General features: G+C 44.8%; 2 protein-coding genes across 3 annotated transcripts; both read left to right on the top strand.

The window, feature by feature from the left end:
- Nucleotides 1-28,562: 28,562 nt before the first annotated feature.
- ZFP64 (ZFP64 zinc finger protein) lies at nucleotides 28,563-45,146 on the top strand. Of its 2 annotated transcripts, none has more exons than XM_033153565.1 (6): nucleotides 28,563-28,667; nucleotides 32,342-32,581; nucleotides 33,452-33,613; nucleotides 37,877-37,939; nucleotides 39,146-39,397; nucleotides 43,673-45,145. In XM_033153565.1, the coding sequence occupies exons 1-6, from the start codon at nucleotides 28,619-28,621 to the stop codon at nucleotides 44,956-44,958; spliced, it is 2,052 nt and encodes a 683-aa protein (XP_033009456.1). In that variant the 5' UTR covers nucleotides 28,563-28,618; the 3' UTR covers nucleotides 44,959-45,145. The 2 variants fall into 2 exon arrangements, with proteins under 2 accessions (XP_033009456.1, XP_033009457.1); XM_033153566.1 differs by lacking the exon at nucleotides 28,563-28,667 and adding an exon at nucleotides 28,683-28,826 and having other exon boundaries at nucleotides 43,673-45,146.
- Nucleotides 45,147-45,870: 724 nt separating this feature from the next.
- Nucleotides 45,871-46,407, top strand: LOC117047804 (small acidic protein-like). The gene is given in 3 exon segments (XM_033151032.1): nucleotides 45,871-46,095; nucleotides 46,097-46,387; nucleotides 46,389-46,407. Coding segments are annotated over 3 exon segments (510 nt in total). The 5' UTR covers nucleotides 45,871-45,895.
- Nucleotides 46,408-72,089: the final 25,682 nt, after the last annotated feature.

Genomic DNA, 72,089 nt, shown 5'->3' with positions numbered 1-72,089 from the left:
ATATTATATCAACTGGAATATATACACTGCTTTTCTTCTGGGGGTACTTAAGGGTACACAGTACTGGCACCTTTCATTCTGGAAGAAAAGAACTGCATATATGTGTTTAAATGTATTTGAATCCATCTTTCACATTATCAGGAAGAGGAACTTTTGAAACAGTTGCAGTGTTTCTCTGTAAACTAACTGGGAGGAAGAGATATCTTGGTGACATCCTACAGCTTTTTCACAGGAAGCCTGCAGATCCAAATTCAAGGTGTCACTGTCAGCATCTAAAGCCCTAAATAGTTTGGGTCCAGGTTACTTTAAGAATTGTCTATATCCACATGGACCCGCCTGAACTTTATGATAAACTGCAGAGGCCCTGTTCATATCTATCATGCTTTATGTACTCGAACTATGGAATTCTCTATCGCAAGTCATGCTGGTGGTCACCAATTTAGTCTTTAAAGGGGAATTAGACAAAATTCATGGAGGCTTAGACTGGAAGTAAGGTAGCAGCAAATTCAGACTTTCATGGTCCCTTTACAATAGTCACAGCTGTGCCACGTCACAGCCGCACTCCTTCTAAGGTTATACAACCTTCTAAAATTGTACAATAATCTTACAATTATACAACAGTAATAATTCAGGATAGATTGCAACCATCAGTGCAGATCTCCATATGCCACCTTTAAGCTAGATCTTCTATTTTCTGCACACATACATGGGCATATGACTTGGAGTGCTGCAATATCTTCATTCAGAGTGACTGAAGTTACGTTTTCCAAAGGATCAGCAAAGACTTTTTATGTATGGAACAACAGCAGCCAGGATGTTATTAGCCCAGAGATGGAAAGAATACAGTACAAGGTCCCTACCAGAGAAGAATGGCAAACCAAGCTGATGGACTATGTCAAAATAGCAAAGCTGACTGGAAAACTCAGGAAACAAGAGGACAAAAACTTTACAAAAGAATGGGAAAAAATTATAAGTTATTTAAAAGGCCACTGTAAGCAGCTGGAAACACTGGCAGGGTTTTGATTTCACTAGTCGTGTAACAATTACATGAAAAATATGGATTCGAAGAAGATGCAGTTTTAAAGATGCAGCCACTCTGGGGTATGTATTTGAATTCTTATAATTTTGTATTGTGAAAATCAAATAAAAATGATTTTTTTTTAAAAAAAGTTACATTTTTCATGACGTTCCATTGCATGTAACAGAACTTGCAAACCGTTCTCTTGAAATGGAAGCACCTTGCTTTTTCAGTCATTTTAAATGCTTTGGAGTGGCCAAAAAGTTCCCCTTCCATACAAGTTGGGCGGCTCTGTCATCAACCCCCATGACCCCAGACCACTACTGCACTGGCTAGTAGTCATTCTGGCCAGGACTAGAAGTAGCAAGTCTATTGATACTGAATGTGGGGAAAACATAAGCAGGAAAAGGGTATTGACTTTATTATGTCCTGTTTGGGCTTCCCAGAGGCACCTGTAGGAAACAGGATCCTGGATAAATAAGCCTTTGAGTTTGCAGAATCAGCAGGGTTCTTCTTATGTTAATCTGGGTGTTCACTGTATCACTGCATCACCCATAATTGCAAACTATTAGTACAATAATCCCACAACCATTCAAACAGGGCTCAGAACTTTGTCAGAGCTAAGGCCAGGCTTCTCCCTTTGTCTACCTGGAGCTAGCAATGGCAACAACAAAAGGAAAGTGAAGCTAAACGAATGTAGCTGCTACCCACTACCCACCCTCCAAGAGGCAATGTCAAAATTACTAAACTGTGCAGTTAGGTAACATCCTTAAATGCCACCCTGGGCTCCTTTGGGAGGAAAGATGGGATAGAAATGCATAATCAATAAATTAAATGCTAACCAGAAACGTATACCTCAGTGTAACAATTATCTATTTCTTCTAGTTATTTCTAACCCACCTTTCAAAGAATTCCCAGGGTGGATTACGCAGTCAGAATACAAAAAACAAAAACAAAAAACAAAAAACAAAAAGAGCATCACTCTGAACTCATTTACTGAGAAATAAGCCAAACGGAGTTGATTGTGACCTACTTCCAAGTAAGTAGGCTTATGGCTGTAGCCTTGATTACGTTTCTCCCTTGGATACCGGAGGTCCATATTGTTTTAGGACCAATGCTCTTTTTCTGATTGTAAATTGTTTTAACTGATTTTAATATTGTATTTTTATACTGTTGTAAGTAACCCATCCTGGGAACTGTGGCGATCACCCAAACTTTGGAATGGCACAGAAGGAGTTAACTGGAATAACCAGTAAGAACCTTTAGGGGGCGGAGTTATGTGGGCTATATAAACCCCTCCCGGGGAAGGAAGAGTGTTCTTTAGTCTGTTCTTTAGTCTTTGGTCTTTAGACTTTTGGGGCTTGTCTTTAGGCTTGTCGTTTGTCTTTATCTAGGGGGCTTGTTGTGGGTATTGAGAGGTTGGAAGGAGGGTGGCAAGGGAAGGAGTAGGAACAGGGTTGGGAGAAATCATTGGGCACTGTTGTTAACAAGAACACAACCAAGAAAGTACTGTTTATTCAGAAACCACATGCTTATGTACCAAACTTCAAATAAAACAGTTTTGTTCCAATACTCTCCTTGACTGAACTGAGTGAAGTAAATACCAGACAGACTGGTTGGTGGCAGCGGTTAATTAATAAAGTGGTGAGTGCAGGTATCAACGGACTGTTAAACGTCTGGGGGACCTGTGCAGGTTGAACGAACCGCCACAGGAACTTATTGTGAAAAGCAGGTAAGAAATCAATATTATATTATTATTATTATTATTATTATTATTATTATTATTATTATTATTATTTATCACTCCCAGTGAATTGCATGAGCAGATTCTTGTTCGAATCTAATTTTTAATTCCTAATCCATTTGATTATGTCATACAAAGATGGATATATCTGCCCCCCTCCCCCCAAAAAATCTTATCCTTCCGCACCACCACCATCACTTTGATGTCAGGGGATGTCTAGGATCTCATCCATGAATTCATGTCACACCGCCATGAATTACTAGAGCTTCTCAACAGTTATCCTGTAATGGATGATGCCTCTGGAAAATGGACATGAGCTCTGCAGATACTGTGCTACCAGGCAAATATGGCATCTGAAAATCTAGTTCAACATTTGTTTAAACTTGAAGTTTGTTTGTTTGTTTTACGATTAACAGGACTGTGTTGCCGTCGTCCAGTTTAGCTGGTTTTTGGGAGGTTTATTAAAAGTGATCATTTTGGCAAACTGCTACAGACGGCAACATGTCCTGTAGAGTATTTTTTTGAAATGTATGTCTAACTGAACAGTGTTTCTTCTATACAAGGTGAAACAACTTTTGAAAATTCATCCTTCACGCATCCTCCCAAATTTTGGGGTGGAGGCAATGGCTTGGTAGTAGAGTACTTGCCTCCATCTTCAAACATGCAAGTGCAGTCTCCAAGCATTCTTGCTAACAGAATCTCAGTCCGGCTCCATGTTTCAGGAGGGCCTCGTAAGAGCGCCCCCAAGTGGGTCCACTACTGTGCTGGCAGTCCTAGCAGCAGGAGAGTGGTGGCAACAAAAGGAGAACAGTGTAGACTGGTGGGCACTACCAATCCACTGGCTCTGAGCCTTCTTCCCCTGGGGGTTCCCTCGGGGCTTCCCCAGCTAATGCCTCCCAACACTCCTCAGTATTCAGCCAGTCCATGACACCCCAGCCCAGAGGTATGATCAGCTGACACCCGGTCCGGCAAAAGGATTAGGAATATATTCCCCTGTGCATTTGCCAGTTGAATGAAAGCTGTTTCCTGTCTTTGAAGATTTCCATCAACATACCCTAACTGTACCATAATAAAACGATGGTGTAATATTTTCAGAGCAGTCACAGCAGGTTCGTCCCCAGTAGGGTAAGTCTCTCTCCGTAGCTTCCATGACAGATGTACACTCAACCCACCGCTGGCGAGCGGCTTCAAACATGGCGGAGATCAGAGGCGCCACCTTCTCTGGATGACTGAGGGGGCACAACACGGCGTCCTGATGTTACACGTGTGACGTTTCACGATGTTCTGGCATCATGGGGCCCTCTGAATATTGAGAGGACCAGGCCTCCTAAAAATATATATTGGGGGAGTTCAAAGCGCATTGGCCCCCCAGGAGCCAGCACCCTGGGTGGAGGTGTACCTCTGCTGGACTGCAAGCTGGAGGCACTAGCTGAATTTTCCCTGGTTCAAGCTGACCACGCTGTACACTTGCTCTGGGAATGAAAGAGGTATTCTTCTTTGGATAGAGGGACGCGGGCTGCGCTGTGGTCTAAACCACTCAGCCTCTTGTGCTTGCCGATCAGAAGATCGGCGGCTTGAATTCGTATGACGGGGTGAGCTCCTGTTGCTCAGTCCCAGCTCGTGTCGTGTCGTGCCAGCCTAGCAATTTGAAAGAGTAGATAAATAGGTACCACTGTGGCGGGAAGGTAAACGGCATTTCCGTGTGCTCTGGCACTTGTCACGGTCCTCCGTGCACCAGTAGCCAGTGCCGGATTTACATGTAAGGTAAACAAGCTATAGCTTGGGCCCCACTCTCTTGGAGGCACCCCAAAAAAATTAAAGGAAGAAAAACTGGATGTACATTTCCAAAATATAAGATAAAAAAACAAATAAAATAAAACCTACATACAGCAAGCCTTTTGTGTTGTGTAGGCTCCTATGATGTAAGTAATGGGCCCCGCCTGCTAGCCTGCTCCCTAAAATATCACTGGTTTGTTGTTGACAAAGGACAGCTGGACATATAAAGGTCCCCATTACCTTCAGTAGCTTAGGGCCTCATCAAACATAAATACGACCCTGCCAGTAGAGATTTAGTCCTGCTAGCCACATTACCTGGAAAGCTGTCTGTGGACAAATGCCGGCTCCCTTGGCCTGAAAGCGAGATGAGTGTCGCAACCCCATAGCCACCTTTGACTGGACTTAACTGTCCAGGGGTCCTTTACCTTTTCTTTGGATCACAATGAGAGCATTTTGAAAGCATCTTCTTGAGATGTCTGCCTTCATCCCTGCAGTAGCTCCTATACTTGTACACTGAAAACATCTGTTTTGGTGTAACTAGTCATCAGACTGAGCTCTGTTTTAATTTGGGGAAGTCGGAGTGATGGGTTGCCATTTAATTGTAACAGCAATCCCCATAGGAGTGTCGGGATAGATAGGCCAGCAGTTCCGCTAAGCATGTTCCAGCCGCTCTCCATTATGCTGGAAATTATTTGGCCCGTAAAGAGATCTATAGCTGTGCCCTAAAGCTACAGCCATCCCACCATCTCACTAGTTCATACTATATCTGCACTAAAAAAAGAACAGCTAAATAAGCTTAGACTGTGGACCAGACACTTAGTGTTATTGTAGCACAGAGGGGTTTCCTCCTTCACTTAAAATGTACCGATATTTAATTTGCATTAGCTCAAGTGACATACGATAGATCATGCCATAATCATGATTTATATCAGATGAACTGGCATAAATTCAACATTATAAATTAAGCCTATAAATGAAACTATTATTTTACAGGAATTACTGTAGTGGAAAGGCTTAAGGACCCTCAAGTCAACCTTAGTCAAACCCACTATTTCGAGTTTCATATTTTATGCCTGCCGTAAACGCTTTGGTGAAAGCCCATAACCCACCAAAAAAAAAAGTCATTCGAAGTCTATTAATTATAATAATACTGCCCCAAAAAAGCTGCGAGGGCTTATTTTTGTGACATTACTCTTTGATTTGTTACTGCCTTAAATTATCTCTTTGTTGGCCTGGCAAGATTAACAATCATACTTTTGTCATTAAATATAAGGCATTTTAAAGCCTGATCCACCTTCACTCTAATTGATATTGCTTTCATTTGGCAGATACTGACCTGATTTATAATTTAAATATGCATCATTATATGCATCTCTTCTGTATAATGAAAATGTGGAGCTGCTCTCATCTTTCTCTGAAATGTTAACATCAAGGAAAAGTATCTTCCTCTTCCCCCTTTTTATACTTGGTGCCTAATTGAAAACTGTTCATTGAATTTCAACATGATAGAAAAGTCTTTTTATCTCTCAATTTGTCCATTAGCTATTATAATTGAAGTATCTGCTGCACAGCGGAATTGATATTGTTCTTGTTTAAATTCTGAATTTCTTTAAATCTTCCATGAGGCATCACCCCTTTCTTTCTTTCTTTCTCTCTCTTTCTACACACACAAGAAAAAGAAAAAGAAAAAACAAACCACATGCACACACAGATATCCAGGCACATATAAGAGACATTAGCTAACAATACTGCCTAAATGGGACATTAGGCTAGCTCTCCACATGTGTAAAGCTACTGAAAGTAGGAAGTCATCTAATTTTGCTAAAGAACGTGTTGCATAATAATCTTAACAGCATGACCATAAGGTTTGCTAATTGCCACATCTGTTTAACAGCTGTCAGATGGTTGCCATATGCTACCATCAATATTACAACAGAGTACATTACAGGGAGTTTTATTGTGTTCCACTGTTATTTATTTCCTGTAGACATTACTACAGTCAGTGACATATATTTATGTTAGAGCACTAATTATTTTCTAAAAGCTGCACGGCGGTCCAGATTCTCCCCCCTGCCACCCCCTGCTTTTCCCTGTCCCGTTCCTTCCCAATTCCGAAACCTTCACTTTAAAGTCTTTGTTTCAGCAACACTTATGAGATCGGTATGCACTCGCTAACGAGAAATCCATAGTCAGATATTCTTCTTCCCGCAGCTTGCTTATTTGGAAACGCGATTTTTAAATAAGAAGAATAAGAATAAGGTTAATGTTTTGTGAATGGGGAAGTCTGTAGGGATGGAAAACAGAGGTTCTCACACTTTGATCTGAGGTATTTACAGCTGGTGCGGGGAGCAGTGCTGCAGAACTGCCCCCCCCCAAAAAAACCTGGTGTTACTGCAGCTTTTTTGAACAGTGCTGGGGTGGAGAAATCTTTATACAGATGCTCTGCAGGATGCTCTGCATTTTGGTTCCTATATTGTCCCAAGTATGAATCAGGTAGGATTGCATCCATACCTGTTGCTGCAGGTGGCCGGCTTCGTAGGAGGAAGCCCACTAGAGGGCGCTGTGCCATTGGGCCACTCGGACCTGGAGCCATCTCTGTTAGAATTGTAGAACTGTAGAGTTGGCAGGGACAGCAAGGGTCATCTAGTTCAACACCCTGCAATGCAGGAATCAGAAGTAAGGGATCCCTGACGGATGGCCATCCAACCTCTGTTTATAAACCTCCAGTGGAGGAGAGTCCACCACCTATGGAGAGAGTTCATTCACTGCCAAACAGCTCTTACCATCAGACAGTTCTTTTGTTTCTCTCAGTACATGCTTATGTGCATATAGATACAAATAAAAATTAAGAGACAACAGAGGAGAAATCCATTTTTTAAAAAAAAAATGGAATGAGGGATAATGGTACAGACACTGCCTGCAAGGTCAGCTATTAAATCCATGCACCTGAACCCAGCAAATTTTGCTGCAGACATTGGGACCCCGTCAACACACTAGCCCCAGGCTTTGCACACTTAGAACAGCTCACTCTGTCAAAGTGAATGGGACAGAAAGGAGTTCCCTGGGTGCGGCAGAGAGTGCCAAGAGCTTTGGATCAGAGTGGTTCTTTATCCTGCACCCACCTCCCAAATGTACAAGGCAAAACGAAGACCAAGCTCGTGTTACATGGTAAATCTGTAAGTAGATCTGTTGACTTCAAAAAATCTTTCAAACTGCAGCAGCATCGGTAGACCTGCTCTCAAAAACAGATCTATATTACACTTGGCTCCCCCCCCTTTCTATATGGTCTTCCCTGGTTGTTAGTACCAGTTGTGGATACCTCAGGATTGTGGTGTTTTACCGGTACTTTTGGTTCTATTGACTTTTTAAAAGGTTTCTCATAATGTGAGCCACCTTTTTATTGTCACAAATGAAAAGCGGTATGGACATTTTAAAAAGAAATAAGAGTTTGAGGAAAGGATGTCTACCTGGTTTAGCTCCATTAGTAGAGCATGAGACCCTTAATCTCAATGTCGTGGGTTCGAGACCCACATTGGTGCAGCATCTCTAGTGCAGCATCCTAGCAAACTGTGCTCATTCATTCATTCATAGAATCATAGAATTGTAGAGTTGGAAGGGACCTTGAAGGTCATCCAGTACAATCCCCTGCAATTCAGGAATCTCAACTAGTTCATACATGATGGACGGCCCACCAACTTCTGCTTCAAAACCTCCAAAGAAGGAGAGTCCACCACCCCTCATGGGAGTTGGTTCCACTGTCTGGAACAGTGGAACAAAAAGTTCTTCATATTTTAGTCAGAATCTCTTTTCTTGTAACTTCAATCCATTGGTTTGAGACTAACCCTCCAGACCAGGAGAAAACAAGCTTGCTCCATGTTCCATGTGACAGCCCTTTAGATATTTGAAGATGACTATCATATCTCCTCTCAATCTTCTCTTTTTCAGGCTAAACATACACAACTCCCTCATCCTTCCCTTGGTTTCCAGATCTTTGATTGTCATGGTTGCCCTCCTCTGCACACGTTCCAGCTTGTCAATATCCTTCTTAAATTGTGGCCCTCAGAACTGGGCACAGAATTCCAGCTGTGGTCTGACCAAGGAAGAAAAGAGGGGTACTGTTATTTCCTTTGATTAGGACACTATACAGGTACTTCTGTTGATGCAGCCTTTTGCTGCTGCTTCACACTGTAAATTCATGTTAAGCTTGTGGTCTACTAAGACCCCTAGATCCTTTACATTTGTACTACTGGCAATGGCAAGCCAGGTGTCCCCCATCTTATATCTGTGCAGCTGGTTCTTCCTGCCTAAGTGTTCAACGTAGCTGCTTCAGTGATTAACAAGAACACAAAGATTGACAAACTGCAGATGTGGCAAAATATGCAGAATCTGATTTAATCAGAGTTGATAGGTGTCAGTGATCTGCATTATAAATAGTGTGCTTGAATCTCATATGATGTATTATTTATCTGTTATAGATGCCTTTTTGTTTCATTAATAAAGCTAAAATCAGAAAGAGAGAGAAATCATTCAGATGATGAGGGGGGATTTTTGACGTTAGGAAACATGATGGTGTTTGCAAGGCTCAATTGTTTCTTCAGAAACTTCATTTCTTCCAAAACCTGCTTACATGTAATTTAAGACATCATAGACAGGGTTCAGAAAGCTAGTTAAGGAATTATCAAGGACTGGGGCACAATTGGTGTAATTCTATTCCATCCCTTCCCACCCACCCTGTAGAACAGCCAATCTCCTTGGCATATCACAAACTGGTTTTTGAGTTTCAAAAGAGGTTCACCATACAGCATGAACATTTGCTGTCTTCAGAAACAAAGCAGATTTATTGGACCTGGAGAAACATTGTGTGGTTCTCTGGATTCACCTCCATACATAATTAACAGTGGGAAACCAGCAGATAAAGTTAGCCGAACATATATCCCATTGATTTCCATAAGAACTAAGTCACATCATGCCTGTATTAATTGAACCAGCATTTAACCATGCTATCATAACAGAACTGCAAACATCCTGCAGTCTGTGACTGATCAGAGAAGCTAAGCTTTAAAATGTGCAGATACTAATAATAATTAGTAATATGTTATTATTTATACCCCACCCATCTGGCTGGGTTTCCCCAGCCACTCTGGGCGGCTCCCAACAGAATATTAAAAACACAATAAAACATCGAACATTAAAAACATCCGTAAACAGGACTGCCTTCAGATGTCTTCTAAATGTTAGATATTTGGTTATTTCCTTGACATTTGATGGGAGGGCATTCCACAGAGCGGGCACCACCACCAAGAAGGCCCTCTGCCTGGTTCCCTATAACCTCACTTCTCACAGGTTTTAAAGCAAATGTTGCCTTGTACATACAGAATATTGGGTCTCAAACCCTCACTGAGTTAGGGACTTCCCCTGCATGCGAAGACTGGTTCTGGCAGATTGAGCAGACAAAACCAATAGTGGGTTCAACAGGGGTTACCTTGCTGGCAACCCCTGACCTACACGCACTGGCAACAGGATTTCTGAGAGAAGTATATCTCCGTCAAACCTATAGATTCTAGTTATTCAGTGTGCAACCTTTCACAAAGCACATGTTCTACCACTTAGTTACAACCCTTTCCCAGAATGCAGTTAAATGTTTCCCGAACTATGCTACATCGTTCCTGAATAGCCTGGGGTAAACTTTGTGAATGCAACATCACTGGGAACAGCAGAGTTGTAGACAGGTGGGGTACAATATGATAACAGAATCATAGTATTGTAGAGTTGGTAGGGACCCTGAGGGCAGGGGCAGAGAAAGGAGGGAGCTGTGGCTGCAGGCCACCCCGGGTGTCACCACTGAGGGGTGAGACAAAATGCCAGGTGGCACTCACTACGGGGCCTGCAGCGCACCAGAGCCACGCCTCTCTCCTGGGAGAGACACAGTGAATTGGGCACACACAGGCTCTGCGCTGCTCAAACGGTCCACCCACTGCCTCTCCCCCCCAGCTGTAGGGCGGCTCAGTGGGAGGAGGCAGGCAGACTCCAGAGGCCCTGTGGTGTGCTCCACCCCTATGGGTGGCTCGACCTACACCTGAGCAGCTTCCTCCGCCACTGCCTGAGGGTCATCTAATTCAACTCCCTGCAATGCAGGAATCTCAACAAAAGCATCCATGACAGTTGGGCATCCAACCTGTGCTTAAAAACCTCCAAGGAAGGAGAGCCCATCGCCTTCTGAGGGAGTCAACAAAGGTCCGTAGAGTCAAAGCTATGGTTTTCCCAGTAGTAATGTATGGAAGTGAGAGCTGCACCATAAAGAAGACTGATCGCCGAAGAATTGATGCTTTCGAATTATGTTGCTGGAGGAGACTCTTGAGAGTCCCATGGACTGCAAGAAGATTAAACCTATCCATTCTCAAAGAAATCAGCCCTGAATGCTCACTGGAAGGACAGATCCTGAAGTTGAGGCTCCAGGTACTTTGGCCACCTCATGAGAAGAGAAGACTCCCTGGAAAAGACCCTGATGTTGGGAAAGATGGAGGGCACAAGGAGAGGATGAGATGGTTGGACAGTGTTCTCGAAGCGACTAGCATGAGTTTGGCCAAACTGCGAGAGGCAGTGATGGATAGGCGTGCCTGGCATGCTCTGGTCCATGGGGTCATGAAGAGTCGGACACAACTGAATGACTGAACAACAACAATACCCATGTGCTAAAATCCTTCACAAAGACAGACATTGGGGTCCACTGCAAAGCAGCACCAGAAGGGGAGCACTGGCTCTCAGACTGATGCAATGAGGTGCGCAGCCACCGGAAGCTACTCCACTTCTTTGCTGTGGGAAAATTTATACTGCTTACTGAAGTGGTGGCAGAGAGAGATTGTCTACCAGTAGCTTTTAAGGATCTGATCGTCTGTCTCTAATTGGTGTTGTGTCACAGCGGATAAAACTTGCAAACTCTAGTACCCACATTTCATGAAAACTTTTATTTCTGTCCGAAGAGGTCTAATTCTTATATTCCAACTAAGCATAATTATTAAAGTACCGGGTGTTTGTTATATATATATATATATATATATCATTTTTTTCACTCTTCTGTCTTCTTATTTCTCCTCTAATGAGAGAATATAAGCACAAGAATTCCATCTGGACTTGAACTTGTGACCCTTTTAATTAGTGAAATACTGCATTGACACAGGGTTTATAACACTGGCTTTCATTAGGATATGGGGTTTCATTATGATTTAAGGCCGACTTTGTAAAGTTCACAGCAAGACTGAATTAAGGAAGTTAGACATTTTGCCGGAAACCATTTAAAGAGGCCTAATCTGGCTCTTCAGATTGATAAATAGTAAATTGGTGTGTACCGTTTGTCTTCTCGAGTGATAAGAAATATATTTATTATATCCTGAGCAGTATATCCTCACAAAGCACTGTGCAAAGATGTAATTTCCAGCTTTTCAGAATTCACTTTGTCTATACCGATTCTTAAATAAAGCCTTTGCAAAGAAGGAGTTGACACAATCCCATTCTTTGTAGTGGAGTCCACAGTGCCCCCATCCCCCCCAAAAAAAAAATTCCTGAAATATTCAAAGCAAAATCTATTAGGGAGACGAGATTCATATTGTTTTGAACTGCAGTTCAGTTGCTATCCCTGTGGAGGCCAGACAGTATTCTGTCAGAGAATTCCAATAAAAAACAAAGAAAGAAGCAGAAATGGCTACAATTTGTGTCTGTCTGTGGGCAGGAAAGTAAATAAATCAAACAAAAGATATTCACAAATGATTGATGACTTTTTAAACTATTGCTTTTATGTTTCCTTTACATTGAAATGTATGTAAGTTACATAAATAGTTTAGTAACTTACGTTGAGCAGCAGACAGCGAGGCAAATAATGTTGTATTTGGTGGAAACCGAACTGAGGTGGAATGGAAACGGTGCTGATTGTGATGAACACAGGTTGGAACTGCTGCCTTTTTGCATCCATAAGTTGTGCAAGTTCACTATACAGAAGAGTCCCATTGTTGCAGTAGCACTGAAAGAAAGGAAAGTTTTTTTGTACTGGAAAGATTGATTTGCCAGCCACAAGAATCCTGCTAGTGAACTAGGAGTGATGCAGACCCAGCTGGCAGGATTAGTGTGGACGACCAAGTGTATTCACTGTTGCCACATCCATTCTTTCATCCGCACTTCTGACGATGAGATTCTCATTTCGACTTCAGGAATTATCAGGCATGAATGATCTTTCAGTACCCTTCGAAGGGTAAAGACCTGGCTCAGAAGTACAATGTGAGAGGACAGACTGACTGGGTTGTGTTTGATGAGCGTCTATCGGAAATTCTTCAAGGAAAATCAGGACTGGATTGAAACGAAAGTTTTGAACAAGTTTTCTTCAAACCCAAGAAAAATGATAGCAGTATAAGACATGTAACTGGAATAAAAATTTAAAAAAATTCAAACAAATAATTGTAATAACTACCGTAATAAAGCACTGCTATAATTATATATAATTTTCCTAACATTTTTGTTTCATTCACCTTTTCCGTGCTGAAATGTCACAACCTGGCTTGCCCCCCCCCCCCCAGTTTTGATCCTGGGTACGCCCCTGCTTCTTACACTGCTGCTTTGCAGATGAGAACCGGTGTCTGGCGTTTACATAAGCAAGATGGTTGCAGGGCATGTGGTTCTGGCCCAGGGCCGGGAACCTGAATGGTCTTCCTATATGTCTTTGCCCATTTCCTGCTTAGCCGTTCAGGATTTGAATACAGTCTACTACAGTAGCATGCCTTGTGTGGTGTTGTTGTTTTTCTGTATCTAATGCTGCTTTTAGCCATTTCAGTTATGTGATTTCCTTATCTGTATACCTCTGAGAGTGCCTTTACAAGACTTTATAAACAGCTGCTAAGTTTATCGGCCTGTCATTTGGGTTTTCGTTATGCCAGATAATGATCTCCCTCATATCTTATGAGAAGATATAATGCGATTGTTTTTAAAAGACAGAGAAGGGGGAGGAGAAAGGCTGGGCTGGGGAAGAGAGAAGGGGAAAAGAAAAGAAAACCTAGTAAACGTCCTTTGCTTCATCACTTGTAACCTCAAACAATGTCAGCACAGTTCCCATCATCTTTTTTTTTAATTCTTGCTGTAATGCAAGGGGGGGGAGGAATTATCTCTCTCATTACTTTTGTACTCATAGCGATCAACTATTCTCTTCCCCCTATCCTCGCCTCTCCCGACACTCTGTGCTCTGCGTTGGGGCTTCTTATCTGGAACGTGGCAATATCTGGCCCCAGCTCTGCTTACTCCTGCCTGCTCTGCAGCAAGCACAGATGGAACGAAAAGGAGGGACGAGAGGCAATTGTCAACAGCTCTCCCTTTTGAATATGGATAGCTATTACTCATGTAATTTGACAGTTCTTGACTCTCAGCTGTATAATGGCAGCAAAATGGTAAGAATTTCAGCAGCCTAACTTCTGTCTTACTTCAAGATAAGCTTATCAACTGTAGCCCGAATCCCTGTAGCTTATGAGCAGATGAAAACTCATGTCATGTTGAACTGCTCCTTGGATACTTAAGTCTTACTACCATTTGGGGGGGGGGGTTGCATTCATGCATATTTATTTATTTCTATTCCCACCACCACCACCACCACACACACAACAGGCATTGGTGCAATACCCCATTATACATACCATCACTGGTGCGTACCTCATAAAGCTAAGGCATATCCTCCAAATATACCAATCGCGAGGTTAGGACACCAGCTTCCTTACTTCGGATCTAACATCATAGCTCATATAGCTTATATGTGCTCAATTAAGGCTGCAATCCAGTTACCTGGGAGTAAGCCCCAAGGAAATCCATTGAACTTACTTCTGAGTAGGCCGGTATTATTATTATTATTATTATTATTATTATTATTATTATTAGTATTAGTATTAGTATTATTATTATTTCTTAAATTTCTATACTGCCCTTCAACCAAAGACCACAGGGCAGTTTCCAATAAACTATTTATTTAGAGTCATTCATTTCATGGAATAGAGTGGATTTTTACTAAATAATAGAAAAAGGTACCTCCCTGATGCATAGAGTTGTATTCAACGAGTAGACCCACTGAATTGAATTAGGGTTGCCATCTTTCAAAAAGTGAAAATCCAGACACAAAAGTTGTTTAAGGGAAATCGGCAAAAACGACCCTGCCAACATGGGTTGCCATACATCCGGATTATCCCAGACATTTTCCCGATTTCCGCCAGGACACTGCTTCTGAGTCCTGACTTCAGTATTCCGGGTATGTCCGGGAAATTCCAGAGGTATGGCAACCCTGATAATGTCCCCAAAACTGTCATATCAATTTAGTTTAATGGGTCTACTTTGAGTAGCATACCCTGCAACATTTCTCTGATGAAAATAGGGGTGTCCCATTCCATAATGATAATTTTACTATTTCTTCCCCACACATCTTATTGGGTTGCCACAGCACTCTGGACAGCTTCCAACATACATAAAACCATAATAAAACATTTTTAAAAAACTTCCCTATACAGGATTGCCTTCAGATTTCTCAGGGCCTGGATAACTCCATACCCTCCAACATTTCTCCAATGAAAATTGGGACATCCTACGGAAAAGCAGGATGCTCCGGAATCAAATCAGAAACTGGGACTGCATCTTTAAATCAGGGATGTTCTTGGAAAATAGGGACACTTGGAGAGTGTGGTGGACCTGTGTTAGCCATGTCTATTCATTTCAATGGGTCTGCTCTGAGTAGGGTGATCGTTGGAAACAACCCATAAAGGTGTGTAGAATTTAGATGTTAAAATAAGCTGCCTGCCCGATATCTAGTAAAAATTTGAACAAGTCAACCAGCCTGATCCTTTTTGTGTTTACTCAGCAAGTAAGGCTACTGCGTTCCATGGGCAAAATTTCAATTAAGTGAGCGTAGGGTTGAAACCTTAGCAAGGATGAGTGGCTGCCCAGAGCACATGGAGCTAGTTTTGTCTCAGCTCCACTAAGAGTGCCGATATCCTATTACCTATTCATAAACGAAGGTTGTCCATTTTTCATTGTAGTCTCTCTTTTATTTTATTTTTATTAGTGGTGCTTTTGTCATTTTATTATAATTTATTATTATATACGTCGAGGCAACAGGATGAAACAAGCCACACATCTAAATAAATGAATTAATCCATAAACAAGTAAATAAAACCTAGGCATTTTTTATTTATATATACTGTATTTTTAAAAAAAACATTTTGTTATCCTGCTTTTCTGTATTAAAAATAACAGAAGCAAAACACCCGGCTGCTAAGAACAATTCTCTGTGCAAACATTACAGTCAATGAAAATGCATTCAAAGAGCTGCCAAACAACAGATTAAGGACAGCTTCCAGTGTTCGTGTGGGAGAGCTGTCCACATTAATATTTCTGAGGGCCAGCTTTGGAATAGGAAAGAGGTGTGGTGCGTATTTATCCTATGCAGTAATGCAGCAGCAAATTCAGAAGCCATTCTAAAAGTATATCATAATGTTATAATTAGATAATCATCATCATCATCATCAGGGATGTATTGCAACGATCAGGGCAGATCTCCATGTGTTGCCTTTCATTTAGACCAGGCATAGGCAATCTCAGCCCTCCAGATGTTTTGGGACTACAACTCCCATGATCCCTAGCTAACAGGACCAGTGGTCAGGGATGATGGGAGTTGTAGTCCCAAAACATCTGGAGGGCCGAGTTTGCCTATGCCTGACTTAGACCAGCTATTTTCTGTGCATGAACATGGGCAAATGATTTGGGAGTGCTCCGATGTTTCATTTCAGTTACTTCAGTTGTGTTTTCCTTGACGTTCCATTGTACATAACAGAACTTTCACACTCTTCTCTTGAAACTGAAGCACCCTGTGTTTTCAGTGCTCCTAAATGCTTAGCGGGTGGAGCACACAGTCACTTTTCCTTGGTTTTCTTCTCCAGAGTGACCCTAGGAGCCAATCCTCAGTGGCTGACTCGTCTCCTTTCACTCTGATCGGCTCCAATCGGCACAAACGGTGAGAAGACTTATTCTCAGTGGCTGAAAAGCTCCCCTTTCGTGCTGATTGGGTGGCTGTCGGACACTCAAGTCAGGGACCCTGCTGCAGAAATTGTAGCAGGTTTTCGAAACCCCTGTGGCCCCAGACCACTACACCCGCGCTCCTATGTGGCCATGGGCTTCTAACATTACCAGGAGGAGTGGCAGTGTAGCAGCTCCCATGCCACTAAAGGTATGGGCCCTTAGTATCTGTGAGCGTGCAAAAACATTGCTTGCAACATAGAACATTCATGGTATTGTTCTGCCAGCATATGGCCTAGGGATAAAAACACATGTTTTTTCCCCAACAATCTGGGGGCAATGTGGGGCAAGGGGGATGCAGTAGACCCATTAGTTTATCTTTGTTCAGTGCTTTTGAAATGACAAAAAAAACTGCTCGGTATTCTTATCAATAATATATTCTTATTTCCTTGTTTGAATTCTTTTAGTTAGTTCACAGGGAAAGGCCTCTCGAGATGTACACCTCATTTTCATGCGCGCCCCAGGGGGACAGAAGTTGTATCACTCTGAAGTTACCTTTCTATTGGCAAGCAGAGGCGACAACCGGTCCAGAGACACCAGGGAGCTCTGGAATTTAAACTTGATAGGTGTTTTGCTTAATACAGCTGAGCTGGAATTTATGCTGGTATTGAAGTTTTCAGAGCTAGGCAATGCTCTTTGGAATGGAATTTCACACTAATGAGCCTTTAAAAAAGGAAAATGTCTGGAAGCAGATTTCAAAGAATGTTCAGTTGTGGCGTTCCCGTTCCATGCAAACAGAGGGAAATGACATAAGCAACCAAACAGCGCCCTCTACCGGACAAGAGGGCATACTCAAGATGCAACACGGAAATTCCAAAACATTGTCTCGTGTGTCATGCAGCATATGAGTGCCTAAGTTGTATGATCATAACACAACATATATGATTTGGGTTCCATCTGAGGGTATTTGGTGAGCCAACATGACAGCGATGAGGGATTGAGGATTGGAGTGATTTTTCTGTGGTTTTGTGGCAGTTGACAAAGCTGTAGGGTAACTTTTGAATAAATGTGTAAATAATAATAATAATAATAATAATAATAATAATAATAATAATAATAATTTTAAAAAATGGAAAAGAAGATACTACAGCTGAGCCTGTATTAAAGGAACAGTTATTGACTCTGCTGACCGCCATGTTACCATGGGGAGGGGGTGCTAAGGGTGGGAAAAATATTCCCCTTTGGTTTTCATTTTATTGCGATCCCAAGTCGCATTCCCTGAAACAAGATCCAAACTGAAGCACAACCATTCCCACCACCCTTCTGAGTAATACCCCTCCTCACTCTCTCACTATATATAAGAGTCTGGTGACTTCTGTTTCAGTGTATCTGAAGAAGTGTGCATGCACACGAAAGTTCATACCAAGAACAAACTTAGTTGGTCTCTAAGGTGCTACTGGAAGGATTTTATTTATTTATTTATTTTGTTTTGACTATGGCAGACCAACACGGCTACCTACCTGTAACTGAAGCACACCTTACCCTTAAAAAATCCACACCTCTCTGAACTTTGCAACAACAAAAGTGTATATAAATGTATACATTAGGGGGAAGTGTGCGTTTTAAAATGCATACATTTGGGAAACTAACGTACAAGTGTGTTATATTAGGGAACATTGCTTGCCAAATTGTGTATATTAGGCAAAACTGCATGTAAAAAAAAAGTGTTTATGAGGAGAAATGTGCACTAAAATGCTGGTGGTACTTCATGGGAAAATGAGGAAATGTGACAGCCCAAACTTGAGACTAGAAAAACTGATAGAAACCCAAACTGGACAGATTTGTTCATCCCTAGGGTACGCTCAGGATGAAATAAGGAGAGGGGGTTCATTGCACTGGTCAAGCAATGGAGATCCATACATACCAAAGGATCCTGTACTGAGAAGCAACAATTTGTGGCGAAGCATGCAAATAAAAAATCCTGTGCAATAGGGCCACAACTTGATGTCAAGACCATGGTTTCTGCACATTTCTTATTATTGCTGTTATCACTTTTTACTGAATTTGTTAGCTGCTTACACAAGGAAGTAATGTCCCAAAGCAGCTGAACACATATGCAGTAGAATGAGGTAGAATCCAAAATCTCTTTCAAATGGGCCCCATGAAAGAAAATTTCTATAAATAAATAAATTGTAGTGTGGTCCTCAATGTCCAGCCTGGTAAGGTTTGGGTTGCCCCACCCCCTCTTCCCTCAACACAGCAAAGGATAGTCAAAAATACGATGCTCCCTCTGCAGTCTGAAATGGCACAATCCATTTTACCGTATTGATTCTCTTGCTTGTGCAGGACAATCCCGACTAGCTTCAGTGCAAAGTTTGTGTCATGGCAACCAGCAACCCTCCTTGACAAGCGTGGAGCTAACAGAAGGCAAAGATGTGCCTGCCAGTGAAATGAAGATGTGCAGGTGTGCATAACTTTTAGCAGTGCATTTAGCGTGAAAATGCACTCTTGGCATTTTAAGATGATTGTTCGATGGATATACAGTATTGCATTTTGCCCTTGAACCTTATGGTGAAGGAGGAGATTGAGAAGGAGGAGCAGAAAGAAGAAGCAACTATCTTCTCTCGAAGAAACTCATTCCATACTCTATTCTTCCATACCCTTCAACATTTCTCCATTGAAAACAGAGATGATGATGATGATGATAATAATAATAATAATAATAATAATAATAATAATACCCCCGTCCATCTGACTGGGATGCCCCAGCCACTCTGGGCATCTTCTAACATATATCTGTTGTTCAGTCGTTCAGTCGTGTCCGACTCTTCGTGACCCCATGGACCAGAGCACGCCAGGCACTCCTGTCTTCCACTGCCTCCAGCAGTTTGGTCAGACTCATGCTGGTAGCTTCGAGAACACTGTCCAACCATCCTGTCCTCTGTTGTCCCCTTCTCCTTGTGCCCTCAATCTTTCCCAACATCAGGGTCTTTTCCAGGGAGTCTTCTCTTCTCATGAGGTGGCCAAAGTATTGGAGCCTCAGTTTCAGGATCTGTCCTTCCAGTGAGCTCTAACATATATAAAGACATATAAAAACATTAGGAAACTTCTTCTTAAAGATGTCTTCTAAAGGTTGTATAGTTACTTATCTTCTTGGCTTGCTGTATAACTCCATACCCTCCAACATTTCTCTGGTGAAAATAGGGACGTCCTAAGGAAAAGCGGGACATTCCAGGATCAAATCAGAAACTGGGGTGGCTTCTGTAAATCCAGGAAGTCCCTGGAAAATAGGGGCACTTGGGGGGGGGATATATTCTTCTGGTTTGCAACCCAAGGGTCTGTTTGTGGTGCTGACCGGTTGGTCAGTTCTCATCCCTGCCTCTAGCCCTGTCCACCACTGCCATGGAAACGGTTCAGGGAAAGGAAGGCCTAAAAGTAGTTGGTCTCTCAGATGAGAGGGGCCTGCTGTCCCATCTTTCTCTCTGCTGCAGCCTAATGGAAAAGCAGCTGCTCCGTGACAGTTCCGTTTGAATTCATGTCAGGAAAACATGAAAGTTCGATCCCTGGTGATTAACTCCTGGTGGCTCATTCGCACACGTCATTGCTCGTGAGCGATTAGTTCCTCGGTGCGAACGAGCCCTTCGTTACAAATGCAAGTCAATGGCACGGCTCCCCTTTTCTCCCAAGGATCCTTCAGTGTTTGTATCTGAGGGGCAAGAGCACAAAGGCTGCTTAACAGCAAGCTAAATCACGACACCTTGCCAAATCCAGAATGATGTAGCCTGCCCACGTCCCTGGATTTTATGAAAGATGGTAAGATTTGTGGAGGAAAAAGCTCAACGAACATTATTCTTGGTGAGCTTTGGCGTGTATGAGTTAATAAATTCTAGTTGTCTTGGCCCTTAGGAATTCAGTTCTGTCTAAAATTTCAGTTTTGTTTTCCACATTCTTTCCCTGGTGGAGCTTGAACTTGGAAACAGCATCACTCAATGGCTCGTTAGTTTGATAAACTGGTATAAGTGACTCAAGCTTAGAATGGGTACCTCTAGCACAGAAGCATTTATAGGGCTCTGGGGAATTCTGCAAAACACCAGACAGTCCTTGGGTACTGAATCAAAGCAAAGCACTCTGAAATCTTTAATGTTTACATGTATATAAATGTGTGTGTGTGTGTGTCTGTATATAAGTGTGCACGCACAAACATACATGTAAACATTAAAGAACCAGACTGTGATTCAGTACCTAAAGACTTTGTGGCATTTTGCAGAATTCCTTTGCTTTTTTACACACACAAGTGTGTGTGTGTGTGTGTGCTGTGAAAATGTCATCACTAAAATATGGAATAGGTTTTTCCCACTTGGTTTCTATTACTAGTAAAGCATTTGAAAGCTTCTGGAATAGAATTACCCATCGAATGCAAAACACCACAGAGTATTCAAAGAGTCCCTCTGCTGGTGTTGCTTTCCATTTTCAATCCAGCGTCGCAATAAAAATGGGTAAATATTCATCTGGAGCTGTCCAACTTTTTGAATCCACCATACATTTGCTGGTTATCATGCACTCCCAGAAGTATTTTGCCTTGAAGCTTTATTTATATAAACATGTGTCGGTATAAATTTTGGAGATAACTAGTTTGGTGTGGGGTTCCTCCCCCACCCCCCATTCTTTCCTGAAGTGACATGTCTATCGTTGGAGAGCTTCCTTAAATGCCAAAGATCCAGCTGGCAGAATAAATTTCCTGTTTGGGCGTTTATGTGGGTGATAAGGGCAGCTAGCCACTCCTAGGGACCAGGTGATGGGGATGGAAGGAGCACAATGACCAGGAATTAAAAAGATATGACCGCCCCCCAAAGGACAAGAAATGAACATGATTGATGGACAGCAATTAGTATAAGACAAGCAGGAAAAACAAGGTTTGATATAACGGTGGGCAGACTTCAGGCTTGTAGCATCTACTTTGTTTTCTACCCCAACCCCAAGAACCGCCAAATGGATCCAGGCACAAATTAGCATCCTTTTCAGCGTGAATGTAAATTTCATTGTTGCTGCTGCTGTTTTGTTGTTCTTATAAATATGTGAAGGGGGCAGTGGAGCACACTAGCTTCGTCCCATTGCAATTCCTCTTGCTCTCCAACCCGTGGGATGTGACAATCTAAAGCAAGGTGACTTTTGTAGCCAGGGAAGCTCCTCGTACATTTCAGAACCCCAATAAGGAAAGTTTCTAAAATGCATGGTGAGCCTCAACACATTTTGACCACCTTCTCCGCAGTACTAAGGGAGCCCATGTGTGATGCTGCACAACCTCCCAATGTCCTGTGCACAACATTCTGCCATCACAGAGGGGGCCCTCTGAACATTGAGGGGCCCAGCCCCTTCAAAGAAAAGATTAGGAGGGCCACAGTGCCTTGGCCCCCAGCAGCCGGCACCTTTGCACGAGGCAAACCATCTCTAGGTGATATTCAGCCCAGAACATACCCACAGAAATGAATTAAGCCCATTCATTTCAATGGGTCTACTCTGAGTATAATGAACATGGGATATCACCCTTTTGCACAGGCAGATTTGGGACAGTGTGATGGGTTCAGTCGCACTGGGCGCAGAGCCTCGGGGTGTGTGTGTGTGTGTGCCAGAACTATGATTTAGAATGGAGCACAAGAGGCAGAGGGGCGCTGAATTTTGGCATCGCAGAAGGCGCCGCTGAAATTTGAGACCCCAAGATCTGCCACTGCCCTCTTTCTCTTGCTGTCAGGGCCTATTGAGCTATGGGAAGTCAACAGCACTTTCTGGATCCGGTACATTAAATTTGCCTCTAGGTACGTTCAGGTGATGGGTGGCTAGGATCTCAGTATTGTGTGTCCAAACCTCTGTGCCCATTCTGGTGCAGTGACGAGGATGAAAACATCCCTGCCCCCTGCACTCCTCAGCTGATCTGAATGGATCAGCTGGGTTTGGGGTGCTATGTGCAGTGCTGTCAAGTATCCCATTTTCCCTGGGATTCTCCCTTATTTTAAGCAGTTTCCTGCTGCTCTCCCTTATTTTTTATTTCCCTTAAATTTACCGTTTTTAATGGAAGCAGCTCCTCCCCTGCTGGCCAGGGACTGGGTGGGAAGACCTCGCCTACTTGGAGAGAAAAGCCTCAGCCCTCAAAGCAAGTGGGATCCATTTCCCGTGCTTACGGGGGGGTGTATTCCTCCCCCTGCATCAGCCCCTATCCGTTGCCGCCAGGCCCCTCAGCCGGCCAATAGGGGTAGCTGGCGGGCGGAGCCTGGCTGCCTTTGAGCAGCTGCTGCTTCCTGTCCTGTTTTGGTGGGATCAGACAAGAAGACGATGGGGCTCCATTGCGCGGAGCACATGACTGCCCTCCTCTTTGCTGGCTGCCCTCCTCTTTGCTCCGCTCCGAGCCCAAGCCCGCTTGGAGTTTACATTGCTGCTCCGCCCCCTTTTGCTTCTGGCTCCACCCACCACTGACATGTGACTGTCCCCGGGATAGGTGAGACTGCTGATCCCTTATTTTCAAATCCGAAACTTGACAGGTATGGCTATGTGTCTGTCTGTAAGTGTATAGGTGTGCATGCATATACCCGGTATTTATGCGCATGGATCTGAATGTGTATATGGTGCCTGTGTGTGAGTATGAAGGCAGGGATGAGAAAGAGAATGTGGCCTTGCGAACATTGACCCCAACCACAATCTGGTCCCATCCTCTGCCAGCATATGGCCCTTGTGAGGTTGGCAATGAGGGAATGTGGCCCTTGAGGTCAAATGGTTTCTCCACCACTTTTTATATGCCCTCAGTATATACGATGATAAACGTAGCGCCCACAGGAAAGAAACCTCCTACTTGACAAGTGAATTGTTCTTGTTTCTCTTAAAAACCAAACCTTGGGTTGTGTGATTTTATGGCTCAGATATCTTGATGATGATGCTACAGTCCACAAACCTCTGAAAAATCCACACAAATGTTTTGTACGAAGTACGGCTGGGACAATAAAAAGAGCGATCAACTAAGAACCTGAAAAGAATAACAGCGTTTCTCTCTGTGCGAAGGTGATTCCCTGTTGTCAACTTGCCATGGGTTATCACTGCGAATAATAGGCTCCCATACTATTATTTTAATGTTCATGCGGTGGTAAGAAACGTCTCCGAGTAGGCTGTGATTCTTTAATGCGGCACAGCGCAATTATATTGAAAATATTGTATAAATTGCAACATGTATTAAATGTCAAAATACCTACTCTGAATTATGAATTGAAATGACATTATTTAAAAACATGTGAGAAAGCATCATCATAATTATATGTTATCAACACAGAGACAGATTAGCTATTCTTTTAACATAATTAATTTTATGCACAATGCATTTGTTTTCAGTATTTGTCATTATTCATCAATATAATTATGAATTACTAAGAACTGTTTTCTAAAATCTTTAAGTTATTCTAATTGCCTGTTGATTTCTAGCCACACATCCATCCTTCAGTTTTCATTTTGAGCTGCTCATCAGGCACTAATCCTGACTCCATTCAAGCCTATGTGCAGGTTTCATTTCATATTTCCCCACTGATGGGCATCAACTCCAATATAGTTTGCATGTGCAACTCAACTGAAAAGTGGGAAAGTGGAAAGTTCTGATACAATCTCTTTCCAGACTCATTCCTATTTGTAAAAGTATACACCCTGGGAACCCTTGCAGATTAAATTCTTGAAAACATCACGGCTTCCCATAAGCCTCTGCTGGATTGGATGGGCCTTTGACTTGATCCAACAGGGCTTTTCCTATCTTTTTATATTCTTCCACAAATTCCAGATACCTGGACTTCACAAAAGGGGCTCCTGAGTGGCTCTCAAGGAAGGACCACAGTGGGAGAGACACTCCTTTTGATAGCCATCTAAGGATTTACCGTACCTTTTCGTCTATAAGACGAGGGTTTTTTACTCAAAAATAATGTTCAAAAATGTGGCTCACCTTATACACGGATAGTGTATTGTTTGTGTGTGTGTGGGGGGGTGATTGGCTGCAGCCACGAGCAGGAACTTGTCAGCGACGATTGTTGGCTGCTACAAGGGCTGCTTTGGATTGGCTGCTGCTGCTCTGATTGGGTTGGTGATTGGTTTTTGCATCAGGGACTGCTGTGGATTGGCTGTCGCTGCTGCGATTGGCGGCTGCTGTTCTGGGACATGCGCGATTGTCAGTGGACAGCTTTTCTCCATCGGATTACTGATTTTCTTCTGGGTAAGGGTCTGTTTGCGATTTGCTGTCGCTGCAGCAAGTGGGCGTTCGATTGGCAGCTGCCGGCGATTGGCAGCATTGGTGGGGCGGGTAATCGATTTTCAGCAATCCTCCCCCCCCCCAAAAAAAAAATCTGTACAACTCTGGGCAATCCTCCCCCCAAAAAAGCACAAAAACTGTGAGCCATCTCCCCCCATTTTCTTAAATTTGAGTCCCCCAAAATAGTCTTATACATGGGGGAGTCTTATACATGGAGAAGTATGGTGTATGTCGAAACTGGCACCATGAATTTGGCTCGGCAATAAACAGGCAGCAAGTCTGCAGGCTTTAAGGACATGTGTTCCATGGTTTTGACTGACCAACCACATGTAGTCGAGGTGCGCATGCTAAAACCGTAATGTGCATGAGCACGAGAAACGCCAGTTTCCACAGATGGTATAAAAGGGATGCACAAGCACACACTACTGGTGTTAAAACTGATGCATGTGCACAAGAGGCCAAAATATCTCCAACATTCATCTCCCCTAATATGTGTAACGGCCCCAAGACTGAAACGCTATGTAACCCAACAACCCCCCAAAAAAGCAGAAACACTGAACGAGCTTGCCAGCAATCACAACTGACACTGTTCCAAGCCCAGAAGGCATAAATCAGTATGCATGTGTAATCCTTTTCACCCTTAACCTGACAGAAAAGAAGATACTCCACCGCTGCAGGCATTGGGAAAGTACTGCACAAGCGACGTGGCACGGTAATGACAAATGTCAATCACAGGAGGAGCAAAGGGTGGGGGGGGGGAGACAGGCAGGGCATTCAGAAGTCAAGCTGCATCAGAGAATTCTAGATAAAATATCTGAGCGTCCAGCAAGAGGAAGCTTCAACATGCCGACATGCAGCTGCTGCTGGAAAGCTCATCATTTTGGCCATCCCTGCCGGAGAACCTTAGCTCAAAAGGATAGATTTCGTCTGGGAAGGTGGAGCAGGTGAGACCCTAGCAAGCTGACTTGAAACACGCTTCCTACCGAAATCCCCTCTCGCAGGGGTGAGGAAACGAAGGCGCTTCAGATGTTGTTGGACATAAACTTTCACAAGCCCCAGACAACACAGCCACTGGTCAGAGATGATGGGAAGTTTGGTCCAGTAACATCTCAGTGGACTCAGGTTTCCCATCTCTGCTGTATTGAAATAGACATAGGAGCAGCCAGATTTTCTATAGATCTTCATGCATACTTTGTTGAAAATTTCTATGATGTGGGGGCGTTATCACTATTATTACCATTATTATTATTATTATTATTATTATTATTATTATTATTATTATTAATTATTAATTACAGGTATTTGCTGCTTTAAGAAGAAGCAGTTCTAAAGCAGGGGTTGTCCACCTGGTCCCTACCGCCCCCTAGTGGGCGTTTCAGGACTCTAGGTGGGTGGCAGGGGGTTCTACGGCACAAGCTGAATCCTCCTTCCATCGAGCTCTGGTGGGAAGCAAGGAAATTTTACCATCAAGAAAGATGCATTAGTGGGCGGTGGGTATAAAAAGGTTGACTACCCCTGTTATAAAGGAATCTTAAGGCACTACAAGGATTGGATAAACCTGCCGTTTTTCAGGATATATGGCAGGATTTTTCCACGTGTGATTTACATCAAAGGCACCTTTTGAGCTTTGGAATTCTTGAATTGATCCATTTGATTTATTCAATAACGTAACACACACCCTGTCTCCCATACGATTGAGTTTGGGCTGCTATTATTAAATAAGCAAAGAAATGAAAAGAGGCCAATCTCAAAGGGGGAGCCGGCTGGTGCAGGGTGAAGGAAGTCCTTCAAATAGTCTCGCTTCAAACAAAATAAACATGCTGCATTGAACCCAGGACAGCCATGAGCATGCAACTGGTACAATATTTGTATCCTATGTTCTAAGCTACTAACATGAGTTTGGCCAAACTGCGAGAGGCAGTGAAGGATAGGCGTGCCTGGCGTACTTTGGTCCATGGGGTCACGAAGAGTCGGACACGACTGAACGACTGAACAACAACAACATGTTCTAACTAGCAACACCCCCTCCTGCACACCCCTATATAGTACAGTGGTACCTCTGCTCAAGAACTTAATTCATTCTGGAGGTCCATTCTTAACCTGAAACTGCTCTTAACCTGAGGTACCACTTTAGCTAATGGGGCCTCCCGCTGCCGCCGCTGCCCAATTTCTGTTCTCATCCTGAAGCAAAGTTCTTAACCCGAGGTACTATTTCTGGGTTAGCGGAGTCTGTAACCTGAAGCGTCTGTAACCCGAGGTACCACTGCAGATATATTTGGTGCATCTTATGCATTGTTGGAAACCACCCTGGGATGAGTTTGTTGCAATGAAGGACGACCTATACATGTTAGAAATAATATAGAATTAATAGTAGTCTGGATGTCAGTTGTTAGTGGCATCTGTCTGTCTCAAGAGACAATGGAGTGCATCTCCCAGGGTGGGGTGAAGTCAAACCACATTGTTTTTGTATGGTTAGCAGCACCAAAGTGACCTTTCTGGGGCGGAAGCCTGGGCAGTGTATGGAGTTCCTGGGCTGCCCCCTCTTGGTGATCCAAACGAAAAGGGAAGCAATATGCTTGCCACCAGCTTGCAGGAGCCACCGGAAGGAGGCATGCAATGCACCATCCAACTGTCTTAGGGACTCCGCTCCAGATTTGTGTAGGGTTTCCTCTACAAATGTGGCTTGGGTCCAGTCTTTATTGAACACTTGTTGCTTTCTTTATGGAGTGCTTATATGACAATGAGAATTCATCTTGCATTCATCCCGATTTGCTTGCAAGGTGTGCACATTTTCCAATTAATCACACACGTTTCAATGTGTCTCCCTGTCACTTTCCAAACTGCAAAGAGGTCCATTTCGTATTTTTATTTCGAAGTGGATTTGTTATGCTAGGGTGGCAGAGCACTTTAAACCATTTTAAATGCACAGACCTAAACTTCCAGAATGCAGATATTGACAGTCTCTGGAGTCACCATGTATCACCGTGATTTCATGCTGGTTTTACACCAATTCTGTGCTGGCACAGCTTTTGTATTGATTGTTTTAGCTGCTAACTGATTGTGTACTGTCTTTGTGTTTTAATAATTTAAATTTTCTAAGTGATCAGAGGACTTGTTTCACTGGGTGTCACGCGAATGCCATAAATGAATGGGCAAGCGGAGAGAAAGCAGCTTCGGAACAGGGACGTTTAAATAAACGTGTTTCCTGCTTGGCAGGGGGTTGGACTGGATGGCCCTTGTGGGTCTCTTCCAACTCTATGATTCTATGAAATGCACATTCCGAGCATCGAGTGAAATGTCCCCATTCAGCCAGCCAGTTGCATCTACAGTATTGTCCTGAGGACAAAGGAGGTAAAGAAAAAGAAACCCTTTGCTGCCTTGCCTCAGCTCAGCCAGAAATGCCACCGGTGCAGCCTATTTTGCTACACTGTCAGAACGTCCCTCGCTTTTCTCCAGGGTTGCAATCCTGTGTGCGCACTGACCGGGGAGCAAGCCCAACTCAACTCCTGAGTTGCCTTGCTTGCTGCCACAGAGGCATGCATTGCAAGCGCCCTTTGCTCCCTTCTGTGGGCAAAGAGCCTCGCGACGGCATCGGCTGCTGCTACAGAGCATGCTCCACAGTCCCTCCACATCCGTCCCCGCCTTCTGGTGGAGGGGGGGGGACCGCGAGGACGAAGAAGTCTCCTTGTTCGTTTGCTTTTCCTCTCCCCACCCCCACCCCCCCTTTTTCTCTTTTGCAAAGCTGCGCCTGGCGCGCGGCTGCTGCGAATCCGCGACGGCCGCGATGAACCCCAGCGCCGCGACCGGCCAGCCTTTCCCCAGCCCCGTGCAATGTAAGTGGCTGCGCGGCTTATCCGCGCTCCCGGGCCCGGAGCTGGCAGAAGCCGCCCGGAGCCTGCGCTCCGGCCGGCCCCGAAACCTGAGTAGTGGAAGAAGCGAGCGCTCGCGCAGCCCGGGAATCTGGAGCGTAAAAACAGGGCCCGGGAACCTGGGTGGGAAGAGGCAGCCGGCAGGTTGGGGAAGGCGGGCCGGAGGGTGGCATTGAGGCAAGCCGGGGGCCAGGTGGGGAGAGGGTAAAAAAAAAGGTGCATCGCCCTCCATAGGGAACCCGAAAGGTTTCGGGAGCAGGTTTCAGCATGCTCGGTGGGTTTAGTTCCATTTAATTTTGTGCAGGATTTTGCAGCAGATGGAGGGGGGTGACATAATCCTCTTTTTTTTGACCGTGCAACTTGCAGCGTCCGCCAAAAGCGCTGCTTGCAAGCAGATCAAGGCCTGGTTCCTGCACCTCGAATGCAACTTGGTTTGGGGTGCTGTTTTATTCTTCTGCTTGCAAGGAATTCAGAGGCCCTTCCTAGGCCAGGGCCTTGCTCTTGCATTTGGACTTTTCTGTACCCCTCTAGCAAAAAGTGGTGTGGATGAATGTGTAATCATACCAGATTAGTCCGTACCGTCCAGTATTGGCTACACTGAGTGGCAACAACTTTCTTAGTAGCTCAGGCAGTCTTTCCAGCCGCCTGGGCTACCTGGTCCTGTTAACTGGGAGATGGCCAGAATTGAACCTGGGACCTTCTGCGTGAATATGCTCTTCCCCTAAACTATGGCCAGCCCCATAACCTCACATGTAGGACGCTGCATGCACATCCTCTCCACATGAGCCATTCTGCAATTGCTCAAGGCTGAACTCAGGGTGCATTAGCCTTTCCGGCACTGGAGCAATGCATTGAAAGAAAAGGCGATTTAAAAAGTTTCTTAAGCGAATGTGTTCTCTCAGTGGGAAGGTTTTAAGAGATCACACAGTGGAGCTATTTGTGCTGCTGGAATTTAAATACGTTAAAGCTGCAATCCATTACACAAACTTAACCTGGGAGTAAATCCAGTTTGACTTGGGCATGCCATTGAGTAAATATGCATAAAGTGACACTGCGAGCTGCCTTCCTGCGTGTGATTTCCTGGGAGAAAGCTTCCATATAACGTAAGCACGTTAAAATGGTTGGGGTAGGGGTGTTTCAGTAGGCAATCTTGTGCCCATCACAATATCTCAACCTGACCTACCTGGCATTCATTTCTGTTCCATCCTTCTGGTGCATCAGTCAAGAGTGCCATACAACAATTTAGAATAAATACATTGAAATACAAAGAATTCAGCGATAAAAATTAATACGTTTTGAACAGGTGTGTGTAGGAACAGAGCATTAAAAAAATTGTTTAAAAGCAATGGCAGAGATCATAGGTAAAAATGAACTTAGCAAGCAAAATCCTGGTGGAATGCGGGGATTCGGTGCTGGAGCTTCCCATGCATAAGCCTAGGCCGCCTACGCATGGGATTCCAGTTGCTGGCGATCTGCGGCCAGCACCTCACATGCGTAAATGCACGGGCGCCGGCCAAGCCTGCGAACGGGACGCACCGTTGTCCGCCAGGCTGAAATCTGAAGGTGCGTGAGTGAGTAGGAATAAAAGACTTGCCTCCTAACTAAACTTGGGATGACTTGCGACCTCCTACACTGTTGAAAAGCACTAAGTGAAATACCGGACATTTTTTATAACCAAAATTCCTCCCCAAATAAAGACAGACACAGTAATTTCTTTTATGGCTTTGGCTGACCCGCATAGGCTTCTAGACTTTCTTTGAACCTATCACTATTCTAAGACTCCCCTAAACTAAAAGTCCCTACACCGCCAAATCTTCCGCGATGCTAAGGCTAACTAAAACTATACCGCCAAATCTTCCGCGATCTAAGCCTATGCTAAACTAAAACCTAACTAAACCTTTACTGCCAAATCTTCCGCAAACTAAAACCTAACTAAACCTACACGCGCTTCCAACCCATCCAACCCTCAGCCCCAAAAAACCCCAACTAACTAAAGTTAACCCAACTAAACAGAACCCAAAATAACATGCCTAAGCGGGGAGCCGCAGCCTTTTATTGATAACCAAGTGTGACATCATGATCGATATATTTACCAATAGGAACGCTGTTGCTGCCCCCCAAAAAGGCGGGAAGCAGAATAAACGACCATTGACAACTTTGAAAACCTCTGGAACTAAACTTTTAGGCAGAGTGATCTCAGTGGCAAAATGCCTACTGAGTCTTACTTTTACTTTCACTTTTGTGAGGAAGTATACATAAAGTAGTACACAAATAATCATTAAATTAAACAAATAACCGCGGGTTCAAAGGAACCCACAAAGTGTATTCCCACAGTGGAATTCAACCACAACGGAGGGGGTCATCCATGCTTCACAGATATTTCACAATATTGGTGCAGTCACTGAAAAGGCCTCGTCTCATCGCATTCTCCTGCCTTTACACCCGCCATTTAACTTACAGCAATCTGTAGACCAGGCATGTCCAACAGGTAGATTGTGATCTACCGGTAGATAATTGGATGTCTGTGATAGATCACTGGTAGATCATTGGCTCCCCCCAAAGAAGCTGAACAACTGTGGCTCCCCTAAAAAAAGCTCAACATTTTACCTCCTCCCTGAAAAACAACTTTGACTCAAACTCCCAAAACGGGCCTTCCTTCTTCCTAAAAAAGCCCAACAACTTTGACCTGAACCCCAAAAAAGGGGGTAGATCACTGCCAGTTTTTAACTCTGTGAGTAGATCGCAGTCTCTTGGGAGTTGGCTGCCCCTGCTGTAGAGGATCTAAATCCTGACATCTTGGCAACTCGCATGCATGAACATGTGCACTATTATTTTGTAACTCCAGCTGGCAATAATAAGGTCTCTGATGGATAAATAAAGGTACCTTATGCTCCACTTGTTAATTTTTTTAGTCTTGTCTGCTAGACTTGCCATCCTTAAGTGCTGAGCTCCATTCCTATGGACTCCAGAAGTTAAATCTTGGAGCAGGGAGCAGATGTATCTTGACTAGTGTCAATGTGCATGGATGCTAAAGCAGTGTGGAGTGCGTGGTCTGCCAGCTCACACATTGCCACTGCTGCTGAAGTTTCTTTTGAGCTGCTGATAACCTACTGTAGGATAATAATGTTTTTGTAACGCAGGGTTCACCAAGGTCAGTGGGCACACTTGAATTTTTCAGCAAGTGCTGTGGACACCAAACCCTCTTGTCTCTTCTCAGCTCTGGATACTCCTCACCCACCCACCCCAGAGACAGAAATAGAGAAAGTGAATGCACACATATTCCACTTTTCTATACAATCTGAATAAACATCAGAACTAGTTGAATTAATCAGCCTTGGGAAAGCACATAGAGTTGAAAGAGGAAATGAGAAAGAGCATCACTTTTCCAACTTTCTCCTTCAACTCTATGTGATTTCCAAGGGAGGATACAGTAACCACCCTCCCTACGTCATGACCAAGTGGGCAGTTCATGGGGAGGCTCAATGGGTACCAGGATGCCTGCCATGTTGGTGAATCCTGTTCAACCATTTCTCCATTGTTTCCAGTAACTTGCAAACAATAACCTTGGTGACACATAAAATTTCTGTTGCCATTTCCGTGGTGATTATTGTTTTGTTCAATTTGATGTATTTTGACAGTTCCAGGAGGCACCACTGTCCTGGTGGAGCTCACACCAGATATTCACATTTGTGGCCTGTGCAAGCAGCAGTTCAATAACCTAGATGCATTCGTCGCTCACAAGAGAAGCGGCTGCCAGCTGTCCGGCGCAGCAGCGGAGACCACCAGCACGGTACAGTTCGTAGCAGAAGAAACCGTGCCAGCGACCCAGACCCAAACCACAACAAGGACCATCACTTCAGAAACCCAAACTATCACAGGTATTTATCCAGCAAGTTCAGGTAGTGGCATCTTCAGGGCAAAACTAAGCCATAGCATTGCATGCTTCAGCAGCAGGGTACCCTGGGCAAATGGAGACACTAAAGCTTTGTGGAAGGCTCCCAGCGGCATCTCCAAAGAAAAGAAATGTCTTTGCTTAAGGTCATGGAGAGCTGCTGCCAGTCAGAGTTGAGAACATTGGCCTAGATTGGCTAAGGTATATAACTTAGTGGTAGAGCACATGCGTTCCGTGCAGAACTTCCCTGGCATCTCCAGTTCAAAGGTTCAGATAGCAAGTAATGGGAAAGTCCTCTCTGCCTGACCCTGGCAGAGTCACTGCCAGTCAGAACAGGAAATGCTGGGCAAGATGGGAGAAGAATCTTAGCTGGTATAAGACAGGTCCCTAAGCTCACTTCCTTGTTCATTCTTGCGCGCAGCCACTTACTTTGCCGCCTGTGGCAAATAAAAATCACCTCCAGGCAGAAAAGTATTGTAAAAGTTGGCTCTTTTCTTCTTCTTGCCTGTAAATGATTTGGGAAGAGGGATAGCTTAACAGCTCTCAGCGCCATTCACAAAATACACCTACCAAGGATTCTTTGCAGGGAGCCACAGCTGTTTAAATTCATAGTGCACATGGGAGCTTAAGTCTCATAGCTAACTTAAAAGTTTCCTTCCTGATAAGCTTTTATTAGTGAACCTTGTGGCGTTTTTCTCACTGACAAGCAGTTAAGAAAAAGAAAAGAAGATTGCATTATAGTCTCGACATTGGGAGTAATTTTATGTTCTTATATTGAAGGTTCGCAGAAAGCTATATGGTTTTGCAGTGATCTGGTGTTAAAACAAGTCTTTTTTTTCCCCTGGTTGCTTTTGAGTTTCTGCGCCAGAGTTTGTTTTTGAGCATGGCTACCAAACCTACCTACCTGGTGAGAGCAGCGAGCCTCAGCCTGCCGCCGTTGTCACCACTACACCGAAACCTCGCGCCAGAAAGTCTGCCACATCAGGGGCGCAAAAGAAACTTAACTGCTGCTACCCAGGTGAAGTATATGCCTGTGCTTAGACAGTGTGGCAGTCTTGGGACCATGGAAGTGACTGCTTCTGCGGTTTAGATCCCCGGTCTGTTGCTGTTTCACAGATTCCTCCATTCTATTCTGTTGCTTTGGGGTAGGAAGGTTCAAAATCTCCTTCTTCGTAGGTGGAAAAAACAGTGGGAATTAGTATAAACCTCATAGCGGTTGGGGAGGGTGGGTTATTTATTTGTTTGCTGTGTTTACACCCCATCTTTTTCTCCAAGGAGCTCCACCGCCCTGAGACCTGCGGTTATAGGGCAGGTATATACATTCAATCAATCAATCAATCAATCAATCAATAAAGTGGGTAAACATTGTTATTCCCCCTCCTATTCAATCAATCCTTTGTATACTGCCTTTCCAAAGTTCAAACCATGTGTAAGGTGGCTTGCAACATATAAAAAAGTTGTTGTTGTTTAGTCGTGTCCGACTCTTCGTGACCCAATGGACCAGAACACGCCAGGCACTCCTGTCTTCCACTGCCTCCTGCAGTTTGGTCAGACTCATGTTGGTAGCTTCGAGAACACTGTCCAACCATCTCGTCCTCTGTCGTCCCCTTCTCCTTGTGCCCTCCCATCTTTCCCAGCATCAGGGTCTTTCCCAGGGAGTCTTCTCTTCTCATGAGGTGGCCAAAGTACTGGAGCCTCAACTTCAGGATCTGTCCTTCCAGTGAGCACTCAGGGCTGATTTCCTTCAGAATGAATCATAGAATCATAGAGTTAGAAGAGACCACAAGGGCCATCCAGTCCAACCCCCTGCCAAGCAGGAAACACCATCAAAGCATTCCTGACAGATGGCTGTCAAGCCTCTGCTTAAAGACCTCCAAAGACCTTGGTAGCAAATTCCACTGCCGAACAGCTCTCACTTTCAGGAAGTTCTTCCTAATGTTTAGGTGGAATCTTCTTTCTTGTAGTTTGAATCCATTGCTCCGTGTCCGCTTCTCTGGAGCAGCAGAAAACAGCAGAATGGATAGGTTTGATCTTCTTGCGGTCCATGAGAGCCAGCGTGGTGTAGTGGTTAAGAGCGGTAGACTCGTAATCTGGTGAACCGGGTTTGTGTCTCCGCTCCTCCACATGCAGCTGCTGGGTGACCTTGGGCTAGTCACACTTCTTTGAAGTCTCTCAGCCCCACTCACCTCACAGAGTGTTTGTTGTGGGGGAGGAAGGGAAAGGAGAATGTTAGCCGCTTTGAGACTCCTTTGGGTAGTGAAAAGCGGGATATCAAATCCAAACTCTTCTTCTTCTTCTTCCTCCAGCACCAGAATTCAAAAGCATCAATTCTTCAGTGATTAGCCTTCTTTATGGTACTGGGAAAACCATAGCTTTAACTATATGGACCTTTGTTGACAAGGTGATGTCTCTGCTTGTTAAGATGCTGTCTAGGTTTGTCATTGCTTTCCTCCCAAGAAGCAGGCGTCTTTTTATTTTGTGACTGCTGTTACCGCCTGCAGTGATCATGGAACCCAAGAAAGTGAAATCTCTCCCTGCCTCCATTTCTTCCCCTTCTATTTGCCAGGAGGTGATGGGACCAGTGGCCATGATCTTAGTTTTTTTGATGTTGAGCTTCAGACTAAACACCTCTAAAATCCTGATGCCACCCCCCCCCCTGGTTACATATAATTCTCATTATTCAAAAAGTGAACTCCTATTCACGTGGAGGAAGCCTAAAACGCCATTAACTTGGTGTAAACCAGCTTCCAAATTGCCCCCCTTAAAAATCAAATTTCTCCCCTGTGGTGCGTGGGAACCACGGCTCTAACCACTACACTACACTACACTACACTACACTACACTGACTCTCTTTAGCTGACATTGCTTTGGAAAACTTTGCCTGCGTAGTAGCAAGAATATGATTCACAAAAACGGTCTTTGGAAGCAAAGAAAAAAATGCACTTTCCATTTAGCGAGGCTTAGCAGTATGGATTCTGTATGCCTATAGATGATACACAGTAAAAATGGTAGCCTCCTTTTTCAGGATTTCCTTGCCTCACCCCATCCCGCCCCATTCTAAGGAGTCTCAGGGACCTCAAGGGGCTTTGCCCCTTGTGAATTGTTCTTCCGAATCGTTCCTTACACCCTCTGCTTTGCTCTGCTGCTTCCAGAGGGGGGAGAAATAAATTGGAAATGCTTAAACTAATTTTAATCAGTGACATTGCCGCAAAGTTTCAAGAAGATTCATGGAAGCGGTTTTTAATTAATTTATATAGCCATTGATCATGCAGGCCAAAGTCATGGGAAGGCAGGTGGGTGGGAAGCATTGGTTGTGTGATTAGGTCAGTTAACTTCATCGGGATATTCCGTTTCAGAACCTGTCTTCCCTTGAGACTCTTACCTGGAAGTTATGTCCATTTCTCGCTGTGCTTCTAACCTCAGACAGTGTTGACAATTCAGGCAGAACACCTGCACACCTACCTACGATGGGGTCATTGGACCTGAACCAGGAAGGTGTAGAATCAAATCCTTGCTAAGATTTGAAGCTTGCTGAGTTCACTTCAACTTTATCTGCCTATCCGGGGTCTGAGTGTGAAATTGAAGGGGGATCACAGGCCCCAGGGACCTCTCTTATCTGCCCCATGGATCTGTCCCAAAACTGCACCCTCACTGGCTGCGTTTCACGTCCCGAGTGGCTGGGGTATGCTCTTTGACTCTGCCAGTGTCTCTTGCTTCCCTGGATAGAGGATGGAAAGCAGTGTTATAAACTCAGATATATAAGCTAATCCCCAAATGGCAATTTAAACCTAGGTTACGGTTGGCTGTGGTCTAAACCACAAACCCTAGGACTTGCCAATTGGAAGGTCGGCGGTTCGAATCCCTGCGACGGGGTGAGCTCCCGTTGCTCAGTCCCTGCTCCTGCCAACCTAGCAGTTCGAAAGCACATCAGAGTGCAAGTAGATAAATAGGTACTACTCCGGCAGGAAGGTAAATGGCGTTTCCGTGCGCTGCTCTGGTTCGCCAGAAGTGGCTTAGTCATGCTGGCCACATGACCCGCAAGATGAGCGCCGCAACCCCAGAGTTGTCCGCGACTGGACCTAATGGTCAGGGGTCCCTTTACCTTTACCTACAATTGCCACAACAATGTCTAGGTGCCTTTTTTTGCTGTGAAACTACTACTTCTTAATTTCATTTCTTTTGTTGTTCAGTCGTTCAGTCGTGTCCGACTCTTCGTGACCCCATGGACATTTCATTTCTATACTGCTTTATATCTTAAAGAAAAAATCTCAAAGCAGTTTACAACAGAATAAAACATCAAATAAAGCAATCCAGAATAAAAGAAATTCAAGCTTCAAGGAAAATATTTCAGATCCTTCTTAGGTGGCATTTTTGCTTTCCCCATGTTTATTTACTTAATTTATATAGCTGCCCCATAGCAGAAGTGCTTTCGGAAGCCAGTGTGGTGTAGTGGTTAAGAGTGTCGGACTAGGACTTGGGAGATGAGGGTTCAAATCCCAACTCAGTCATGAAGCTCACTGGGTGACCTTGGGCCAGTCACAGCCTCTCAACCTACCTCACAGGGTCATTGTAGGGATTAATTTAGGAGGGGAGTGAACCATTTACTCCTTGGAGAAAAAAGTGGGATATAAACAGAATAAATAAGCTCTTCTGCTTACACCTGGAGGGGCCAGCCAGATGGAGATGTCAGTCGCCAGTCTGGCATCCAGAGATTTCCATGTGGTCACAGTTGGACCCTCGCCAGTAGCAAAACGCGCCTGGCACCTGGCTAATTTCTAACACCGAGGTGTGTGTGAGTTTGGGTAGAAACTAGCCTACTGTACGAAGGGGAAATTTACATCTGTTACTCCACCCACTCCTGCCTCTGCTCTGCCCACCCGAAGGTTGCCCTGAAGGAAATGCTGCTCTGTTTGCCATGCCAATTGTGAGCAATGCCAACGTTGGGAAATAACATGGCTGTGTCTCCCAGCGGACTTTTTGACTGCTGGCATCCGTAGAAGTTTGGCGTATCCAGGGAGAGGAATAAGGAGCAGAGTTCTAGCCGAGGCCTAGTTCTAGGTCATGTATGCCTGTTGAGGACCAGTGTTGTGCTAGACCCAGGGAGACCTGGGTTCAAATCCCCAGTCATTGAACTCAATGGGTGACCTTGGGCCACTCAAAGATTTAAAGTTATTGTGGGGGGGGGGGATCGTATGCCTTTCCCTGGGACCCTTGGAGAAAGTGTAGGGTAAAAGTGAATAAATAAATAATAGCTGACCATCTCTGTTTTTTCCCTCCCCAGGCTGCCAGTTCAAGACATCCTACGGTATGAAAGACATGGAACGACATTTAAGAACACACACTGGTAAGCAGCCTTATATAGCCTTAAACTGAGTTATATAGCCCTAATTTCTCTAAAAAAAACCCGCCGCCAATGTACACAGATCTCCTGGGCCCATTTGCGTTCTGCTTACGGGCGCAGACTTCGCTTGGATAAATACAGTAACATTTGGAATGAGTTTATACAGAACGTAGTAGGCGATTAACTTCTATATATATGCATTAAGATAATAACATTGTATCAATTTACACAAGAATGCATGGGAGTATGTTACAATGCAATTTTGTATTTTTTTATTTTTTCCTTAAACACATCTTTGTTCTTTTTCCTCCCTCATTTCCACCCCCAGGAGTACCTGCAGACTTGAAGTAACCCTGAGATTTGCAGGTGCTAAAAAAAAATCTTCAGCGGGGGGCACTACTTGAGGCGGAAGGAATTGGGCAACCCCTAAATATCCACTCACACAGAATGTTGAGGGGGGTGGGACTGACAACCATGGGAGGGGGAGTGGAGAGGCTGGAAAGGGGAAGAAAGGAGACAGAGATATGAAAAAGGGTAGAATGAAGCATTCTGTTGTCTGGAAAGATCACTTCTTGGTTCATGGTGAGGAGCTGTTTTAAAGTGTCCCAAGGATGGAAGCATGATTTGCTGATAGACTTCAATGGATAAATAAAATATTTTAACATAGCTCGTATTCGACCCTCCTCTCCATTAAGAAAAACCGAAATGGAAAGAAAAGGATCCACCAGAACATACTCAATGGGTGTAGAAGGATGACTGACTATTGAGGTGGAAGATGGTGCAGGGAGGGGGTAGAATTGGGTGGCTGGAGCCATGAAGGAAAGCATTGCACACTGCAATGTTTTGTTTCAGATCCCACCTGTAAAATTAATGTAGTGCAAAGCAGATGCATTCTCAAAAAATCTTCAGCGGGGGGCACTAATTGAGGCGGAAGGAATTGGGCAACCCATAAATATCCACTCACACAGAATGTTGGGGGGTGGGACTGACAACCATGGGAGGGGGAATGGAGAAGCAGGTGCCTCTCCACACATCCTCAATTTTCTGGAGAAAAGGCAGATAGCATGGAGGAAACCTCCAAAGTAAAATAAGTACATGACAAAAAGAGAAAGGGAAACATTCTTCCATTAAGGATCTCTTTGTTCCGTTTTAATGCAACTCGTCTCAACCCTGCCGCACCTTGGCTTTTTGTTGTTGCCGTTGTTTTAGGTGACAAGCCCCACAAATGTGAGGTTTGCGGGAAGAGCTTCAGCCGCAAAGACAAGCTGAAAATGCACATGCGATCCCACAGCGGAGTGAAGCCCTACAAGTGCAAGCACTGTGACTACGCAGCTTCCGAAAGCAGCAGCCTGAACAAGCACCAGCGCATCCATTCCAACGAGCGCCCTTTCAAGTGCCAGATCTGCCCTTACGCAAGCCGCAATTCCAGCCAGCTCACGGTGCATCTCAGGTCTCATACAGGTAAGGAAAGGGACAGGTCTGCCATACGTTGCCTCGCGTTGGGATAGGGGATCAGATGCTCCGTGATTATTGCAGGGAGGGAAAAGACAAGGGGGCTTCGTGCGATCCGATGATCTTGCAAAGCCCTAATCAGAGAGCTCTCCACAGAGCTTTGCGGGCCAGCTGATTGGTGACGTTTGCAAACCTCCTTTTAGCTGTGTTTTCCTGCCCCAAATATTTATATACAAGCACGTCTCACTATGTAGACACAATGACTTCTCAGGAAATCATTTGCTAGGCAAGAGTTCACATAACGACTCTTCAAATTCCATTGATTCTTCTGGGGAAATTTCGAGTGTGTTCCTCACCATGGAAATCTGACCCCCAAATGACAGAAAACCCTCTGGAACCTTGCAAAAAGCAAACAAGGAAGGAGAAAATGTTCTCTTTAATTGTCCAGTCTCTCCCACTTCCTCCTGCCATGGTTTCTGTTGAAATGGCTGTCACAAAACCAGCAAAACACCAAAAAGTAAGGCTTCTCTAAGGCTGATTATTGATTTACAGAGGGAGGACATGGAGGACTGGCTATTTGGGTATCTGAATCTACAATATGCATAGTGAGGTTCCTCGTTTTTGGATAAGTGAATTTTCATAGAGCGAGCAGTTGGATAGCGGTTGGACCTGTGTGTATATATGACGTCACGTGTGTGGCAGGTTGGCCAAAATGGGCTCACAGGCCAAACGGGGAGGCCTGGTGGCAGGCCGAGTTGGGTCTATAAGGCACAGGTTTCCAACGCTCACATGTGTATAAAAGTCTAGAGCTGGATTCGTTGGGAAAAACTATTAAGAACCTGGATCACACTGGAACTCCCAAGAGTTGGCCTGCTCAAAAGTTGGCTGTAAGTATCTCACATCTTAAGACGTTCACCAGACGTTGCCCATGTCCTCTCCAGGTGCTGTTGCACCCATTATGACTAAAAACGTAAAACTACAGAGCTGTGTCAGGGTCAAACCAAGGCTGTGGGCCGACCTGCTTCATTGTGAAGGATCTCAAACTCAGGGTTCCTGGGGCCAACAGCTGGAGCTGGAGCCTGAGGAACAGCAAGCCAGAGCCCCTGGTCTGTTGACCTGGCATGTTCAGAAGGCCAGGATGCTAAATCTTCCTACTAAAATGGTAGAAAGGGCAAGAACTCAGGCCACTGAAGTAAAGTAATACTGGATAGCAGTTCAAATGATACAATTGTTTTGAATAATCTCTTCTGTAGATGGATTTATTTATAGAAGTTTATACGTCACATGAAGTATATATACCAGGACAGGGCCCCTGGATCCACCAATACAGGTTGACTATAAGACTATCTGCTGAAGAAGAATTTTCAAAACGGGGCCCTGTCCTGGTATATATACTTCATCTGACGTATAAACTTCTATAAATAAATCCATCTACAGAAGAGATTATTGAAAACAATTCTATCATTTGAACTACTATGCAGTATTACTTCTGTGGCCTGAGTTCTTGCCCTTTCTACCATTTCCGTGTGAGCTTCAATCAAGGACTCCAAATCTTTTTACTAGGCATTGCTCATCCACAGGTTTTGTGTTGCTTATCAAGTGCAAGGACTGATGCAGCACACCTGTGCCTAGAGAGGACTTCCCAGGTACGTTGAGGTTCTTGGAATGTGATGCTCTGCCCTTTCACACAACTCTGCTGGAATCTCCAAAGTAAAGGCTGTCCTTGCCATCTCCGCTTGGACTCGGATTCTGCAGGTCTTAGGCTCGGCCTGTCAGTCCCCTCTTAATTTCCAATCTCTTCTTGCATGGGCATTTCATCTTTTACGAATGAAGCTCTGCAAAAAAGAAAGAAAGAAAGAAAGAGAAAACAGTAATAAATTAAACTTCCTTTGCCAAAGTCAAATCCAATAGGGTCATTGAGGAGGAAAAACAACAGGCAACACAGATCAATCTCTAGATTGGAACATTAAATGTACGGCTGACATTTAGCTGCTGCAGATCTCCTCTAGTATGGCTTGGCATCTGAAATTGGGTACTATCGGGTCATGTGCCGCACCCGGTTTTCATCAGGAAAGTGGGTAAAAATCCAATGACTGACTCTTGCAGTTCACCCAGTGGTATACGCAGCTGGAAGGGCCGGCCTGTAAAACAAATTGAACTGGCAGGCTGTGTGTCTTCATTAATAAAATGTGTATAATAAACATTTTACACCCAGGGTCTCAATTATTAAGCAAGCTTGTGGATTAGCACAGTATGCCACATCGCAATTTGAAATATCTTCCGCCTGATCAATGAAATATGTAGCCGGGTAAGCAACTTGCGCCTACATTATTTTTATTTTTTTTACAGTCTCCCGTTTATGAAGATCTATAAAATATTAACTGGTAAAGTAAATTAAGCCATGTGCGTTGTGATTTTTTAAAAGAGCTGCAACGTTCACTGAACCAAGGACCTCCCTACATTTTATTTCTGCCTTAAATGGCACCCCGTGGCTCATTCACTCACTTCTGAGCGTGTGTGCGTGAAACACGGAATAACAAAGGAGCTCCGCGCTGTTCAAGTAGCTTAGAGCAGCAATAAGTCAACAGTGCTGCTTTGTGATGTGGTATTAGCGATAATTGGCTACTCTTTGCGAAACGAAAACCCCGCCGTTCGTATTGTGAAAGGTATCAATACCGTGCATGTTTGCGCTGTATTGCTCTGTTGATTAGGCAGGTCCTACCAGCTGTGGAGGCGTAAGGCATGTTTTCGGATATAATTCCTGCAAATTGTTGTGCAGAGGTCTGTCTTCGCTCCTGAGCGTATTGGTATTCGTCATTTACCTCGGGTTATGGCCGCTTCAGGTTGCGTGTTTTCGGGTTGTGCACCGCGCCAAACTCGGAAGTACCGGAACGGGTTACTTCCGGGTTTCGATGCTCACGCATGCGCAGAAGCGCTAAATCGCGCTTTGCACATGTGCAGAAGTGCCGAATCGCAACCTGTGCGTGCGCAGACGCGGTGCGGCGGGTTGCGAACACGCCTCCCGCATGGATCGCATTCGCAACGCGAGCGTCCATTGTGCTCCCCTTTCCCATGCATTCTGCTTGCTTCCCTTTTTAAACAGAGACTTCGTTGGGGGGGGGGACAATAATGTTACTATAATAATTAAATATGCAAAGCTTGCATATCAGACCTGCAGACAAATAACTGGAGGACAGCTATTGGGAGATATGGGGGAAAGTGAAGGGCGGGCAAGGAAATGGTGGCGTTTTTTGCTGGGGGGGAAAGATTTTGTGGGCTCAAGCCCTCTTCATCAGATGTCAAGGTAAATTTTATTACCCTTTAGGGTGTCCAAAGACTCTTCATTATTTTTGTTAAACTGTGGGGTTTGCTTTCGTAAGGTAGAGTGTGATGCCACTAGCTTGGAAGGCTTTTAAAGGGGAGGCGGGCAAATTTGTGGAGGATAATGCTTTCCAGTGGCTGCTAGTCAGGATGACCGTATATCACATCCATTTTTAGAGGCAATATGCCACTCTGAATACCAGTTGCTGGGGGTCGCTGGCTGGAGACCTCTGTGGTGTTTGTGGGCTTTCCATGTGCCTTTGGATGGCAGCTATGGGAAGAGAATCCTAAACGCAGTGGTGCTTTAGTCTTATCTAGCAGGAGTCTCCTCATGTTCATGGGCTAGCTCCAGGTTGCTCATTATAACCAGACGGTATGAGCATATAATGCCAATCCTGACCCAACAACACTGGCTGCCAATTAGTTTCTGGGCCCAATCCAAAGCGTTGGTGTTGACCTATAAAGCCACACACAGCTCACGACCTCAATACCTTAAGGACCATCTCTCCCCATATGAACTGACCCGGACTTTGCACTTGTCATCTGAGGCCCTTCTCTGTGTCCCCCTCTCCCCAAGAGGGAGGTAGGGATACAAAACAAGAAGGAGCCTTTTCTGTGGTGGCTCCCCATCTGTGGAATGCTCTCCCTAGAGAGGCTCGCCTGGTACCTTTCCTCTTTACCCAGGCCTTTGGCCATTAAATAATCTATGACCTGTTAAATGTGTTGCAGGTGGGTCCTGTTATTATTAATTTTATTATGCTATCTGTTTTTATTCTTTTTATTATTATTACACTCTGTAAAATATGTTTTTAGTGTTTGACACTTCCTGTAAAGGACGGTAAATAAATTATCACCATCATCATCTTTCAGAAACACTAATTCAGATCCATTGGAATTTATCCTTATTGTTCTGCATCTCTTGGTCCAAATGCCCCTAATTCGAAATGCTTTTCTCACGGACAGGAGACGCTCCCTTCCAGTGCCGCCTCTGCAGCGCCAAATTCAAAATCAACTCGGACTTGAAGAGGCACATGCGCGTGCACACGGGGGAGAAGCCCTACAAGTGCGACTACTGCGACGTGCGCTGTGCCATGAAGGGCAACCTGAAGTCGCACATCCGCATCAAGCACAGCATGGAGAACGCCTACCGGTGCCTCGAGTGCGAGTTCCAGTGCGGGAACAAGACCAGCCTCCGGCACCACCTGCGCACCCACCAGCCCGAGCAGCCTGTGAAATGCTCGGAGTGCAGCTACTCCTGCTCCAACAAGGCCACCCTCAAGGTGCACGAGAGGATCCACTTCAAGGACCGCCCTTTCAAGTGCGAGTTCTGCAGCTTCGACACCAAGCAGCGCAGCAACCTCACCACGCACATGAAGAAGGCGCACGGGGACAAGGTCAGGGTGAAGAAGAAGGCGGCCGAGAAGGGGGAAGGAGAGCGGCTGAAGGAAGGCAGCTCCAGGCAAGTGGCCAGGCTGGAAGCCAAGAAAGCTTTCAAGTGCGATCTCTGCGAGGCCTCGTTTGTCCGGGAAGACTCCTTGCGGAGCCACAAGAGGCAACACGTCGAGTACAACGGGGCTAAGAACACGGAGCTGGCCGTTTTGCAGTTCCAGGTGGACCCCACGAGGCCAACCGGCGCCCCTATTACCGTCAGCCACCTCCAGGTTCCGCTGCAGGCTTCGTCTTACGGCAAAGGGCAGGTGAAGATCATCGTCGGACATCAGGTACCCCAAGCCGGAGGTCTGGTGCAAGCGGCTTCCGTGAACATTGTGCCGCCAGCCTTAATAAGCCAGAACCAAGAAGATCTGTCTGGCAACGGCCAGTTGCAAATCCTGCAGCAAGTGAGCTTGCTGGCTCCCCCTCTGCCCCCGGGGTCTCAAGCGGAAAGCATTTCGATGGGCCAACCGGCCGTGCTCCTCACAACCCACAGTCCAGCGGAGAGAAGCACGCCCAACCAGACCCTGATTCCCGACATCCCCGTAGGCAGCCACGAGGCCACGGCGGCCCAGGCTTTCATCAGCAGTGCCGAAATTAGCTGCTCCGACTTGGAAGGACTCAACGCCTTGATTCAGGAAGGGGCCGGGGAGGTGACAGTGGTGAGCGATGAGGACCAGAGCATCACTGTGGCTACCTCGGTGCCCCCTCCGCCCATCTTTTCCTCCCCTCCTCACACCGACGTGCCCAAGCAAGTCTACTCCATTATCCAAAGTGGTGCAAGTTTGCTGTGTCCTGCAGACTCCATACCAGATTAGTTCCAAGAAGAGCGCATTTGCTCAGCGCTCAGTTAGCACATGAGATTTGGCCCTGGATCCTGATTAGGGTGCTGAGTACAGAAGGCGAGGCAATTCCTGGTGTCGTGCCAGTTCATTGCTTCACTCCAGGGGTAGCCCAGCTGTTGTCCGACTGTAGCTCCCATCATCCCGGACCATTGGCCACACCAGCTTGAGGGCTGATAGGAGTTGTAGTCCAATGACATTCTTAGGGCACCGTGTTAGCTGCCCCTCCATCCCATGCCTTACTGCAAATAGAGCCCCTCCTCTTACAGAGTACAGTGGTACCTCAGTTCTCGAACGTCTCAATTGACGAACGTTTCGGAACCCGAACGCCGAAAACCCGGAAGTGAATGCTTCTGTTTCCGACCGCGCCTCAGAAGTCGAATGGCTTCTGCTGCGCCTTTTGTTTTTGTTTTGTTGTTTTTGTAAATCAAGAAAATCTTTAATAAAAATACATTAAAAAATAATAGCAAATCACAATGCATAAAATACCACAAAACATACAAAACCATGTAAAAGGATCAAATTGAGAAACAAAGACACACAACTTAAAAATGTATTTTTAAGATCTCCTAGTGGCCAAATTCTCCCCACCCAACAGCAAAGTCTGGGTGGGGTTCTAAGCTAGGGAGTTCAATCTTAGTGTAGAAAAGTACACAGCCGGGGAGGGGGGGGTTCCTAAAAGCCCTTCCCCGTGAATTAAAAGCATCACACCCCCCAGAAGATCTCCTCCTAGTGGCCAAATTCTCCCCACCCGACAGCAGTGTCCGGGTGGGGGTCTAAGCAAGGGAGTTACCAGTAAATCTTAGTGTAGAAAAGAAGTGAAAAGGATTGGGGCTGCCGAAGATTGGGCTGTGAGCAAGCAGGGCCAGGAAGTGGCCCTTGGGGTGGGCTTGCTGATCCGGGCGGCTGCAAGATGAGCACCGCCAGGGAGTCCCAGCCTGAGCGCGGCCATGGAGTGAAGCGAGCGGCCTCCCCCGACCTTGGATCTAGCAGCTGGGAGGCAGCAGACCTGGGTAATGAAGAAAGAAAGCAAAAGTTCTTGAGACTTATGGGTGCTGCAAAGAAAGAGCATACTGGCCGTCTTGTTATTGGAGACCACAGATCAACTTCTCAGTGTAGGGGAAGAAGACAAGAAAATGAATGATGAGCTAGAAACTCAGTTCCAGCAAAGCATGGATAGCACCATGTCGGGACAGAACCGGCGGCATTGTGGACTCGGCTTCAGTGAGTTTGAAGAAGACAAAGGAGATCCAGAGGATACAAGAGACTCTCTGGAGCCAGGAAGCTCAGAGGACTCAGAAAGTGGTTCTGAGTCTGAGCAAGAAGAGGCTGCAGAATCTACTGAAAAGCACAGCGATGCTGAAGATCCTCAAGCTAAGAAAAATTCAAAAAGCAACTATAAAATATAAATCCAGTGGTACATAACTACAGATCAAATCAGCATCTAAGCAAAGTACGCCTTATGGTTACAGTGCAAAGTATTGGACTGCTTACAGCACAGACCTTTCTATTATGGTTTGAATAAGGCCATTTTAGAGAGAGAATAGTGTTTGCTTTTTCATCGCCATGAAACTATTTTTATCAGCGTGACTCTATCCATTTTGTTTTGTAAAGTATGAGAATAAAATTGGGCTGGTTGTGGGGAGGGTGCAAGTTAGTTTTGGGGGGGTGGGGGGAGAAAGAAAAAGAAGTGAAAAGCACACATAGCTGAAGAAGTTGGGGCTTGTTCCTGGGGGGAACTTTGAGGAATCCTGCGGGGAAACCTACAAATTTTCTTTAAGAACAACAACAAAACGATGCTACCATCGCCGTAGCAGGTGTTTTGACTGACTGTAAAAGCGTCTGGTCTTGGAAATGATCAAAGACTTTCTGGGTGATGTAGAGGGCTGAAGTGAGAGGCAGAACACAGCTTGACTGCAGGAAGCCCCTTCCCTGCTGCACACACTTTGTGCAGCTACTTGTCTCCTCCTGCTTTCGGTGCTGAGGAGGCTCTCCAGCCAAGAATATGCACCCAATCTGGAACATGATTTGCTTCAGGAAGGGATGTGCATGCATCACGTGTCCTTCTTGGCAAACGGTTCATGAAGTCCAGAAAACTGGTTGCAGCCTCCAGTTGTGGCTCCATAGAAGCGATGATGATTCTGTCCCCACTGTGGAAGGATGTGTGTGGATCCAGAATTGGCCTCCACGGTCAAAACGTGTTTAAGGAAGAGAATCTTACTTGGCTACAAGGGATCGCCGAAGAAGAAGAAGCTTCTCCAACATGAGGCAAAGGTTCTCTGTGTGGCAAAAGCTGGCATTTCTAGTATGTGGCAATCACGCACAGAGGATCCTGCCCCGGGACTGAGGCTGAGAGACTTCAAAGAAGTATCCTGCAGTGTGTTTTTGAATTTTCTCAATTGAGTTTGCCGACAGCCCTTTGCGCCTCGGTTTTCTAACGTTTCGGAACTCGAACGGTCTTCCGGGACGGATTACATTCGAGAACCGAGGTACCACTGTATTGCGTGCGTGTTTTAACAGGCTTAGTGATGGTTATGCTTTTGAGACCAGGGAGCGGAGAAAGTATGAGATTCTACAAACAGGTGCCACCCAGTGAGCTGCAGTATTCATTACGGTTCATCTCTTGCCCGTTCCTGCGCTAGATTGTTCGTTTGGTGCACGGCACAATATTTCACAGCTGCTTGGTAGCAAATACTCTCCCTCCTACACATCTTGCCCCATTTGAAGGTTGCAGCCTTAAAATACATATAGCAAAAGAAGTTGCACTGAAATTATCTTCCAGCTTCACGGCCAGCTCCAGTCACGATGCTTGTAACCCAATGAATTACAGGGAAGAGTGTGTTGTTGTTTTTCTTCTAGTTCCGCATTGGCTTTCATTTCCCAGGCTTTCCACAATCATGTTCGAAGTAAATATAATATATTTTGAAATAATTGCACCGCCTTGGACTGTAATCCTGTGCCGAATTGTACTGCACTGTAATTGCAATTATGCAGAGATTTTGTTAGGACTAAGTAATCTGAGACTGCAGGGTTCAGTCGAAAAACAGGGTTTGAGAGGGGAGGTCCAACACTTTAGTTTTTTTACTGGCTGGTGTTTCTGCATCTTTGATGGTAGCTTGATGTGCATGGAAATAGGCAGAAGATGCTAGTCCTGTAGGCAGAAAGACGCACTGCTGCAAAAGCACTGGATCTGCATCCAGCCAGCCTTCTTCCTTACAGCCAATCCAGCACTGTCTGTCAGCTTCCTTGTCAGTCTCAGTGTTGCCATCCTAGAACTCAGTAGAGAGGATCGGGGGGGGGGGTTGACCTTTCTGTCTGGGTCCCAGCCATCGCTGGAATAGATAAATAAACAAAATTTATATACCACTTGATTGTAAAAAAACCTAAGCGGTTTACAAAAAAATATATATAACATTTTAAAAAAGTTAAATATTTGGAAATATTCAACAAATGGTTAAAAACAACAGTAACTAAAAAAGAGGAAAATACACGTGACTTCTTCATGCCTGGATAGGCCTGCCCAAACGAAAATGTTCTAAGCAGGCGTCAACCGTGCATTGCAAAGGGGTCTGTCTGATGTCAGGAAGTTCCAAAGTTTAGGTGCCACTACACTAAAAGATTGGAAAGCGGTAAGGAAAACCTCCCTTGGTCCTGTTGAAGATATAGGAGCTGAACAATAAAAGTAGATGACATGACCTGGGGATTCTGTTCAAAGCAAAAGCCGGTTGACTCCTTTTTGAATATCAGATATTTTGTACTGGAACCCAAAGGAACAGCTCTAGAACCACAGCATAAACTGGAATTGTGTGCTGTCCCCCCCTGCAGCCAAACAGCAGCGTGGCTGGGGCAGCTACGTTCTGCGCACAAGTCAAGCTATATTTGCGATTTGCAGGTTTCAGTGCAATAAGCTCACTTATTTCAGGCATGCCATGCATACTCTCTTGTCGCCAGCCATTGGGGAGAACATCTTATCTCAATGCCGTACAAACTCGGTGGGGCAGTTTGGCAGTAATGAGCGCATTTCATCATGTGTTTTCCTAACTATAAGGACAGGTAAATGCCAAACAAAAAACAAACCCTGAAGCAGAGGTCATTCCCATTTCCGCAACTTTCAATAAAAGCAGCTGCAGCCAGTGCAAAATTTGGGGGTTCTAATTAACAAGATCACACCTGCACAACGTGTGACCCACTGAGCGCAGCCAGCCATGCAGTGCAGCCCACCAGAGGTTTGCTGTGTTGGGCTTGGAGGATCATGTTGCATTAGCCCACATTGCGCCATTTTGCTGAAAGAATTTGAGCCAGCAATCTGCTTTCTGATATTAACAAGCTTCCGTTTCCAAGGGATAATTGCAGCGGATTGCCGGGGAAGGGGAAAGCACCCCATTCCGCCTTATTTTGTGCATTGGGAGAAAAGCAGTCGGGATTTATTTTATGTCATCCATAGGTGGTGCTAGAACTCAAGCTGAGGTCTGAGCTGAAGTGTGCTTCTTTAAGGATAGGTTTGTCTTCACAGGTGCTGCTTGCAGCCAACAGAGCTGTGGAAGGTAGCATGTCTCTGAATTTCTGGCCTTTACAGGTGGGAAGAGGGCTGCTGTCTGTGTTCATGTCCAACTTGGAGGCTTCCCACAGGCATCTGGTTGGCCACTGTGAGAGGAGGATGCTGGACTAGATGGGCTGCCATTGGCCTGAATCCAGCAGGCTCTTCTTAAATTCTCATGTGTAAACATGAAGTCTCTGTTTCTTTTGGATGAGTCTTTCAACAAAAGTGTAGCAAAGCGTTGATGAGTAAACGATGCAGGATTGGAACTGATGAAAATTGAATTTGTCATTGAACATGGTGCCCCTCTAAAGGTTTAATCACAGCGTGCATTTGCACATACACATAACAAGGGTACATCTTGCATAACTCCCAACAACTCCCTCAGAGCTTACTGTAGTAAAAAAGTAAAATGCTTACATCCTGAATGTATCTCCCTCTAAAGAGCAAAGCATTAATCATTTCTGACATCTAAAACGATTAATTCTTCCTATCTCTGCCTCGCTGTCTCACTATTCTGACATGCTGTAGAAACTAAACCAGCGGCAGGGCCACACAGTACAGGAGTTGCCAACTTTTTGTAAGCTAGAAAAATAGTCATGGGCACTAGAGATATACTCCCTGCAACCAAGCATCAGGGCTGGCCCAATACATTTTGGCATTTAAGGCAAGCCACAGCACAGGGCCTTCCCGGTGGCCAAGGAACAAGGGGTGAGTGAAGAGCTGTGTCAGGAACAAGGGAATAAAGATCTACGTTGGTGATCCCTGCAGAACTAAGGTGCCAGTATGGAATCTCTGCATTTTCAGCATGTCCTGCTAATCCACATGGGAGATTGCAGGTGAAAAAGACAGCACTAGGCATGATGCCACCCATTCAGAGTAGTTGAAAACAAAGCACTAAGGAGCCAGAACCCTATACGTATGTATTTGCATCCACAAATGTGCCTTTTGCGTTGCTGCGAGAGCAGTGCACTCCCACACAGGAACCTAGCGCCACAATTAGGTTCTCTAACCGCATTTTCTGCCTTTTCACTTTCTCAGAGCAAGAGGTATTGAGTTTGTTCAATAGTAGGAAACCAGTATATTTATGTCATTGTGATGGCTAACCTGTAACGCGGGGTTTTTGTATAGTTCTATCAGATAAACAGGAAAGATAACCTCCGTGAAAATGAAAAAGCTGGTAACTCAAGCGCTGCTCTCTGCACCACAGCGGTGTGTTGTGTTTAAAGGCGCCGTTTGTGGGGATTTTGCTTTCTAGGCTGATGAAAGCTCACAATCCAAAGCAGAGTAATTCTCTGGCTGTCGTCTAGTCCCTCTCAAACCAATGGAGGTTCTGCCACTGGTTTTAAAGAGCAAAACCTGGACAGGTGTAAAGAAGCATCCATCAGACACGGACTACAGTGTATGTATGTGTGTGTAGATAGATAGATAGATGATAGATAGATACACACGTGTGTGTGTGTGTGTACTGTATCAGAATTGTGCTTTACTGTTTTTGAAGTTATTGAGTTATTGTCCCAACAGTCGGGGTTTGAGCATGGACTAGTAGCAAATCTTCACCTTCCTCCATGCTTTTATATACCCTCCCACCAATTTTTCCATTTCTTTTTCCTGAACCATCAGCCATCATTCTGTAGTCACAGACCATGCGCACTGCTCGGTCTTCAGTGGACGGTTTTGTGGGGTCATCTTCCGCACCCCACATCTTAGATTATACCTGTATATCATCTTTATACTTCTGTAAATATTGATGCCACACACCCCCAATCTACTGATCCCTGCCTTTTCTGTGGGTGATGCCATTTTGGCTACATAAGCCAAAGTTCTCATGCCTGCACATCGGAAACAGAGGACTAGCAACAAGCGGGACTCTCATTTTTTTAAATCATAGGACATATTCTGTTACTCCTCATTATGCACAATAATATAACTCTGACCCACGACTATTGCTCTAGCGGTACCAAACAAAGCACTATGCTGCCATGTTAAACAGTCATAACTTCACTGGGGAGGGGGGCTGTAGTTTATCAAAGATGCTGCATTCTAGGGGTGGTAAAAAGTTGGAAATTTTACCGCTCTTTCGCCGTTCCGAAATCCGGGGCTTTTTCGCCAGGAGGTGCTTTAATCCTCGCGCCGAGTCCTCCGCTCTCTCGCCGTTAAACCAGAGAATTCGGGGTTCTCATCTGGCGCCGCTGGATCCTTCGGCTGAGGGTCACCCCCTCAAGCCTTTTTCGGGGTCGCGCAGCCCTCGCAATGCCCCAAAAAACCTCCAAAGCGAACGCTCCAGCCTGCAGCTTTTGCGGAGCGCGTCCGTTCACGGTGGCGGCAAAATCGGAAGTCCCACATAGGTAATACTTTCAAGGACATGCCACAAATGGAGAACCACCACTAAGAAGGCCCTGTCACGCATAAACACCTGCTGGGCAGTTCGGTAGGAAATTTGCCACCATCCCTCAGTGTGCACATGGCATAGCCTCCATCTTCCCGTTTAGTTCCTCAGGGTTTATAAACAGGTTTTATAAGGAAGCTCCAGAGCAGCAGGTCACCGCCATCTGCAGTGGGGAAGGAGGGTGTGTCGTGCCACCGCAGTTTACCACTCTCAAGACCCATGGTTACAGGTAAGCAATCTACTTTTATTCATCCAAATGGCATTTTTTTACAACTGGATCCAAGTTAAAGCAGAGTATTTGTATATACCCCACTGCCATCACATTAGAAATGCACAATATCACTTTTTCATCCATGTTGTAAAATCCAAGGAGATATGGCAACAGTGTTCAACTGGGGTGTGATATTCATGATCTTTTTCCATATATATATATATATATATATATATATATATATATATATATATATATACACACACACACATACATACATACACATATGGCAGTAAAATTGCTTTCTGGTGATGACTCTGCATGAAAAATGCACTGTAAGGAACAATTTCCCCATTGATTATCTTTCTGTGCTAATAGCTTCTATGGCCATTTTGTGGACAGTTCACTTTTGACATTCATATGTAAATCCCGCAAGCCTTGGCAGACTAATGATTTGAGGTGGGGGGGAGAGAAACTGATGTAAAAATAAGGGAACTGATTCTCTAATTCTCAACAGCTTCTTCAGAGCTTGTAGTCTAATTAAAATCCCCTGCCCACCCCAAAAAGAACTCACCATAATATATGGTGAGACAATCTTCTCCTAAAGGGCTAAGAATTAATCATTCCTAAAATCTATAATCCATATCTCTTTTACAGAGGCTACACTCCAGCCCAAACTACTTGTGACCTTAACTGTGTAGTGCATTTTTTAATTCACAAATTGCCAGGTCAGGGGGTCCACTTTAGATCAAAACCCTACCACAATACCTAAAGGGTTAAAGTCATCTCCCCCCAATCACTCTTGCAAGGATCTGGCTCCCCGCTTGGCAATTTATAGGAAGAAAACTTGCACTCAAGGAGAGAACTCAATGTTTAAAGTCACATGGAGTTTGGCCCTCCCTCTCCAGGTATCAGAAGAACACCAACACAGTGGTGTGGAGCGAGGCTCAGGCTATCAGTTGCTTGAAGAAGATGTATAATAATTTTTTCCCTGTCTGCATCATGGCATACGAATGTAACTAAAGACTGACATACAAAATCAGGCCAAAGTTCCATCAAGTAGTATAACATTGGGACAGTCTGGGCTCTCTTATCTCGGCTTAATAAACCGAGATGCAGAATAGCTTTTTGTGTGTGCACAGACCCTTTGCTCATTTATAGTGGGAACATGCAAACCAGGAAGCTTTCCCATAACTACAGCTTCCCGTCAGGTTCAAATAAGGGAACTATGGCTAACAGCTTTGGAACAAGTTGAGATATTTTTAAACCTTCCCCAAAGCATGGTATTATATCTTGGCTTGTTCTGAAGTTTCCCAGTTTGTCCAGGAAAGGAAACTGTTAAGTATTTTAAGACTTCCTGGCTTGCTCATGTAAAAGGGCTACCTGCATGGCCGCAAAGGCTTGTTCATGTCTCATTGTATTAAGCAGAGACTTCCTTGTTGAATTCGGACATTCTTTTCCCAAAATGCCCAGCTCAGCACCTCTGAAAACTCAATAGCAGTCAACTGGTCAACCATTCCATTTTGTCCATGGCATCTGAAAATGAAATGCATAATGTGTCTTAAACTAGAGCTCTGTCGTGGCAATAATAGGTATACTGTCGACTCCAAATTCATCTTGTCTTCGGAGTTTAGTGGCTAATGTTTGTTCTGTTATATAGAATTATTATTTTTTTATTATAATTGTTGCTACTATTACAATGAAGGATAGGCGTGCCTGGCATGCTCTGGTCCATGGGGTCACGAAGAGTCGGACACGACTGAACGACTGAACAACAACAATTACAATTATTTTGTTCATTTATGAATTGCTTCCTCTAAAGTATCACAAGTGTGCAATACAACTGAAAGATATATAAAACAACTGCACACACACACACACACACACATATATAAAATTTTCGCCATTACATTATGAGAACATATCAAATCCAATACAGATGCCAAATGGGATTTAAAAAATCTCCACTTAGAAGACTTGTTTAAAGGGGAAAGTCTTAAACAGATGCTGAAAAGGCAGTAGAGAATGTATCTACTGTATCACAGTGGTGGCGAACCTATGGTACGGGTGCCAGCGTGGGCACGCAGAGCCCTCTCTGTTGGCACGCGCCATCACGCCAGCAGTGCCATTGTTTGGGGTTTTCAAATTGGGCAGCAGCTTCCCCCCATGCCTCTTCGTGGGTAAACTGCTCCCACCCCGCCGGCAGTAGCTCAGAGGAAGTTTATCTCCGCAAAGCAGCTGTATTCCTCCCCCCCCCCCAGTGATTGGTGGGATTTTTTGCAGCCAGCAGGCTGTAGTTTGTGTAATTGGTGGCTTTGTCAAGGGTTTTTGTTGATTGGTTGCTGCCTGCGATCCTTGAGACTGTATTGTTTCTGCTCTGCGCGCCAGAGGAAGTGTTTATAATGCTTGTGTTTTTCTCCCCCAAACAACAACAACAACAATTTATTATTTGTGCCCCGCCCATCTGGCTGGGTTTCTCCAGCCACTCTGGGCGGCTTCCAACAAAGATTAAAAATACATTAAAATGTCACACATTAAAAACTTCCCAAAACGGGGCTGCCTTCAGATGTCTTCTAAATGTCAGGTAGTTGTTTATCTCTTTGACATCTGATGGGAGGGCGTTCCACAGGGCGGGTGCCACTACCGAGAAGGCCCTCTGCCTGGTTCCCTGTAGCTTTGCTTCTCGCAGTGAGGGAACTGCCAGAAGGCCCTCAGAGCTGGACCTCAGTGTCCGAGCAGAACGATGGGGGTGGAGACGCTCCTTCAGGTATACTGGGCCGGGGCCGTTTAGGGCTTTAAAGGTCAACACCAAGACTTTGAATTGTGCCCGGAAATGTACTGGGAGCCAATGTAGGTCCTTGATCCAACTGTGATCCAAGCCCCCCACAAAAAAAGACTCTGGGCGATGCCCCCCAAAAAGCTCAACAACTCAAGGCAGCAGCCCCCCACTCATTTTATTATGGTATATTAATTATTGTGATGCTTTTGAATTATGGTGCTGGATGAGACTCTTAATTGTCCCATGAACTGCAAGAAAATCAAATCTATCCATTCTGAAGGAAATCAGCCCTGAGTGCTCACTGGAAGTACAGATCCTGAAGCTGAGGCTCCAATCCTTTGGCCACCTCATGAGAAGAGAAGACTCCCTGGAAAAGACCCTGATGTTGGGAAAGATGGAGGGCACAAGGAGAAGGGGACGACAGAGGACGAGATGGTTGGACAGTGTTTTCGAAGCCACCAACATGAGTTTGACCAAACTGCGGGAGGGAGTGGAAGACAGGCGTGCCTGGCGTGCTCTGGTCCATGGGGTCATGAAGAGTCAGACACAACTAAACGACTAAACAACAAGAAGAATTATTATCACATATTAAATTGCCGTGTTGGCACTTTGTGATAAATCAGTAGGTTTTGAGTTGCAGTTTGGGCACTCGGTCTCCAAAAGGTTGACCACCACTGATCTATCTTATAGATAATGGGGGATATCCAAAAGGCAGGTGCCTGATTCTGACGTTCTGCAGAATAGACCTGACAAGATGGTCACTGTGAGATGCCCTCTCCTGCAGTATGCCATTATCAGTTAAGGATGCACCAGTTTTTTCGGTCTCCTGGTCCCAAAGCTGTATAAGAGGTGTCACCCCATCTTGTGGTAAGCTGCACTTATGCATTCCTTTTGTCTGTCCTGAACCAGCAACAGGTAGGTAGCCGTGTTGGTCTGCCATAGTCAAAACAAAATAAAATAAAAAATTCCTTCCAGTAGCACCTTAGAGACCAACTAAGTTTGTTCTTGGTATGAGCTTTCGTGTGCATGCACACAAAAGCTCATACCAAGAACAAACTTAGTTGGTCTCTAAGGTGCTACTGGAAGGAATATTTTTGTTTTGTTTTGTTTTGAACCAGCAAGCGGGTCAGCTTCACGGAATGACCTCAGTTTGTAATGGTTTGAGAGGGAGGGAGAAAAATGGACTTTGAAAACTCTCACAAATGTTGTAGACCAGGGGTAGGCAACCTAAGGCCTGTGGGCCGGATGCAGCCCAATCGCCTTCTCAATCTGGCCCACGGACGGTCCGGGAATCTGTGTTTTTAAATGAGTAGAATGTGTCCTTTTATTTAAAATTGATCTCTGGGTTATTTGTGGGGCCTGCCTGGTGTTTTTACATGAGTAGAATGTGTGCTTTTATTTAAAATGCATCTCTGGGTTATTTGTGGAGCATAGGAATTCATTCATCCACCCCCCCCCCAAAAAAAAAATATACCGGCCCACCACATGGTCTGAGGGACGGTGGAGCGGCCCACGGCTGAAAAAGGTTGCTGACCCCTGTTGTAGACCTCTGTTGTGTCTGTTGTACTTATACCTAGTTCTCGAAAGCAGCAAAGGAGGTGGTCAGTTTCTGTCTGGACCCTGTAGAGTGCAAATGTGAGCCTCCAGATGGGTTCCCTGCCCCGGCCCTCCAAAGCTTTTGTTGTATCTGACCATTGGATATCCTGGCCAGGGCTGATGGGATTGGGAATCGTGGTCCAAAATATCTGGAAGGCACCAGGTTGGAGAATATAAGAAGATCATTACTGGGTCAGAGCTAAAGGCTGTCTAGTCCACCACAGACTGGCCTGACTGGCCTGACTGGAAGCGGATCGTCACCATGATGGCTAGTAGTATCCACTACTAGCCTTATCCTCCATGAATCTGGTGAAATCCTCTTTTTGAGGCATCCAAGCTGGTGTCCCTTATTCCCAAATAAGTGTGTTTGGGGATTGCCTCCCTGGTCTGATAAATCAAACTGCCCTGCCAGTTCTGGTCTTGGCCTTAAGATGTCACTAATCGACTTGGCCTTGAGATTTCCTCTAGGTAGCTTGGAGGCCACGAAAGGGAAAAGAGGAAATTTCACTGTTGTTTTTAACATATCTCCCACTTCCTACAGTGAGTGACAGACAAGGTGCTGATGGCAGTTGACTGGCTTTACAGACGTTCATTAAGCCTACTTAATTTTACGGGTCTTCTTTGCTTTGCACTTCCTCCTTCAGAGTCAAGCTAGCATAGAAACAAATGTGACAAACCCCCCCCCCCCCAAAAAAGGCTACGAAATAAATAATCCAAACAGCCCACCAAGGGGAAAGAATTAAGGAGGAGATCAGCAATGCTAGCAGTAAGGTTACATTACACATTCTTAAAGAGTCCTGATTAAATAAGCTGCAGTTACACAGTACTAATAATAATTTTTTAAAAAAACCCTTATCTACTGGTAAGTCTCTTCCAAAAACTTTTTTTAAAAAACCTTATAATTGTGTCCATTGTTAGTCCTACTCAAAGTAGGCCCATGGAAATGAATGGGCATGACTAATTTAGGTGTATTAATTTAAACGAATCAGCTCTGAATAATATTTAGTTGGACGCAACCCATAATTTTATCCAGTAGCCCTATGCCCAACTATCTGGCATGAAGGCTCATTTAAATGAGAGATTTACTTTTGAGCAAGCATACCCCCAATCATAGTTATTTTTATGATGAATTTATTTCTTTTTGCTTTATGACCTGTTGTGTATTTTTATCGGAACTGTAAACTTCCTTGAATTAATTTTCTTAAAAATAGAGAAACGGCATATATTTTATCATCCTCTTGTGTTATTCTGGTTTATTTTATTATTTTTAGATTTCAGGTGTAAACTGCCAGGGCTGAAGGGCAGTATAACGATGTTCGATATCAGTAAATCTTTGGCAATGATATCTTGTTCCCTGTTGTGTTCCCCTCATTCAAATCCATAGGAAATCAGTATATATTGGGGAGTGGGTGGCGCTGTGGTCTGAACCACTGAGCTTGGGCTTGCTGATCGGAAGGTTGGAGGTTCGAATCTGCACAACAGGGTGAGCTCCCTTTGCTCTGTCTGTCCCAGCTTCTGCCAATCTAGCAGTTCGAAAGCACACCAGTGCAAGTAGATAAATACGTACCTCTGTGGCAGGACGGTAAACAGTGTTTCCGTGAGCTCTGGCACTTGAGCCAGAAGCAGTTAAGTCATGCTGGCCACATGACCCAGAAAGCTGTCTGTGGACAAACGGCAGCTCCCTCGGCCTGAAAAGCGAAATGAGCACCTCACCCCATAGTTGCCTTTGACTGTTTTTAATCTAGTGCCTTGATAGCTCCACCGACTTCTTCACCTTCTGCCACTATCATGCGGCCCTTGTGGGACTCTGTCTTGGACAGTGGCTCTAGCAGCAGTGGCAGTCAACAAATAGCAGGTTTGGCAACAGCACTCCAAACAATGTTGTGTCCAGTGCCACAAAACTGCATCTAGCCCCATTTTTTAAAAAACATTTTTTTAATATAATGAGATTTTTATTAAAGTTTTTCATAATACTGTACAATAAACTACCAGCTACAAAAAATACCAATGGAATAAGTAGAATACACCCCCTCTCTTAAAAGTAATTATTGGTCCTTACCATCGCAGTTCTCACCTGGGATCTTTCATGTCTCCTCCCAGTCTTTCACCACCCTGGGAGACCAGCATTTCCCACTCACCCAGGGGCCTCCACCAACCATTTGCCATCCTCATGTGTATATAATCTCTGGTCCTTAATAAAGGCCCTGGCCATATTTTTCCAAAGAAAAAAGAAAGGGGGAGGGGGAGAGAGAGAGAGAAGAAAGAAGGAAGGAAGGAAGGAAGGAAGGAAGGAAGGAAGGAAGGAAGGAAGGAAGGAAGGAAGGAAGGAAGGAAGGAAAGAAAGAAAGAAAGAAAGAAAGAAAGAAAGAAAGAAAGAAAGAAAGAAAGAAAGAAAGAAAGAAAGAAAGAAAGAAAGAAAGAAAGAAAGAAAGAAACATTTAAATGTTTCCCCATTTAAATTTCCCACAATGCTATTGACTTAGTGTTATCAGGAATACTGTGAGAAATTAAATTTCAACCAGACCCAGTTGCCGGTGCTGCTCAGAGCTCAGGACAGGTACTAAGAGTAGACTATATTGGGAACCTGGGTCTTCATCCTGAGGATGCTGGGTTCCAATGCTGGCACTCAGAGAGGTACAGGGATTATATACCGGTAAGTACATAAGCTTATATAAGACATAAGCATCATGCCCTAACTCGCTTAGCAAAAATTGTCTTCAGATATTCTTCAGGTATCTGAAGAAGTGTGGATGCACACAAAAGCTTATACCAAGAACAAACTTAGCTGGTCTCTTGGTCTCTAAGGTGCTACTGGACATTTATTTTAATATGATAGATAAATAGATAGATAGATTGTGTGTGTGTGTGTGTGTGTGTGTGTGTGCACGCGCGCATACTACATCAGACCAACACGGCTACCTACCTGAATCCCTTAGCAAAATGAGTGATTGCTTTGTACATGAGAGCACAATTTCAAAAAAGAGTAATGAAAGCGTTAGAAAAGGAAGTTAATATAAGTAGGTTAAAAAGCTGAACAACACGTGAATGTGGTAAGGAGTCTGAATAATTACCGGTAAGCATTTCTTGGAAGGCATGAGAAGTCCACACTTGTCATTCTGCACCTAATGATATGATATGCCCATTCAGTCAGTCACCTGAGTTCCAGCCACACATTTATGCACGGAAATTAGTTGCTTTATTGTCTGAAGATCTGTCTCCAGATTTTCAGCCAATGAGTCACCTTGCTCAATGAACTGCATTGCTGTACTTCATGGAGACAGGCATTTTTCATACCACACCACAATAATGAATCAGGGAGTGTGAGAAACACACTGTTTAGATATGCAGCAAAAGAGCAATGAAAGTGTTTTGCAAAAGAACAATGGTGGGAGCCACCATCTTTTTGCAAACCAAAAAGGCAAAGGAAGCAGCTTGTTGAGTGTTCTTAAGTCAGTCTTCCCTAACCTGGTGCCCTCGAATGGTTTTGGGTTCGTGTACTCTGAAGCATGTGGAGGGCACCAGGTTAGGGAAGGCTACTTTACAGAATCATTTCACACTGGCAATATCAATTGTGCGAACAGAGAATGGATGTTCCCTTCCTGTGCGGAGAACTCCTCCTTTATGACTGCACATGATGCATCCTGCAGTGTGCCGGTTACGCCACCACAACCCGCTACGTAGCGTGCGTGCACACCATCGCTATGTAGCGACGCTGAGCATGCGTGCTACGTAGCGACGCCCCACCCCTGGGTGCATGATGTGCTTACCGCTCTGGGTGCTGGAGCGGTTTCCTACACCTCTGACTGAGACCATATAACACCGGTCCTGAAAGACCTACATTGGCTCCCACTACTTTTCCGAGCACAATTCAAAGTGTTGGTGCTGATCTTTAAAGCCCTAAACAGCCTCGTCTCCACCCCCATTATTCTGCCTGGACGCTGAGGTCCAGCTCCGAGGGCCTTCTGACGGTTCCCTCACTGTGAGATGTGAGGTTACAGGGAACCAGGCAGAGGAGGGCCTTCTCCATAGTGGCTCCCGTCCTGTGGAACGCCCTCCTTCAGATGTCAAGGAAATAAACAACTATCTGGTTTTTTGAAGACATCTGAAGGCAGCCCTCTTTAGGGAAGTTTTTAATGTTTGATGTTTTATTGTGTTTTTAATACTCTGCTGGAAGTCACCCAGAGTGGCTGGGGAGGCCCAGCCAGATGAGTGGGGTACAAGTAATAAATCATTATCGTTATCATTATTGAAAATTGACCTTCTACTTGACAGGTATCCTGGGGGATCAGGATGGACTGTGCCATAAATGAAATCACTGAATTTCTCCTCTCCTCTCCTCTCCTCTCCTCTCCTCTCCTCTCCTCTCCACCCCACCCCACCCCACCCCACCCCACGGTCATCTCGCCTGGTTGCTGGGGGTGTGTGAATTAGCCCTCAATCAGGTGCAACAGGTTTTCATGTGGGAGAGGTCATGCTTGCTATCAGACTAGCAAAATAATAGCAAAGAGAGGCCCTTTGGGGCATTTTCATGCAAAGATTTTGCTGCTTATTCAACTTGCAAACATTTTTGGTAGACCCTAAATTCCCCATATTTGAAATCTCCTTTCCTCCCTTCCCATTCTTAGAGTGCAATCCTATGCATAAAGTTCTACTGTGCTCAGAAGGGTTTATTCCCAGGGAAGTTTGCACAGCAAAGAGTCCTTTTTATCCATGTGGTGGGGATAGGGAGAAGGGAACCACTGTTAACTCTATTCAAGGTTATTTCTTGGCTAATTGTAAGTCTTCAGCTCATTTGTGCACAGATGATTAAAAGCACAGCTGACTGGAATTCAAAGTCCATTTACAGATCAGGCCCACCCAGTTCATGATAGCTTTGCTGTTTAGTTTACACTGATTAATTTAACAAATGAATTCCTCACTATTCAACTCAGTGTTATTACACAATTCTAAACAAACACTCTCCAAATAATAGAGGTGATAACAGTTTAACAATGCCAAAAAAGAAAACAGGGCTGTTCTTAAATTCAAAAGTTATTGGGGGTGTTCCCCCCCTCCTCCATTTTCTTTGTCAGGGACCATTCTTTCAGGAAGTTAACTTTATCAGTGCTGGACTTTTAAAAACAACAACACGTATATAATTGTTTAAACCCGCAATTAAGGCAAGCACAATTGTCTAAAGTATTTCTACAGTCTAGGCTGTAAATGCTTCTGAATTGCTGGCTGCAAATTTAAACTTGCCCATGGCTTCATTTTATCAAGGCTTTTCAATCTCTCCTCAGCCACCACCAGTTTGGTTCACACCGATGAGATGAATGATACACATTTATCTCCGGGACCACAAAGACCTACAACTGAAATTGGAGAATTACACCAGTGTAAAAATGACTTGTTAAAAGGAGAGGTGTTTTTGTGAAGCAAACCTGCAATTCTTTAGAAATACTTCAGCTGCTCTCGCTTTAGCTCTCCAGACGAAAAATCTTCACACAAAATTGTACCCACTTCAAGCCAAAATAGAGCTTCAATTCATAGATTTGTTGGGATTTGAGTTGTGATGATGTTGCTTATTATAAAATCAGGAGTGTGGGTTTGGAAGCCTGTAATGCATTGCTAGACAAAGGTATGTACATGATGTCATTGGACTACAGCTCCCAGCAGCCCCAGTCAGAATGGCCAATGGGCAAGCATGGTGGGAGTTGGAGGAACCACTGACTTTTGCCTGGCTGGAACATCTGCTGCTCTGCCACCCTTTGCATCTGACTCTGCTCATCAGGAGCATATACCACACTGGAAGGATAGGTAAAGAAGAAGAAGAAGAGTTTGGATTTGATATCCCGCTTTATCACTATCTGAAGGAGTCTCAAAGCAGCTAACATTCTCCTTTCCCTTCCTCCCCCACAACAAACACTCTGTGAGGTGAGTGGGGCTGAGAGACTTCAGAGAAGTGTGACTAGCCAAAGGTAAAGGTAAAGGTACCCCTGACCGTAAGGTCCAGCCGCGGACGACTCTGGGGTTGCGGCGCTCATCTCGCTCTATAGGCCATGGGAGCTGGCGTTTGTCCGCAGACAGCTTCCGAGTCATGTGGCCAGCATGACTAAGCCGCTTCTCGTGAACCAGAGCAGAGCTCGGAAATGCCGTTTACCTTCCCGCTGGAGCGGTACCTATTTATCTACTTCCATATTGACGTGCTTTCGAACTGCTAGGTTGGCAGGAGCAGGGACCAAACGACAGGAGCTCACCCCGTCACGGGGATTTGAACTGCTGACCTTCCAATCGGCAAGCCCTAGGCTCTGTGGTTTTAGACCACAGTGCCACCCGCGTCCCCTCTCCCCCCTGGTAAGCACCACAAAGGAAATGTAGTCCTTGGATTGAATAGGGTCCCCCCTCTATGCTGGAGAATCTGCCTATTTGCAGGTTCACCACGGGTATCTGGTTGACCACTGTGAGACCATGATGCGATACTAGGCCTTTGGTCTGATCCAAATAGGAACTGTAGTTCCTATCTCTCTCTCTCTCTCTCTCTCTCTCTTTCTTTAAATCGTAGCTCCCAAAATGGTGGTAGTGACATGAGTGCAAGCCGTCCCTACCATTAGGTAGATTGTAGCACACATTCTGGGTGGGAAATGGGGATGAAGAACTGGAGAAAAGAGTTGTGTGTGCCACATCACCTGCCCTGTGAACTGTAAACTAGTGTGCTGTCCCCTCTCTAGGGCTGAAGTAAGATCCAGTATTTTCTGCATGTGGTTTCCGCATTGTCCTTTGCCTCAGGTAGCAAATTGTCCTGGGTCAGCCCTGACTTTAAGCCAAGGCGCAACACAGATGTGTGTCCCAAACAGGGCTGACACTGAAGGGATTTGCCAGGGCCTCAAGAGCTGTAAAGAGCCTATTGTCCCAATGGCACTAAACGTTCTCACTTGGCACGAATGAAAGAAGGTTGGGTGCAGCTGGAGAGTACTTCTTGCTTACATTCATCACCTCTTTCAAGGTAAGAGGACCCACAGATACTTCCTTGGTCAAGTTTCCCCCACTCAAATCCTGAAACCATCACCACTCTGGCCCACCCAAGGAAGACCCATTTGTTTATGTGCTTATTTAAGACATTTCTACAAGCAACCCCCCATTTACACGGGGATTATGTTCCAAGGCACTGCATGTTTAAGTGAAATGGCATATATTTGAAACACCATTGAAAAAGCTTGCAAACACCCTGTTCCACCCCTGCCTCACGATCCCCCCTTCTTGTTACTTTTTTGTGAATTTCAGGTCACTTCTGGGTTCGGCGCAATGCGTGTGTACACAGTTGCACACATAATGAACGTATGTAAAGGGGGGGGGGGTTCCTGTATCTCACCTTTTTCTCCCAGACTGAATTTCACTCCCATCTCCTTGGTTATGAAAAAAAAATCGAGGGTGAAACATTACTAAATACAGTAGGTAAACATTGAATCTCACTCATCCCAGTTTACATTCAAGTACAGTGGATATTTGTTACATATTGCTCTGCCAGTAGGGGAACTCAAAGGCCTCCCAGTACATTTAGGGTACTGTCCAGAAATGGTACCTTATTTATACAATTTCCGGTTGTCCCTTTGCAAAAAATATTGTTACTACTCCTGCCTTCTGGACAATGCAGGCAGCTCCAACTGAACCCACCCCTCTTTCCCAGTAAATATGAGCACCCCTCTCCATCTGTGGGGGGAACACTGTTACCACTTCAAAAACCAGACCGCAGAGATCAACCATTGATAATTTCTCTCTTTATCTTTATCTCTTTGTTTGCAGCTTGGAATGCCATCGATACCTTCTTTGTCTTTGTAATTGTTTTAATTAGCTACTCAGCGTGGGCCCCTGACAGCACTTGTGATAGAGCATTATGGTCAACGCAGCAGGATAGAGAAGGCTGTTAACATGAAACACAGACATTATGGTGGGCTTAATTTCTTTGTGTCAAATTTATTCCCCCTCCCCATTTTTGTCCCCGTTCCCCCGATCTCATTTGGGGGGCTAAAGAGAAGGGTCCTCATTATTATAGAAGCTTACACTAAGTTTTGGCTGCTCATTGGTTTGCCAATAACTTTCAGCACAGATACTGACCAGGAAAATGTACAACCCAAAGGTTTAGCATAAAGAAATACTTTTTTTTTCCTCCAGGGGATGAAAATAATGTATTCCATGTTGGTTAAAAGCTTTTTCAGTGATTATTCAGAAAGCTGCTGTGCTCCCCCCATGTCTTTCTCCTTTTTTTAGGGGAGGGGAGAGAGACTCCCTACGCACTGTTTGTTCTTCCAGCACATCCTTCTTTTGTAAATAAGGATCCGGCTGTTCAATTATGATGCAGATCTACAGGAATTAACAGTAAACTTTGGAATGGGTTACCCTTTGCAGAGAATTTTGTCACTTAACAATGCAAAAGTGCTGCCAATAACTATTTGTTCTTTTCAAAGACGCTAGCATTTTAAAGCCATTTTTTCAAAAGGAAACACCAAATACATTCACACAGAGAGATATAAACACACATATATAGGTGGGATTAGAATTGTGATTGAGGGATGTCTTATATATTAGAATATAAACTGCATAAATTTAGCTCCAAGTTACTCAGTGCCAATTATTACCTCACCCCAGCTGTGCTTCGGGCATTCATAAAAGCATCTGTTTTATTAACTGGGAATGTAAGGGACTGTTTTGCTGCTTTAGAAGCAAAGTGTAAACTCAGCCCATTGTGCTTTAAGCTTTAACTTGTTACCGTTTTTTTGTTGGCTTTTGATGATAAGGTGGCTTTTGATGTCGGATTTAGTATGCCACAGAATGGCATGTATGTTTAAGATGGCTGTTTGATTCTTCAAGTATAAAATGTGTATTGGGGATGCTGATATCTAGCATTTGCAAAGTTGTTTAAACTCCACTTAGCTTTTCTTCCATTAAGCATCCCTCAGTAAGTGGTTACAGGTGGGGAGGCACCCTGGACCACTTTTATCAATGCGGAATGATTAAAAATAAAAATCCTGTAAAAGTATTTTGCATCTAGCATGTGTGATACGAATATATGGTACAAATGCACAGAAGTTTAATCCTGTTGTGTGAATAATTGGTTTTTTTAATACAGTTGTTTCAGAAGCCATTTTTTCTGTTTGTTTGTTTGTGAAAATACATTCAAATGTAAAACTGGCATTGTGTAACATTTGACTAAATAAAAGCGGGAGCAGAAACAGCTTTCAAGAAAATGTCTAGGTAGCCTCTCTAAGTTTTGGTTGTGTTGGTCCTGCTTCTGAAGTCAACAGTTTTAATTGATTGATTGGTGACGAGGCCAATAATTAATCAGAAGGCATCCCTAATTTCTAATCACCATCCCAATCCAATAAACTTCTTTCACAAGTGATATACACTGCTCGGTATGGATTCTGCTCTGCAGGGCATACAAGAAATACATCTCTGTATGCCAAGTGCCTCTGCAAATTATGGGCTAGATAACAACCAATGATGATAAGAAATTTGGACTAGGTCTGTGGCGTGGAGATGAAGGGTTAACCACAATCCCATGCTGATTCTATGACACATATTGCTCCCTAGCCCAGCCCCCGCCCCCAGATGCTGTCAGCCACAGTGGGGGAAATGGGCATCCACATGTATACAAGTGCCAGCTTGAATTCTTTAGAAAGCAAACTTCCTTGGAGAATCCAAGTAGTCTATGTATCAAGTGGTGGGGCTGTTCGTTTGGATCTCTCTAGTCTGCTCCTGTCCATCTATGCCTCCAGCCAGGGCCGTCCCATCCATAGGGGCTAGTGGCGCGGCGTGCCAGGGCGCCGGGCCCCCCAGGGCGCCCCCCTCCCCAACCCGCACCCGCCACCACGGGCGGCCTGGCAGCCAGGCGCTCCCATCCCAGGAGCACTGGAAAGGTGCGCAGAGCCCTGCGCCGCTCCAGCGCCACGCCCCTCATCTCCCGCTCGCCCGCCACCAGGGAGAAGGCTGAAGGCAGGAGGAGGCGATCGGTGGCGGCGAGCCGGGCGCGCAGTGATCAGCCCTCCCTCCCTCTGTCCGCCCCTCTTCGGCTGGTGTGCGCGCCCTGCCTGGGAGGCGGGCATGATCCCCGGCGGCCGCCCCTCCTCTCAGCGCCGCAATTGGTTGTCGGGGCGCTTCTCCAGCCTGCCACTGCACAGGACTGGAGTAGGGTGCGGAGCAGCCGGGAAGGAGCCTGAGGAGTCCTGGGCTAGGCACAACGATCCCCAGCAGCCACCGCTCCTTTGAGTGCTTCTCCAGCCTGCTGCTGCGCAGGAATGGAGTAGGGCGCGGGGCGGCGGGAAGGAACCCGAGGGGCCCCGAGCGGGTGCTGTTTGCCAAAGGATGGGGGAGCGTGGGGGCGCCGGAGAGATCCCTGAACCACGGCGCCAGATAGGCTTAAGACGGCCCTGCCTCCAGCCTTGCCTTCTTATGGAATCCAGCTTCTTGACCTGTCTCACCTGTTTCCCTGATGGTTACCTAGTTCTGGAGAGCTGGAACTATGTTTCATAGGCTGCACAGTCTGATGTTCTTCTAGTTTTCTTAGTTGCTCTGAAGTTCTTAGGATACTGTGCTGCAATAACTGTTGGACTTCCTTGTGCATACACTTGTCTTGGGCTCTGTTCTTGGGGCAAGCTCTGGCTCGTGGTTCCATCATGCCCCAGAGTCACCAGGAGGCATTGTTGGGCAGCTACCAGCAAGCCCAGCTTCTCTGCCAGAGCCACCCCTTTCCTAGAACCTGCCCTGAGCCTACCCATGCAAATTGGTGAGAAGTTGAAACCACCCATCATTTTAATTCCTCTCAATGCTCCCGATACAGTATCACTCCAGGGCACTGTAAGGAATTTAATTAGCAGATCCAACCTGTGTAATGCTCATCACCCGCCACTGCTGGTACCCACCAACTGTGGGAAAAGCATCCAAGGGCACATTGCTGATGGAACTTCAAACCCGACATCAATCCATTCAGCAGCATGGCGGTGTGGAGACACTTACCTGACCTCCAGGCAGTTGAGTCACTGTTGCTTACCGGGAGGGACAGGGACAAGGCAACAGCGAGGTCAGTGTGGTACAAACACACCGCCCAAGCCAATCTGTCACTTCCAACACTACGTTGTTGTTGTTGTTTTAAATAAAAAAACTTTATTTTATTGTTCATCAATACATTGACAATACATTCACATGTTACAGATATACAAACAAAACAAACATACATTCTTACACATCTTAAAAATACTCATCCACACTCATCCTTACATCTACTTCCTTTTCCCACCACCCTTCTATACCCCACACCCCACCCTGTGCTTGACTTCCAATCAACTCAGTTGCAATTCCTTTCCATTTCTCTTTTTTTTTCTTAACACACGATCATTCCAATTTCTTATTCCTTTACAATTCCCCATTGTTATCCAGCTGTTTAATATCCAATATTTATAATGGAACTTGTTTATTCTAATAGGAGTTCTGGCTTTTCAACATAATTTTGCAAATACCCTTTAAACACCTTCCAGTCTTTGTCTGTCCTTTCTCTTGAAGACGTTCCAATTTCTTTCATTGTTTTGGACATATTGTAATACGCTAGAAGTTTGGCAAGGCATTCTATTTTTGTTGGAATTACCCCACTTTTCCAATTTTTCGCTATCAGTAGCCTTGTGGCTACTGTTGCATATAAAAATAATGGTTTATCTTCTTCCTTTAAACTTCCTGGCACTATTCCCAATAGGAAGCCTTCTGATGTTTTCTTAAATGAATATCTAAACATTTTTTTCATCTCGTTATATACAATTTCCCAAAATCGTACGATGTTTGGACAATTCCACCATATATGCATCATAGTGCCTTTTCCGGTGTTGCATTGCCAACAAACATCTCCACAGTTTTTATTCATTTTGGCTATTTTTTTCCGGTGTTAAATACAATCTATGTTGCATTTTAAGGTAATTTTCTTTCAATCTGTCACTCCCAACACTACGTTGACAGGATGCTTTTGTCCCTGTCACCCTTCCCCTCTCCCTCCTGGTAAAGGTAAAGGTACCCCTGACCATTAGGTCCAGTTGCGGACGACTCTGGGGTTGCGTCACTCATCTCACTTTATTGGCCGAGGGAGCTGGCGTTTGTCTGCAGACAGCTTCTGGGTCATTTGGCCAGCATGACTAAGCCGCTTCTGGTGAACCAGAGCAGCGCACGGAAACGCCATTTACCTTCCTGCCGGAGTGGTACCTATTTATCTACTTGCACTTTGATGTGCTTTTGAACTGCTAGGTGAGCAGGAGCTGGGACCGAACAATGGGAGCTCACCCCGTCGCGGGGATTCGAACCGCCGACCTTCCGATCAGCAAGCCCTAGGCTTAGTGGTTTAGACCACAGTGCCACCCACATCCCCTCTCCCCTCTCCCCCCTGGTAAGCAGCAGCAAATCACCTGCTGCTGGGAGGTCAAGTAACCACTTCTACCCCACCTATGATGTCAACTACTACATCCATGTCTCACATCCCATAAATTTGTTTCATACCCTGTACTAGTCACACTTTGTGCCTTGTTGCACATGAAAATGTGCAGTAGGTAGGATTTGTCCATGCTACACTAGCACAAATGAAACAAAAGTATGATGCTTTCACCCATGCCAGGTGGCAGACATTCCACTGCAAATCTTTAGGCTTGGAGTATCCATCTTGGATTTCTGTTACAGGTTTCATTTCATTTATTTTCTTTTATTTTCTTTTTCTTTTTTTTAAAAAACCCATTAAAAGGCTCATCATGTCACCCAAGACTGAAACACACTTGATACATTGCACAAGAATTCTTGCAGGAACGCTTGGCTAACTTGTGCAGTGCAAACAACTGGTTATAATGGCGGATGATTATTTTCAAGCTTTCATTTTGAAATAGATGGTGAAATGTTGACATACGGAGAGCAAACACCACAAAATCTTTGGCTAGGTCAATAGGTTACTCACAAATGTGTGGGAAGGCTAATCTCAAAGCTCCTGTGTCCTCCTGAAGTGTTCATTGTTTTACAGATTCATAACCCTAGGGTTGGGGGTTGGGATCATAAAGGCCTTAGTCTTCAAACCCTCCCTCCTGTTGCCAGGAAGTTAAATTTATACACTTACCCATTATAAATGAATAATCTAAGTAATCCCCAATTTTTATAACCTCGCACAACACATCCGAATTAGTATTCCTGTCACAGCAGTGAGGGGTGTTTTTTTTCTACTCAGGTGCCACAAGAAACTCAGATCGTCTATATGCCTGGTAGCTTTCAAGGTTTATTCGGCAAAACTTAGAACGTTTCTAATGCCGAGCTGAATGGAGCATGGATTGACCACTGTAACCTGTGCTTGAAAAGTGCTTGGAAGCTACAGTTGGTGCAGAATGTAGCAGTCAGGTTACTTATTACCTATCTGATCTAGTCACCTATTAGCTTCCAAGCCTAATTCCAAAAATATAGAAACTATGCATGATTAGAAGACTGGATGGGGAGCAGCAGTTTTTCAGTGTGATCTTTCCAGTGTGGACCACCCTCCGGCCCACTACTACATTCTAACATGACGGAATAAAATCAGCATAACTGAAAATCCAATAGATACAAATAGCAGAATAAAAAGGCTATTAAAGGACTAACATTTCACATACAGATTTGCTAGGGGGGGAAATAAAAGGTCTTCTTCAGTGCCAAAATGAAATCACAGTCGGTACCAAGTGAGTTTCTCTTGTGATGAAGTTTTACTGCTAAGAAATAAGCCAGTTCTCTTGAAAACTGGTGGGGATTATTTATAAGTCAAGTTACACTTGACTTCAGGCTTCAAGTCCCAAGGATATCAGTGGAGTTTCATTTAGTCATGGCACAGCTCAGTTGCTTTCCATGTGATTCAGTCTCGGGAAATTTTGGTGGATGGGGCCCTGAGAATCTATGCATCTGCAGCTCTTCCTGAAACGGGATAACATGTTGTGGTGGTTTTTAATGGGCCTAGTGGTATTTATGAAAAGGTCACTGTGAGGGCTGGGGGCCTGGCTGCGTATTTTCAGAACCAGTGCCTGCCCCCCCCAAGACCCCACCGCATGCTGGGTTAACAGAATCTGATGCAGCACCTTATCAGGAAGAGCTGTCAGCGAAGAATTCCAATAATCCAATCTGGAGGTCAGAAGTGCAAGAATAAGCACCTACAAATCGGATTGAGCGAGCAAAATGGCAAAGGCAACTAATATTCCACAGATGACAAAGTGGGCTAATTCACCATGCTTCACGTGTAATGAATGGAGATTGATTGGTGCAAGACATCCCACCGTCAACCTTTTCTTTCATGTGTGTGTTTTTTCCCCAAAAGCCTTTACAGTGAAATGGTAACCTGAGGGAGAGAAACTCCAGGAGCCAAAGAAATGAGGAGACAATGCACACTGATGTACAAACAGAACACGTCATTTCTATCTTTTTCCTCTTTGGGGGAATGTCTTCTGCTTTAAGCTTTGAAGGAAAAAGAAATGGCAGGTTCAGGATACACCAACACCAATTAAAGCACTAAACCACCTGAAGGCAGCTCAGGAAGCTGCTTTATACAGAGTCAGACCATAGCTCAGGATTGTCTACTCTGATTGGTTGTGGCTCTCTAGGGTTGCAGACAAGGGTCTCGGATTGAACCCAGGAAGCTTCTGCATGTGATGAAGATGCTCTGCCACTGAGCTGTGCTCTTTTCCCCAAACTCTTATTTCTCAATAGCTCAGACTTTCAGGTTGTGGGATGGGAGGGTGTGTTTTCCAAAAATTAGCTCCGGAAGGATGGGGAAACCCTCAGAACAGATTTAGAGGGTGTACAAAGGAAGAAGAGGGGGAGGGTTCTCCATTGCGCTAGCCAAGGAGAAATCCTTGCATTGCCAGAACTGTAGCCTTCCTGCTATATTGTTTGTATCTCAGTTTATATGACGGTTCTGCCTGTGGTAGTTCATATGTAGTAAGGCCTCACTCACACAAGCAGGCTGCCTCTTGGTGCACAATAAATGCCACGTTCAGCACTGATTTCCATTGATTTTAGTGTGACAGCTAAGCACTTGCTTAGATAAATAAGGAAACACTATCTAAAATAGACAATGCGGGGAGCAGTGGATAGCAGAAGGAGGAGAGGGAGAGAAAAGGGTAGGAAGGTATCAGAGTGGGCAAATGTCGCTGCATTGTACTCATCCCAACCTGAGAATCAGGATCAATAGAACATGCCCTAATTAATAAATGATATTAATAACATCGAGCTCCCGTTGGGATCATCCCATGCATTGTTGCTTGTGCCTGCACAAGGGAAATTAGCACCCAAAGCTACAGGCGCCATGAAAGAATAGCAAAACTGGAGGAAGGGTCACCTGATTCAATTTGAAAGTCAATCAACACTGGAATGGATAAAAACAAAGAATCTTTCACCGAGTATATTATTAACCTGTGGAATTTATTGCAAGAGGATATTTTACCGAAGCAAATACTTTAGGAGGATTTTAGGGATTAGATATATAAATGCAAAAAAGGGGGGTACAGTCATTTAGTACACTCACTCACATTAAAGGCCAGAGTACATGTTACCTTGTTAACTGAGTGGCCACTGGTAATCCATCACCTTG

The sequence above is a fragment of the Lacerta agilis genome, chromosome 6, assembly GCF_009819535.1.
Source record: "Lacerta agilis isolate rLacAgi1 chromosome 6, rLacAgi1.pri, whole genome shotgun sequence".
Classification (NCBI taxonomy): Eukaryota; Metazoa; Chordata; class Lepidosauria; order Squamata; family Lacertidae; genus Lacerta; species Lacerta agilis.
Note: the sequence above shows the minus strand (reverse complement) of the source record. Positions and strands in the feature narration are given on the sequence as shown.

Excerpts from the sequence above, each read along its gene's own strand:
- ZFP64 (XM_033153565.1), top strand. The coding sequence starts at position 28,619 with ATGAACCCCAGCGCCGCGACCGGCCAGCCTTTCCCCAGCCCCGTGCAA. Across the intron at positions 28,668-32,341 it reads TTTCCCCAGCCCCGTGCAAT|TTCCAGGAGGCACCACTGTC; the intron begins GTAAGTGGCTGC and ends GTATTTTGACAG. Across the intron at positions 37,940-39,145 it reads ACATTTAAGAACACACACTG|GTGACAAGCCCCACAAATGT; the intron begins GTAAGCAGCCTT and ends CCGTTGTTTTAG.